Genomic DNA, 56,475 nt, shown 5'->3' on the forward strand with positions numbered 1-56,475 from the left:
GTGGCACTCAGCGGCGTCCTTATTTCTCGACGCTCTAACTTACTTTTTTCTCTTAGTAACTTTAACTTACATGTCATTGATCCTCTAAGGCTGATGCTTATACCTTAGGGTCCCAATTGATTTAGTTGTTCACTTTGAGAAATAAGGGCCCCCTTCTAACTACATTTTGTCCAGAAAGTTATGTACATATATGACAAGCCAAGAATTGAAATCGTTTAGTAGTTCAATGGAGATTAATGTCGGATAATCACTGGATGGACAAGGCAGATGTAGGGATTTGGTTACGTTTCAGCTGAACTCTATCCAACTACAGTAATATATGAACGATGACGACCTTCGCACTAAATATGTACCTATACTTACTGGAAGGTATGATTCAGATTCAGTTTCAGTCTTAGAAAGATAGGATAATTTTTCTCATTAAGGATCGATTGTATGCCTGTCGAACGGTGTACTGATGTTGTGCATTCTTGGATCGAAAAATAATCGCAAAAGGAGGGAATTTTTGCTAATTATCTCGCAAGCGGTTGCTGATACTATCTACGCCATCGCATTTATGCTTATTGCAGTACATAGACTTAAACTTGAAGCAGCCGGAATGCGTAAGCTTACGTTCAACGCCATATTCCGTCCAAACAACTTTTAAGCTACAGTCCATCAAATGTTCGCTATTCCTGGCTTCCGATGGATGTACAGTCACATCTGCGCGGTTAGATCCTCGTTCAAAGGCATCGCTCCACGAATCTGAGGTGGTACGGATTTCAGGTGCAGTATTCGTATACAGGGTCGTAGATTATGGGGAGGAGGGTGATTCCGTCCATTTCTTCCTAATTTCCGTAAAAACGGCCCGAGAGATGCGGCTTCGAGCGTTCCGAGACGCTATCTCCTACAAAGAGTTCGATTGGAGCGCGCCAGCAGTATGCACACGCCGCATCTTCCGGGCCGTTTTCTTTAATGGCAATTAGGAAGAAATGGACGTATTCACCTCCCTCCTTCCCTCTCCACTATCCCGGATAAGAATACTCTACTTGAAATCCGTACCACCTCAGATTCGTGGGGTGATGCCTTTAAGTTCCGCCTGCGTAGTTATAACAAAAGTTCCTTGTTTGGATAACGCATTTGATGCCTAAACAATAACAATAAGTGCGTAAACATGCATTCGGGCGGAAATTATTTATGACTCAACCTAATAGTTACAGTCGCTTGTTAAGCGTCAAAAGTTGTTAACCACCTTGCCGCCTACGTAACCACTGCGTTGATGTTGAACAATAGATAAGAACGCTTAGACCGGAATGTAGTGGATATTCAAATCCACGGGCAAAATGAGGAAAATGTAAAGAATTTCTAGTTAAAGCGATGTTTTCTCGTTGGGAATGCGCTCTACATCCTGCTTTAATCCTGCATGATATCGCTACGCCCCTGTTGGGCTTGGTGCCGATGGCTATGTCTATAAATTTTCTCGTTTCATCCGTGATTCCTTTATGGTATATCACATCGGGGATAAAGTACACTTCATTGCTTTTGTCAGGTACGTTCGATCGATATTGTTTGTTTCCAAAAAACAAAACAAAACAAAAACTATTCTGAGTTCCAAAATCTGTGAGCAGTAAGTGCATTTACTTTAATTTAGCTCATTTAGCTTGAAGAAGAGGGACCAGTAGTGCGGAGACACTCAGATGTCGTGGGCCAGGTTCAGGATCCTATTATGCTGTGTCAGTATTGAAAAACCATGAGATATGTCTACCGTAGTCAGATTTATGACTGAAGTAGAAAGGAATCAGAATTTACAATGAGAACCAGGATCTTTAGGATAGTTAGGAGTGTCGTCATTAGTACCCCTCTGAATTTACTCCTCAACAGTCTTATCTCAGAGTTAATTTTTCTAGTTTACTTTTCTAGTGACCCGAATGTTGCTTCATGTACTGAAAACATACGTACAAAGGGCTCCTGAAGTGGTAGCTAGCTGTTCACGTCATCTGACGTAAGATCCCTACTAGCCTAAAGCCTACAAGTGTTCGTACGCTGTTTCAGCGCAGTTGCTGGAACAAAGTTATAGTCGGGCATGAAGCACGGTGCAGTTGCGTAAGCGGCTGCGCTCGAAGCATTGCGGTGGAGCGTAGCGGTCAGGGCCGAGTACCACCATGTTAGCACTTCTCATCGCTGCTGTTCGCGGTGGTCCCACGACGATCCTGACCACTGCGGTCCACCGCGCCGTTTTTTGCGCAGCCACCTACACAACCATGGTGAGGTTCATTTCGTTTTGAACCGACTATGACTGCTGGAGATTGTATATATGTTTTAGTTACACAGTTAGATTTAAAGGTAGCAGGAATTGAGATTGTAGCAGATCGCTGCAAGAAGTGCGAGAGACGTTTGCGTTGCTAGTAATGGGTGTCAGTTAATATCGCAGCAATACGAAAGGCATTCTTGTCTCTATTTATTTATATTTTTGTTTGTTCTCACGACCACTTATACTGCAAGCTAGCGAAATTTTTGCTCTGTTTTGCCTTCAGAAGCCAGAAACATAAGTTCAAAATATAAAGACAATAAGTGAGAACAAAGTTGGTTGCGCTCTTCTTCTCTTCTTTGCTCTTCCTTGACAACTGATGTAGAGTGGTTCAGTACCGTACCTCGTAACTGGCGTTCTTCTTGTTGCCAACTACATCATGCTTTGGAACGATGAAATCCCCACATCTGCCTTATGTATTGCGGCTAATGGAGCATCTCATCCGATTCCATATGGAATTATGCTGGGTATACGAATTATAGCCAATATAGGCAGTGCAGCGGTGTATCTATCTATTGTGATCTACTTAAGTTCGGTGCGTTGCACAAATTACTTCCACTACCTGTTAATAGTTTCATTTCTAGAGTCAAAGCCGATCTTTGCATAGTCTCTCGGCTCACCAAAGAAAAACCCACAGAAACGCGAAAATAACTCTGGGTACGTTTTTTTTACTAACCTAATTTTCTGCTCTTATTGAAACTCGAAGTTAAGGACAGTCATCACGAAACTGAACAGTTGGAAAACGTGTCGGAAAATATGGATTTTGAGACGTAGATTCCGAATACGAGTGTGGTTGCACTCAATTCACTGCCGCGGATCCCACGCGACTCTTTTTTCACAACATCTAAAGGACGCGTACCGCGGACGTGACAAAGGTCTCACAGCTCTCCTCCGTTTCGCGCGCTCTTCGCTCCGCCCATTTTCACTGTTATAAAAGGAGCTGGGAGGAGGAGCTGGCACGAGCAAGAGGTATCCGGCGTCCTTGAGACTGTCCGGCGGAATGGAGCACATGCTCTCGCAACTAGAACTTCGCTCATACGTCCAGGGATTTGTACTTGCCGGGCCCGTAGTGAGTGGCTGGTTAGGCCCCGCCCCTTTAGTAGTGTAGTTGTGTATGTATGTGTAGAGTGGGATGGAGACTGAGTAAGTACTCAGTGTGCTGAATGCAGTGGAGTACACAGGAGCCACAAGGGAGTGACTAGGCAAGCCGTAAGTGTATTGGCAAGTGCCCAGGCCGCAGGGCGGCGGCCAGCGGTACAGCACAAGTGCCAGAGCCTAGTGTAAGGCCGGCATGGGGCCAGAGTAAGGGTAAAGTACAGAGATGTATGGTGGTAGCCTTAGGGCCTCCCAAGGTAGTGCCCGAGAGGCAGGGAGTGAACCATCGATGTCGAACGCAGGCCTAGTGGCTGCTATATCCTTGTGCGGATCATCTTCGGCCCCGACTGTCCGCACACATCGCATCATTGATTCCTACGAGTTACGTGAAAACGCTTCACTATTGTGCACTCGCCGCGTCCACAAGCGAGCGTTCGAAAATCAATGAGTAATTCTCACTTGCCTATTCAAGTAAAGCAAATGAATATACTGATAAGGAAATCAGAAAGTGCACAAGGGGAGCGTTCTAACGTACCTCGTAGGATCAAACGCCGCTTTTCAGGACGATTAAGAGTAATTGTGTGGGGCCATGCCCATACTCGTCACCTATAGCCCGAATTTCATATTTCCCCACAGATTCTCCAACTACGTCACTTTCGTGATACGCTGCCGTTAAGGAAGAAGTTCAGCTTCACGTATTACGTTTATATTCTACTAATTTACTTATTTGTTTGTACAATATTATTGTATATGTTTATTATTATTACCATTATTATCATTTATTCATCCATTCATTTCTTTATAAATTATTATGTTATATTATATTACTATACATTAGTGTAGATTTTGTTATAGTTTTATGCTAACCACATCGGATCAATGAGCTGATATGTGGAACAGTTGTGCAAGTATTTGAGCTCGAAGTGGCAAGGTGGGACTCCTGCTCAACTCCGCAGACCGATCGGAACTAAGGAGGGTCCCACCACGAGTACAACTGCTTCCGCCATTGATCCCTGTCACATGTTAGGTTGCCTGCACCCGACCGTATGTGTATATAGCGTGATACTTCTTAAAGGTTTGGTCACGTTCAACTCGATCTCTCTCTTATTCTTTCCTGATATTTTATTATTGTTCAACCCTTTTGATATCACTCAAAAGTATTCAACTATTCTTTATTCAATGACGCTGAGCAAGGTGATTTTGTTCTTAGCTTGGAAACTGAAAATGAAGTCGGTTTTATGGACCAAGAAAAAAGATTTTTTTAGTTCTGTAGCGCTCCTCATTCTCGACCCAATGATTCGTGTATTCACCACTTGCTAAAGTGTAAACGATAATCTGTTAGGTGTTAATAAATCCACTTAGGATGCGCTATCGCTTCCACTTCGATTCAGGATCTTTTGAGGTTTACTCACGGATTTCTGCCCTATACAATGTGTCGCGGGGGCTAGCCGATGTGTCAAGTCAGTGCTTTTGTCCTCCCAGGCAACTTACCTGTTTATCGACCACCACTGAGAAATGAAACGATTGGTTGACTCCAGGGCGGGTTCGAACCATCGACTGTAGCGCACATAGCGGGGATGCTTACCAGCTGCGCTCCAACGCCCTAACAATTTGATATCCGAATAACATTTACATTCGTGATAGTCTTTCAGACTTCTTCAATGTCTCAGGAAAACTAATTTTGATTGCACCATATCATAGGTAAACAATCGCAGTGCTAACACAATCTTCTCTTTGTCCCTCATCTCTATAATTCTACTATGTAAGGATTTCTTTCCATGTAATGGTTCACGAATGAGATTATTTCGCAGTCGTAGCAGTAGCAATCAGCTTATTCACGTACAATTACATGAGAAAGTGACACAAAAATTTAGTCCATATGCATTAAAATCGTAAAGGTGACAAAATGGTACGAAAATAAAGGTTTAATTTTACGGAAACAACTATAGCTGGATCAAAACCACATTGAAGACACGACTTTAACGTAGTGACAATAACTTCATTTAATTGATTTTTGGTTATCCTTAAAGACATCACCCCACGAATGTGGAGTGGTACGGATGTCTGGTGGAGCATTCGCATACGGGATTATTGAGAGAAGGGTGATTCCGTCCATTTCTTCCTAATTGCCGTAGAAAACCCGGAAGATACGGCTTCGAGCGTTCCGGCGCACTATTTTCCACAAGGGGTTCAATTGGAGCGCGTCAGCCTTGTGCACGCGCGCATCTTTAGGACCGTTTTTTACGGAAATTAGGAAGAAATGGACGAAATCACATTCCTCTCCATAATCTACTATCCCGTGTACAAATACTACACTGAAATCCGCACCACCTCAAATTCGTGGTATGCTGCCTTTAATCTTTGGAACCTTATTTTAAAGGACTTGGAGCTTTTTCTCTGCTCTTTTTGAGTATCATCATGCAGAGAGGGTTAATCCCAGTAACACACTGCTGCTACCAGCATACAGAATCTCACCATACTTGGTAAATTCTAATTTTTTTTCCAGACAACAATGAACTTCCTTATTTATATCATGCGCTATCGCGAATTGCGCAGTATCCTGATCCGTAGTGTTTTCGGACGGATTCCTATTGTTAAGTACAGACTATCTGATTCGAGTTCTGCAAAGAAACCCACACCGGGAAGACAATCGCAGGTAGCATCGGAGCTGACAACGCAACGTCGTATGGCTCCAGGATTTTTGCGAGGATCGGAAGTACGTTTAATTGCTTTTTGACTGCAACTCTCAGAAATTTGGGAAGAAATGACGATATGTTCGGGTATTTGGTAGTATTTTTTTTATATATCTCGAAGAATTTGAGCTAAGTAATTCGTTTCTTTTACAAAAGTATTATTTTACAGAGTAGTGAGACACAACGGAAACAGGACCGACAACCGATAAGACTACCTCCTCTCAGAACCGAGCCGAAGAATAGAGAATCACAAAGTTAGAACCGTTATGAGACCCGGCTATCCACTCGTATTCTTATAATTTCTCGAAAGCAAATAAAACATCATTCTATGAACTCATAAGTGTTGGAGAATTATTCACAACATCTGTGAGTGTTTCATGGTAACAATTTAAATCCATAAAAAAAGAATATGCTCGATTCAGCCTCAGGCAGAGTTCTTCCTCTGGTTATTGCTCGCAAGAAGCATTTTGGATTTGCTATTCCTTTGATGATCCTTCTTTTACTTGTGTATGAAGTAAAATAATGATTTAGGATGTAGCGTATGAAACACAATAAATACTTGGTGTGTTGCTTCGGAAATAATGCGCTGTTTATAGAGAGACTTTTAAGACTCGTGGCCTTTTTTTTAAATCCAATTTTGGTGATTTTAACTGCTAAATAAAGCGTTTCTCCATGCGATAAACGAATGATTTATGTAGATTTATGAAAAATCACGAAACCTTTAGTCTTATCGCGAAGGTGACGACTCTGAGATCGCCGTAGGTCACCTTGATCACCTTGACTCCCGTTGATCTTCGAACTGGTCGAGCGGGCGCCAGTAATTCTTCCATTTGTCCCGATCGCGTGCCAGAGTAGCCCAGTGGTTCCTCCTTTCGCGTGGGACACGAAGAGCATCATATTTTTCTTTCAAGGACTTCGTGAAGAAATCTGACCATCGGGTCGGCGGTCTTCCTGTAGTGCGCTTAATATCGCGGGGAACCCAGTCGCTCACGGCTCTGGTCCAACGGTTGTCATCAAAGCGCATCACGTGTCCGGCCCACCTTATTTTACTTTCCTTGGCAAACGCGGCGGCGTCTCTAATCTTCGATCGCTGACGTAGGAGGGAACTTCGAATCCCGTCCCTCACTTGCGTGAAACGGGATACTCCTAGCATCACTCTCTCAATTGCGCGTTCAATGACGCTCACCGCGTTTTCTTTCTGCTTGCGAAATGCCCAGGTTTCCGAAGCATAGGTCAAAGCAGGAAGTACGGTGGTGTTGAAGAGGTGAGCACGGAGCCGGGTGTTCCTGGTCTTCTTCACTACATCCTCGATGCTCTTGTACGCTCCCCAAGCCGCTCGTCTCCTCCTGCCCAGCTCGGGGGTCAGGTCGTTCATCATGTTCAGTTCCCGACCCAGATAAACGTAGCTGGTGCATTCGGATATGTTCGTTCCGTTGAGCGTGAATGGGGCATCCGAGACCCATCCGTTCCGCATGAACATCGTCTTTTGTAGATTCAGCTGAAGACCGATGCATCCACATGTTTCGTCGAATTCGGTCAGCATTCGTTCCGCTTGGCTGATGCTAGGTGTTACCAGTACGATGTCATCAGCAAAGCGCAAATGGTGTAGCTGCCGACCATCAACCTTCACTCCCATGTCGTCCCATTCCAACTTTCGCATTGCGTTCTCGAGGGTGGCTGTGAATATTTTGGGTGAAATTGTATCACCCTGTCGGACCCCCCTCTTCACGTCAATGATGATGTTCTTGTAGAATGGCGAAATTCCGGTCGTGAAGTTACTGTACAACTCTCGAAGTACCTTTATATATTGAGTAGGGACGCCTTGGTTGTCCAAGGCTTCCACGACCGCTTCCGTCTCAACCGAGTCGAAAGCCTTCTTTAAGTCGATGAAGGTGAGACAGAGCGGCATCTTGTACTCTCGTGATACCTCGATGAGTTTCGAAACAGTGTGAATGTGGTCAATCGTGCTGAATCCTTTTCGAAACCCTGCTTGCTCGCATGGCTGTCCTTCATCCAAGACTTTTTCAATCCTATTAAGGATTACTCTTGTAAAGAGCTTGTAGATGACGGACAGTAGGCAGATTGGGCGATAGTTGCCGATGTCATATGGATCTCCCTTTTTATACAACAACACGGTCTTGCTGGTCTTCCACTGTTTAGGAACCTTGCATTCCGACAGATAGCGTGTAAAGAGCCTCGCCAGGGTGTTGATGAGTACTGGCGGAAGGCTCTTCAGGTGTTCTGGTCTTATTCTGTCGGGACCGGGTGCCGTACGATTTCTTACCGACATGATAGCATGTCGTATTTCGGACGGGAGAACCTCTGGAATGACTTGTCCATCTTCCCTCAGATGGTGAGGAGGCAAGTGGACATGGCTGTCGAAGAGATCAGAGTAGAAGTCGTAGATGATTTTCTCCATCCCCCTTCTCGATGCAATGGCTGTTCCCTTTGGGTTCCGGAGAGCGGTCATCCTCGTCTTGCGACTGGCGAAGTCTCGACGGGCATAGCGGATGCTTTTCCCTGCCTCTGCAGCTTCAGCCAGCACTTCTGCTCTTCTCTCTTTAAGGTCTTCCTTTATCGCCTCTCGGCAAAGCCTTGCGAGCTCGGACGTGAGTTCTTGGTTCCCTGCGGCTCGTGCTGCTCCACGCTGGCGTATCAGCTCAAGAGTTTTAAGAGACAGACGCCTCTTGGTTGTTTTGAAACTCTCAGCCTTCTTCGCGCAGTCGTGAAGGTGTTCGACAAGCCGGTCATATTCCTCGTCGATGTTGTCCATTGCAGAATCTTCCCAAAAGCCGACTAGCGTAGCGAAGAGATCCCAGTTGATGGTAGTCCTGGGATTTCTCTCTCTGAACTTGGCGGCTTTCTCTGCTCTCCTTGTGAAGGAAAATCTTCCTCGAAGGAGGCGATGGTCCGATCCCGTATAGAACTTTGGTACAACACCGACGTCCGTCAGGCAGAACCTTTTATTGACGATGATGTGGTCTATTTCATTACGGTACCCTCCACCGGGTGACTCCCACGTCCAGCGTAAAGAAGAGGGCTTCTGAAATTGCGAGTTCCCATGGATGGTCTTAGTCGTCATGATGAACTCGGAGAGCCTCTCTCCCTGGTCATTCCATTGTAGGCCGTGGGTCCCGATGTGAAGTTCCTCCGGCGTTCTTCTTGGGCCAACCTTAGCGTTGAAATCGCCAACTATGACCTTGTAGAAGGCATGATCTTCTTGGTAGAACTTCTCCAGGTCCATATAGAAAGCTTCGACTTCTTCTTCTTCGTAGCTTGATGTTGGAGCGTAAACGACGAAGATAGTCAAAGCTGGTATTGGGCCACATCTTCTCATCCGCAGACGTCCGATTCGGGTCGTAAGTTGTTCAAAAGAGTCGATGTTCTTTGCCATACTCGTGTTGACGAGGACGCCAACTCCACCAACACCTCTACTGTCGCATGTTCCTAAGAACAGTTCTTCTCCAGTTTCATATACGGCGTTGAGAGGGTGACGTCGTCTCGTCTCGGTCAGTCCGATGACGTCGTACTTGATCTTCTTGGCTTGCATCATCAGATCTTCGATGGCCGCTTCCGATGCAAGCGTACGTGCGTTATAAGTACAGATCGCCATCCTAGTCCTTTTCCGTTTTGCCTACATGACTCCTGCAACCCCGTCCTACCTGGCGCTACCGTACCAGGCTTTCCTCCGGAATCAGGAGACTCTTTTCTATTACTGTGTTTTGCTTAAAAATTTTAAAACCCATGGGCAGGTTGCAAGCCTCTAGTCCCATGAGTTTCTGGGAGAACTTCCGTTCTCCCGGTGTGGACATGTGGAGCTTATTTGTTGGAGGCGACTCCAAACCGCCTCCCTTGCACCTCCCAGTCACTTGATTGCAGGCTTTTGGCCGGACCGACGTGCGGGATACAAGGATGTCATGAGTCAGTCCTGGCTCAGCAGAAACAGGGAGTCCATCCCCTGAATCCACCTGCGTCTCTGGGCAAGCGCAAGGTCGCTTTTGGTCCGCGATTAGCCCCCTGGCGCCGTAGGTACAAATATAGAACTCGGAGTGTAGATTACGGGAATGAGCGAAGCCCTTAGCTTCCCTTAATCGTACTAAAAACCTGCGTGGGAACTGCGCTTGTTCCTACGAGGTACGTTAAGACGCGCCCCCTTGTCATCTCAGCAGCCTACATATGCATCGGTTTTACCTGAGTAGGCTATGGAGGGAACCTCAATGATTTTCTACCGTTACCTCGTGGATGCGGCGCGTGCACAAATCTCACGTACCTCGTAGAAATGCTGTTTCCCACGCCGCTTTCTTTTTTAAAATGGAGATTAGAGGAGACTGAATGGGGGGACGCTCATATTCGTAATATACGGCCGAACTCCACGTTTTCTCTCCGGTTTCCACGCTTTGAATTACTACAATTTTGTGATACGTTGCTTTTAAAGGCATCACCCCACAGATCTGAGGTGGTACGGATTTCAGGTGGAGTATTCTTATACGGGACGGTAGATTATGGAGAAGAGGGTGATTCCGTCCATTTCTTCCTAATTGCCGTAAAAAACGGTCCGGAAGATGCGGCGCGTGCACAGGGCTGGCGCGCTCCAACCGAACTCGTTGCAGAAAATAGCGCGCCCGATCACTCGAAGCCGTATCGTCCGGGCCGTTTTCTACGGGAATCAGGAAGAAATGTACGGAATTACTCTTCTCTCCATAATCTACGACCAAGTATAGGCATAACCCACCTGAAATCCGCACCACCTCATTTGTGGGGTGATGCCTTTAAGTGAACTATAGTCGGGTCACAACGACATGGAACACGAGCAGTTCTTTGCAGTTCGCCATGGTCCCACATCGATCCCAACTCCTGTCTCCACCGGACCGCTTCGAGCGCAGCCGCTTGCGCAACTGTCTGTGCCGTTCATGTCGTTTTGACCCAACTATAAGTCGCACATAGGGAGAGTTGATTATAGTATGCGACCTGTGAAACCAGCGAAGCTTTCAACCTATGTGAATTTAGTACTTTGCAACATTGCTATAACCATGTAAGCGTTTACTAATTGATAATATTTTTTCTGGAACGGTGTACCAGAACATTGAATTTCATTGTTTGCAATTTTGGAATTGTTTCTTGTTAAGCTGATGTGAACCGAATGTTTCCTGTACTCATCGCACTCGAAGTGCCCGTTCCATTTTGATCGCTTCTTCTCTGTCTACTGCATCCGAAGGGCCCCAATCCTTTCTCGGTCGGAAGATCATCTGTTTGAGTAATTGATAGTAATTTATGGATTTTTCAGAAGATCGGTAAACGTTCTTACTGTGAACGGTTCATTGAACCGCATCCGTTCACAGTTCTTGAAAGCTAGATTGATTGGTACCCATGCAACTGTAGCAACCAGGAAGACAATACGCCAGAACACTTGTTCCCATAAATAATTGTAAGTTACAGTAAACGTTGCTACGAAACATGCCTGAAACAAAAACACAGATATGACTTTGTCCACGGATGATGATATTCTTGACTACTTCAATGTACGTTCTGCAGAGAAAACGACAAGTAAACAAACCAAATGAAGAAATGGAGAAGTGATTATCCAATTAAACCACCAAAAGAAATTCATTGGACCGAAAGCTTCAACCATTGTTCGAATATTTCTGGATAATAGAAACAAATTTAAAAGAAAAAACACAAGATTTTTTTTTACAAAAGTAACTTTACAAGCAATTCTTACACAGAAAAACGTCGGAAACCGTAAATATAAGCAACAGTGACTAATTGTAAAAAGCCAACTATGAAAGTACCAAAACCACTAATCATCAGCACAGATATAGAGAGGGATAAACCTCCTGAAAACCACTTGGAGCAGTCAAAATGCATCAAAATTTCTTATAAGTAATAGTAAATATAGTCAATAGTAAATAAATAGTAATAAACACTAATGAATAATAAATAGTTACTACCTAAATTATTTATAATTATTATAAAGATCTTGAAGTAGTCAAAATCTTCGAAAATAATGGAATGTTTTTGTAGAAAGAGATACACAGGATAAATTCACTAACCGGGCATAATGAACTGAAAACTGACGATATAACCAAAAATTCCCAATGCAACGATAATCATCCACACATGAAGTCTTGACAAGTGCTTTCGAGTGGCGTCAGCATATTTTTCACGGAGCATTGTCACCACCACCCACATATTTGTTGTCTGAAAAAAGTTTGTAGCGTTTCGAAAAATGTATACAGTAGGGTTAAAACGGCATGAAGCACGGTGTAGTTGCGTAAGCAGCTGCGGTGAAAGTGGTACGGTGGAGCGTCGGGTTTAGGATCGAGTGAGGACCGCTGCTACCATCGTTAACTGCTGCAGTTCGCGATGGTCCCACATCGATTCCAACCGCTACGCTCCACCGCACCGCTTCCAGCGCAACCCGCTTACGCAGCTGTACCCACGTGCTTCATTTCGTTCCGACCCTATTACACAGTGTGTCGAGAAATGACGTGCGGATGATATTTGACTCCGTTTTCTTTATTGTATAAAGCATTTAACATGGCTAAAAACTCTCAAGATCACAGTCAACTTCTTAGCCCAGAGCACTTGCAAGCAAAAAATTACCACAAAAAGTCTGTCTCATGAATGTTTCATGGTCTGGAGCAGTATCATTGCTTCGGACAAGATTTCGTTGATTTTTATCGATAAAAAGGTGGAAATTTATGCGAAGATATATCAAGAAGGAATTCACAAGAAAGCTGTCGTGCCATGGAAGCAAAATCATCCCAATTTTATTTTTCAACAGGTTTTTGCTCCAGCCCACTTTAGACGTTAACTGCCTCCGCCGCACCATCGCTTTGATGAAGGAGCGAATTGACGCCTGTATCAAACTGATAGCGGCCACTTCAAAAATTCTTTGTAATTATAAGATGTTTTGTTTTTTTGTTTTATAAAAGTAATTTTCTTAAACTGTTTCTAAATGACCAAATTTTAAAAGTTTCAAATGTTTTGTGGACATAAAAATGAAGTTTCAGCGTTTTTTTTTTATAACGCACGTAATTTTTCGCCACCTTGCATGTTACGTGGATGTACTCACCACTGTTTGCATAGGGATGAATAGTCTAGCGAAGAAGTGAAGAGCACTGAGTAGCCAAGGATAAGGCATGCTCATAAACACCTGAAAAGGATTTTGTCATAAATATTGCTTTGGAATCAAATATTGCTTTGGAATTGGAAAAAGATAATAATTGTACTATTAACTATTTGCTTACTTCAACCATAATTGCTGTCGCCATGAAACGATGCGAGGTGATGTAGTCGAACCGTGCCACAGAATTATCGAATGGATATAGTTCAGCTGAAGTAAAATTTAAACTGAAATTTAGAACAAGAAAAAAAAAAGATAAATGAACAGTAATTCATCACTGATATAAGCTATTGTTACATCTAATATACAGTCGGGTCCAAAGGACATGAAGCGCGGACATTTGCGCAGGCGGCTGCGTTCGAGGCGAAGACAGCGGTTGGAATCGAGGCGGGACCATGGCGAACTGCAGAGATGGATGGCGGTAGTGAGGATCCCTACACGAGCCCAACCGCTACGCTTCACCGCGCCGCTTCGAGCGCAGCCGCTTACGCAACTGTCCGTGCCGTTCATGTTGTTTTGACCTAGCTACGCCTTCGTTCATTTTTTTTTTGAATTTCTAATTTTTTGAACGGCTGTTATCACGCAGTTCTCTTCAAATTCTCGATTACATGCATGAAAGGATAAAGGATAAAGTGTTTGGCGTTAATCAATCCGCTTCGGATGCGCATGCACGTTCATTTCAATTCAAAGTCCTCTGAGATTTACGAACGTGTATCTGGCTTATACAATGATTTGCGGTGGTTAGTCGATGCGTCAAGTCAGTGCTTCTATCCTCCCAGACAAGTCTGGTACCAATTCATCGACCGCGGAGGGATCAGAGATTTCGCTAGTTCTGTGGCGGATTCGAACCTCCGATCGATCGTCCCGTCAGCGGAACCTCTTAGCGACTACGCTATACCGCAAGATGCGGCGCGTGCACAAGGCTGGCGCGCTCCAATCGAACTCTTTGTAGAAAGTAGTGCGCCAGGACGCTCGAAGCCGTATCTTCAGAGCCGTTTTTTATAGCAATTAGGAAGAAATGGACAGAATCACCACCTCTGCATAATTTGCTATCCATCCACCTGAAATCCGTACCACCTCAGATTCGTGGCGTGATGCCTTTAGTTATGTACATGTACGAGGAAATGCTGCGCTCGATGAAACTTGTTTGGCAAAAGCGGACGGCTTTGGCTGAATCGAACTCACCTATAGACGAAAAGATGACTTCGTTGTTATTTATTCGGATGATCTACTCTTTTTTCTGATCTGATCTACTTCTCTGATCTACTCTTTTTTTTATTATTTTATCATATAATTTTCCGATTGCGCACTTTCTCTATTTCACTGTCTTCTTTTTTTGTTTCCCTTGTTCTCATCAACAAATTTCAATATCATATCTTAACGTACCAGCAAATTTTTCCATGAACATGACAATAGATAATAGGGTGAGTGCATAGTATAATGCGACAACAACTGCTATTATAACGACATCCCATACGATAGCCATTCGAAATGGGCGAGCTGATGCTAACTTGATCATAGCACCTGTCGACACGCTGGAATTTTATAAGGTGTGTTCTGGAAATTTACATCCTATATACTGTAGACATGGCTATTATTCTAAATAAACACGCGAATTCTCCTCTATTCGTTTTTTTCCCTGTAACTTGATTTATTTCGTTTCATATAATTTGATATGGATATCAATCGAGCTGTGATTTCCGAAAATTTTTCAAAACTGAAGCCGCAGTTATTGCGAAAATGTTTAAAGGCAGCGTATCACGATGCTGACGTAGTACTGGAACCCTAAGGTGAACCTAAGGTAGAGTCTAGGTAGTAGATTACGAAAATGAGAGTGGCTCTGCTCATCCTCCCTTAATGGTTCTGAAAACAGGCGTGAGAAACTGTTTTTGTTCCTACGGTACGTGAAAACGCTCCATCCTTGTACACCGTCCGCGTCCACAAGGGAGCGCTCCAGTACTAGTGAGATCTCTTCACCAGATTCAAATAAACCAATGAATAGGCTGCTAAGAGGACCGAGCGTGTACAAGATTGCTCGTTCTAACGTATCTCGTAGGAATTAAAGAGGTTCCCACGCCGTTTTCTAGGACGACTAGTAAGAATTGAGCGCGCTCATTCCTACCCAACTCTACGTTTTACCTGAGGTTTCCGTACCATGCCAGTTTCGTGATGCGCTGCCTTCAAGACAGCAACAAGTGTTTCGCTCAGTGCTCAGGAGCGTAGTAATCCCATAAATTTGACTCAAAATACTCTTTATATTTGTATGTCGTAGAAAATGTAATCGGTTTAAAACAACGAGAAGTTCCGTGCTGTTGCGTAAGAGGATGCGCTCGAAGCGGCGGCTTTTCTCGAGGCGTTTCGCTGAAGCGTAGCGGTTAGGAGCGCGGTAAAACCCCTGCTGACACCACCCATCACTGCAGTTTGCTAGCGGAAGCTGCACGCTATGCTAAAATTCAAGCTGAGTCTAATTTTTCCAGGAAATGTCTCGAAATTATCTGATGTTCCATTGCTTGGGTCCGCTAGTTCAACAACGTTTGAAATTTGGAGTCAGAGGTAGTCATATTTGATTCCAGTAATTCAGTTCTTTAACAGAGCCTGCAGTGATTTTGTTACCTGTTCGTTAACGTGCAGGTCCCATCGTTTTTCTTTATTTTCGGGTATTGAAGTAGACAAATAAATATCTTTCTTACCTAAGTGCCATCAGTGCGTGTCCAGCGGCCAATATCCATTTTTCGACACTCAACAATAATTTGTAACGAGGATTTAAGAAATGGCTAATGGAGTTCGAAAAACTGCCAACAGAGCATGCTGAAGCAAATTCTACTGCTCATAATTTGATGTACCGGAAAGTTCAAAGAAATTTTCAATATTTACCCAAACCGACGAATGTTGCGGTAGAGATAAACGCAAGTGCGATGACTATATAAGCGGTTTTACTGAGGTAGCGGATTCCCACACTAGCACCTCCGCACGCCATAAACCATACCACGAATAGCGATATCATCAGGAAAGGGTGTGGCAAAAATTTCTCAGCGCTTAGATTATCTTCCTAAATGTATTTTTTTTTGAGCATAAAAATTGAGAAAAATTGTTTATAATGAAACACCGCATGTCATAGTACATCCAAATGTACTCAACCAAAAACGAGGAATTTGGGGTGGTGCGAGTTTCAGGTGGGTTATGCCTTTACGGGGTCGGAGATTATGTGGGGGCGAGGGTAATTCCGTCCATTTCTTTCCAGCTGCCGTGAAAAACGGCCTGGAAGATGCGGCGCGTGCACAAGACTGGCACGCTCCAATCGAACTCATTGTGGAAAACAGCGCCCCGGAACGCTCGAAGTCGTATCTTCCGGGCCGTTTTTTACGTCACCTCGGTCGTTTTTTTTTTACGTTTTTTACGTTTTGCTTCACTCTTCACCCTCTAATAAGGACGCTGCAAAGAAAGCGCTCTCGCCTTTGATGCCGAGGAAGAAATTCGCCTCTGTATCTGCGCTTACAAGGTCCGTTCTTTGTCGGCCACAGCACTGATGACCTAAGCCGGGGGAAGTGTCTGAGATTGAAGTTGCCCCGTCTGCTGAAACGTGATTGCTAGAACCAAGGAACGTTGAGAGCGAGGGAGCTCGAAAAGACGTAAAGGACTTAAACTTTTACGGTGTTTATTTCGTGAATCGCAAAAGAAATGGTCTCGCTGATTAGAATTCACAATCTGTCATACCAACCTTTTTACATTTAGCTAAGTTCCTACCGTCATCTATAATCGAACTCTACCTTCTTCTTTAACATCATTTCAATCTAACTTTCATTTCAATCCAGAAGTGAAGAAAGCGCCAGCGCTTTTACTAATTTTCGGATCGGATAAAGCGTATTTCTATTTCTTGGATATTTCTTGGGGGTATTTCTCGAATCACAAAACTCATAAATTGGTTGAAGGTAACAAAAGAAGGTTTAGTAACCTGTTGTATAATTTCACGAAAATATGTGGCGAGTGGACTGTTCTTTATGTGATCCGATCTTGTGACTACCATAGCTCGAATAAAATCAGCACAAGCTGTTTCATTTGGAGATGCGAACATGCACTTTTTAGCAAGTCTGAGCGTACATGAATATATTAAAAAATAAATGTTGGATAAACGTATACGTAGTGTACCTGTGGTCGTAGCAATCCTCAATACCTCTACATGTTGTCCAAGGAAGCAGCCTCCATGAACCTGAAAAACATTTGCATTGTGAATTTTTTTCTAAAGGTTTAAGAAACGGACAAAAACACCTGTCAGTGAGACTATGAAAAATACAAGTGCTTCACATGCCCAAACAGATATTGCAACAGATTTTATAACAAGAAGAAAGCTTATAGCTGCTGGAATTCCTGAATTAAAGTTTATTGAGAGTTGAAAAGCGCTTCTTTTGTTGGGCGAAAATGTAGGATAGAGACAGTGTGATTTTAGTTAGATTAATTCATTTTAGTGTGGAAAAAGAGCCCGTATTTATTCTCTCATTACTACATTGACCAACCTCCCATTGCTGGAGACATCATTTGGTAAACGCTAAATGGTGATGCGGACGTGAACTGTCCCATTGCGATTTCCAAATAAAGCATAGGAATGGCTGCTAGGAGGTAGCATACAGCAAATTGTATAATAAATGCAATACCTAAATAATTTTTGAACACGATAAATACTAGTAAGTACATATAAGTAAATAAATACTAGTACGATAATATGATACTAGGAACAGGAGTTGAATGGACATCAACATGGTTCTCAGTTAACTCCTAATTTTCTTTAATACAAAATCATATGCATATCGGAGCTATGGTGGATGATTTCCTCTTGATTAGGAACATAATACGTGTGTACAGAGTACAACCTGTAGCTTGTTTGTTCTTTGCTTTGTTTACAGTTACATATCTTTTCCAATCGTTGTTGTTGGTGGAAATATTTCCGATAACCTTGACATTTCTCGACTATGTACACGGCTAGAGCGGGAGAGCAGCATGGGAGGGGGGAGAGTATATGGTCTGGTCAAAACGAAATGCAGCATGGTCCAGTTGTGTCAGCGGTTGCATTCGAAGCGGAACGGTAGAGATAACTGTAAGAATTGAGATCGCGAACTGCAGCACTGAACGATCGTAAAAGGTATCATCACTCGATCGTAACCGCTATGCTCCACCGCACCTCTTCCAGCGCAGACGCCTACGCACCGCTTCAGGCTGTTTTGACTCTACTATGGTAGACAAGAGGAACGGCTGAGCAGTTTCCCCATCGCTGATGGGGAAGAAGTGACATTAAGAATGATTACGGGACTACTGTTGAGAGCAGTTACGTAGATGTACAGGGATTCTGGCCTTAGCTTGATTGCCTTGACTCCCGTTGTTCTTCGAACTGGTCGAGCGGGCGCCAGTAATTCTTCAGTTTGTCCCGATCGCGTGTTCAGTGGTTCCTCCTTTTGCGTGGGATACAAAGAACATAATTTTTCTTAAAGGACTTCGTGAAGAAATCAAAATCTTCCTGGACTGCGCTTAATATCGCGGAGAACACAGTCGCTCACCGCTCAGGTCTAACGGTTGCCATTAAAGCGCATCACATGTTCGGCCTATCTAATTTTTTTCTTTCGTTGGCAGCGTCCCTGATCATTGGTCGGTGATGTAGGAGTGAACTACGAATCCCTTCTTTCACCTGTGGGTTAATCTTGGCAACACTCTTTCAATTGCGCGTCCAATGACAGCGTTTTCTTCCTGCCTGCGAAATGCTCAAGTTTCCGAAGCGTAGGTCATAGCAGCAAGTACGGTAGTTTTGAAGAGGTGAGCACGAAGCCGGGTGTTCTTGGTCCTCTTCACTACATCTTCGATGCTCTTATATGCTCCCTCTTCACTCGTCTCCTCCTGCCCAGCTCAGGGGTCAGGTCGTCCTTTTTGTTCATTTCCCGACCCAGATAAATGTAGTCGGTGCATTCGCATATGTTCGTTCCCTTGAGCGTTAATAGGGGATCCGACACCCATCGGAGCACATGGGCACCGTCTTTTCCAGATTTAGCTGGAGATCACTGCATCCACATGTTTCGTCGAATTCGGCTAGCACTCGTTCCGGTTGACTGATGCTAAATGTCATCAGAACGATGTCATCAGCAAAGCGTAAATGATGTAGCGGGCGACCTTCATTCCTCACTCCCATGTATTCCCATTCCAGGTTTCACATTGCGTTCTCGAGGGTAGCCGTAAATATTTTGGGTGAGAATGTTCCACCCTGTCGGACCCCTCTCTTCACGCCAATGATGATATTCTTGTAGAACGGCAGAATTCCGGTCGTGAAGTTACTGTACAACTTTCGAAGTACCTTTATGTACTGAGTAGGGACGCCCTGATTGTCCAAGGCTTCCATAACTGCTTCCGTCTCAAATGAGTCAAAGGTCTTCTTCAAGTCGACGAAGGTGAGACAGAGCGGCATCTTGTACTTTCGTGATACCTTTATGAGTTTCAAAACAGTGTGAATGTCGTCAATCGTACTGAGTCCCTTTTCGAAACTCGGCTTGCTCGCATAACTGTCCTTCATCCAAAACTTTTTCGATCCTGTTAAGGATCGCTCTTGTAAAGAGCTTGTAGATGACGGGGGTATGATGTAAGCAGATTGTCCGATGCCATGTGGGTCTCCCTTCTTATATAACATTACTAATCCTCCACTGTTTAGGAACCTTGCATTCCGACAGGTAACGTATAGAGAGCCTCGCCAGCGTGTTGATGAGGAGTAGGTAGCTCAGATGTTCAGACTCGATCGGGTGAAGTACGACTCTTCAAAGACACAATGGCATATGGGATTTCGGAAGGGAAGACCTCTGGAATAACTTGTTCATCTTCCCTTAGACGGTGAGGAGGCTGTTGGACATGACTGTCGAAGAGATCAGAGTAGAGGAAGTAGATGATTTTCTTTATCCCCCTTCTAGATGCATAGGCTGTTCCCTTCCGGTTCCAGAGAGCACTCATCTTCGTCTTACAATTGGCAAAGTCTCGACGGGCATAGCAATGCTATGCTATGCTTTTTCTCCCTTTGCACCTTCAGTCAGCACTTCTGCTCTTCTATCTTTGAGATCTTCCTTTATTTCCCCTTCGCAAAGCTTTGCGAGCTTGGACGTGAGTTCTTGTTTGCCTGCGGCTCGTGCTCCTCCAGTGTGAAGGAAGATCTTCCCCGGAGGAGGCGATGGTCCGATTACTTTTAGAACTTTTGCACAACAGCGACATCCGTCAGACAGAACCTGGCACCGGCGATGATGTGGCCAATTTCATTACAGTACTCTACGCCGAATGACTCCCACGTCTAGTTTTGGAAGGAGGGTATTTGGAACTGCGAGTTTTTATGGATGGTCTTAGTCGTAATGATGAGGTTTGGGAGCCTTTCTTCTTGTTCATCTCATTGGTGGCCGTGGGTTCCGATGTAAAGTACCTTAGACGTTCTTTTCGGGACAATTTTGGCGTTGAAATCACCAACAATGACCATATAGAAGACATGGTCTTCTGCGTAGAGCTTCTCCGGGTCCACATAGAAAGCATCTACGTTTTGTTCTTCTTCATAGGTTGATGTTGGAGCGAAGCGACACTTTACTATACTCGTGTTGACCAGGACGCCAACTCCACCAAAACCTCTACTGCCACATGTTCTTAAGAACAGTTCTTCTTCAGTTACATATACGACGTTCTTCTCATGTCGGTGAGCCTAATGACATCGTACTAAATCTTCTTGGCTTGCATCATCAGATCTTCGATGGGCGTTTCCGATGCAAGCGTACGTGCGTTATGAGTACAGATCGCCATCCTAGTCTTTTTCCGTTTTGGTAACCTATGTGACTCCTGGAACCCTGTCCTTTCTGGCTCTATCCTAACAGGCTTTCCTCCGAAGTCAGGCGACTCTTTCTTATCCTTGTGACATGCGTGAAATTCCAGGTGAACCAAACCAATTTAAATTAAATTTAAAATTCAAATTTTGCACTGGAACTCTCTAAACTAAATATTCAAGGCTTCGCCAAAATGTAGAAAAACACACCTGAATGAGCTATCGAGTTAGGCAAAATCCATACATTTCCACCTCCGAAAGCGAAGGCAATCGCAGCAGATAAGAACTCGATTCTTGATGCATGTTTTTTACCCACAGTTTTGGTAGTTTTGGTACCGGTACCCGAACTGCCGCCACCCGAAGAGCCGCTACCCGAAGAGCCGCTACCCGAAGAACCGCTACTTCTGGAAGCTTTAACTGCAGAACCGCTAGCCGCAGAACCGACATCCACAGAACCAGTCTAAAAAAAGTTCTCTCTAAGTGTAGTTCTTTTTATAGTGTTTTTGCGATGACCAACATTTGCGATGGCAATTTCATTTTTCATACATAAAAATCATGGAAGAGGTGATATAGTGAGAAATTGTTAAAGTGAAATAAAAAAGACACTGCAACTAGTTTGCTTGAAACAGTTGATCTGCGTCCTCCATCAACGCAGTGATCCACATTCTGGGTGACATATTTAGAGAAGTTGACGCATCATGAAATTGACGTAGTACAGAAATACCACGAAAACCGTAGGTTAGAGGATTATGCTTAGAGCGAAGCCTTGAAACGGTGCGAGGGAGCGTTGCGGCTAGGATTGAGGTAGGACCCTTGCTAGTTCCATTCTTCGTTGCAATTAGCGATGGCTTCATCTCGATTCCAACCGCTTTCTTTACCGCATCGTTTCGAGTGCAGGTGCTTACGCAACCGCACCGTGCTTCATGCTGCACTGAGCCTACTATAATAAGGAAGAGAGATCGCGATTAAGAAAGATCACTTTTCACCTTTAGCAAGTTAACTTCTCATGCGAGATTTTTTAAATTCACAATAAGCGCACTTATAATCTTTAGATTTGAACTTTGCAGATCAAAATACTAGCGAGGAAAAACTCGCGTCCCCTAAGTTTTAGTTCGCACTTCATACCTGCTAAAGGAACGATCCCACCTAATTAGAACACTCCTTTATAGACAGACACAAAATACCTCTGATTGTGACATGGTTTGTTTCTCGTCTTCGGAATACTCAGAGCAAGACGAAACTGCTTCGCCTGAAGAAATTTCCACCCTCGTGATTTGTCCAGGTCTTCGTTGAAAGTCTCTTCCAGAGAGAGTGTCGCAGGAAATACAGCAAAGACGAAATACGCACACTTTTCATTCCTCTTAACCTTTCCAACATTTCCGTCACATTTTCGCTCCGACATGCAAGCTGAAGATGTTGCGTCCGTACTGCTTCCGTAAACATTTTCATCCTGCTCTTTGCGTCGACGCTAAAGATCAACATTGAGAATGTTCTTATAGTCAACTGGAACTGCCGGGTTTCGATTATTTTTAGGTAGTATAAATTTTCAAAAACAAAAATACTATCCATAAAATAACCGAATTTTGACAGTTTAACAATTTAACAGAAGAACGTCTACTGCGAGGACGGAGTAGCACAACTTGAAGGCTTCAAAATCGTAGGAACTTCGTCATAAGTGTATCTCGGATGTTCTATAAAAGTGGAGAACTTCTCGTAGGAGGAACTGAATAGAAGGATGAAAGCAGTGTGGGAGCCATTCGCACCCGTAAGCGAAGTTACGGACCAACTGACGGACCAAGATCTCCGTCCCCGTCTGTCTGACTCAACAGTTCTTCCAGGGCTCTGTTACGCAGCGGAGATGTGGGCAGATACCGCTGTCATGTCCAGGAAGCTACTCGCTACCCACTGAGCCCTGGAGAGATGTTTTCTGAAATTTAAGCGGCGCACACAACACCCAGCCGATCTTCGCAGCTCCGACTTACGAGCAATGTCCTGTCTTCGCGACCCAACGGAATATATATCGAAAGCAAAGCATAGATGGGCTGGTCACATTATGAGAAGATTCGACGATAGGTAGACTTAAAGAACATTAAAGTGGATTCCAAGAGATGCTATACGCCCTCGCGGAAGGCTGCCAGCGACATGGGGTGATGTGTTTGCTGCACTGTTGGACAAGCAGAGAGCTCAGCTGGATAGGACTCAGGGACCTCGCCGTCACTTACGACACTTGCGGGCATCTTGGATGACAATGTCGAGGGAAAAGAGCGACTGGAATACACTAGGGTCCGCACGTTCAGTGAACACGGTCAATCTACGTATCCAAGGAAGATGCAGATGTTCATTTTTGCTGATTTAACTACATGTACCGGTCACACTCGGCAATGAAACGCTACGCAGTGACTACGATGAAAGTCCATTTTTGCGGATTTTTTTCAGTTGACTCAACTCAATCGATTGAAAACGGTTGTGTCCTTGTTGGTGCTGTTGAATCTCAATAATCATCGTGTCTCGTGTACATATACGAATGTGCGCATATCACCAGTCATATAGAAGAGTAGGGAAACATCCATCCCTTCCGCCACCAACTATTTTGCTGCACATCGCCATCGAAGCGAAAAAATATGGAAGCAGCATAAAAATACTGGCTAGAAGCACTGGTGATCTGTACAGTAACGGACACTATTGTTGAAAGAGCAGGTTCTGGTGTACTTCGTGGGTTTTTTTTTTATATTTCTGAATCAAAAGAATTGTATGATGGTATAAAGAGGAGAGAAGGCTGCAGGTGCACGATCTCTGAGGGACCAGACGTTATGAGAACTTTATAGGAAGATGCTATATCCATAGTTTCTTTGCTCGTTGTGTTCTACACAGCAATTATGCTCTTTTTTAAGGTTTCGACTAGAAAATTAACTGCTTTTTAAATTGAATTGACATATTATGCTCTGGTTTAATTATAAACTGGTATCTCTTCAGCCTCAGCCGCTGAATGAAGGTCAAATTTAGCCTTCAATTGTTTTTTTTTTCCAAAGATTTCTAACGGAACTATAGAAAAGTGGTGTAGGTGTGTGCAATCTAATTTTTAGTCGACTATCCTCAGCTATGGTCGGGTCATGTCCGTGACACGACCCCACCATAGCTAAGGATAGTTGAGTAACTAATTTTTACAGCTTCGTAAGCGACTTCGCTCGAAACGGCGCGGTGGAGGCAGCAGTTGGGACCAAGCTGGGACCGGTAGAGAGATGGGTGGCGGTAGCGACGATCCTTACACGATCCTAACCGCTACGCTCCACCGCGCCGCTTCGAGCGCAGCCACTTACGCAACTGTCCGTTCTTCATGTCTTTTTAACCCAACTATGGATTGGTTTCGCATCAAATTAAGACGGAGAAATTGAAATAAGTTGTGCTAAGTAAGCCTAAGCCTCAATTAAATTATTCCAAGTAAAGGATGGATTACAGCTGAACGCTTGCAGGAGATTTACATGTTTTATGACAAGGGAGAATCCAGGAATATTCCATGATGCACCACAATGAACGAGTTTCAGTGGGTTTACGTTCACCAGCGGATCCTATGCATGGGTAAGGTGTTTCCTTGCGATATTATTACTCCTAGAGCCCTAGATATAGTAATAACGTACCTGAGAACCGGAGCCAACCATTGAGAGAAGAACAAAAGTAACGTATAGTACTTACCTTACTGTTTTATCCTAGAGCCGCTGATAAAATCAATCAATAACAATCACTATAGTAAATATTTATGAAAGCTTATCAGAATCATCCTAGATATTACAAAGACCTAGATATTACAAAAATTTTCTTGTCAGAACATTCTATGGAAAAAAGTGAATTTTATAAGAGCAATTATTATTTACTAGCAAAATCTTGAAATTATTACTATACTGCAGATGAACAATAACGCATTTCCAAATGTCGTTGAAGATGAACGTGGCTTCACCCCATGTCCTATTTGAGTATGGTGCTCTCCTGAAACATAATTTCGTTCCTTTCAGCTCCGATACCAATGCAATATCCTCAATTTTCTGGAAGTTTTGTCAAAGCTGAGAAGCAAAGTTGGCTTTACAGTTCAACTAAAACCATTATGAACTATTATAATAAATTATATTAAATGAAAATAAATAAATAAATTTTCTGGCGTTAATCAATCCGCTTGGGATGCGCCTCCACATTAACCAAGTCCGGCACCAATTTGTCGACCCCGGAGGGATGAAAGGCTTGGTGAGCACTAGGGAGGATTCGATCCTCCGATCGATCGTGCAGGAAGCGAAATTTCCAACCGCTACACTACACCCGCCCATTACTATTTTATTACTGTTATATTACTGAACTTATTATAAAGTAAAGAAAAAGCTTTGTAATGCGGAAACAGTACACATCTCGGGATGAAGTTAACTCTTCCGTTGTTCAGGGGTATGCGAATCTTAACTTTGAAAAAATGGCAATGAGTTCAAGCATCAAAAGGATACCTCCATGAGGTTGTCTTGGTTGAGCTCCTTCTCCGATTGACAAGCCACTTCCTGAACAATTTTAACCACTACTCTCACACCGATGATTAGAGGAATTTTCCAGAGACGAGCCATTAATTAGGAAAATTAATTAATTAGGAATTTCGGTTAAAGGCATCACCCCACGAATCTGAGGTGGTGCAGATTTCAGGTGGAGTATTCGTATACAGGATGGGAGACTACGGAGAGGGGGGTGATTCCGTCCATTTCTTCCTAATTGCCGTAAAAAACGGCCCGGAAGATACGGCTTCATTCGTTTTGGCGCACCATTTTGTACAAGAGGTTCGATTGGAGCGCGCCAGTCTTGTGCGGCGCTGCATCTTCCGGGCCGTTTTTTACGGACAAGAAATGGACGGAATCACCCCCTCTCCTTAATCTAAGATCCCGTATACGAATACTCCACCTGAAATCCGTACCACCTCAGATTCGTAGGGTGATGCCTTTAAAAAGTTTGTACGAATGGCCTCTACTCACAATTCCTTCTACTTGTGAATCACGCAAAATTTAATGCAATTTCCATAGAAAGACTTAGTTTCAAAAAGGAAGAGTTAGAGTTACACAAAGTTATGATCAATCAATTTATATAATCTGAAATCTGAATACCTTGATTTGAGTATCCAGTTCGAACACCGTCTCCAATTATCATCTCATTTCCTGAAACAGTTAAATCACCCTCGTAGGCGTAATCGGAGGGATTATCCGAGCGGAACCATTATTCTATTTAAAGGCATGTAGCACGGAACTGACGTAGTTGGGGAAACCTGTGGGAAAATATAGAGTTCAGGGTGTAAATTACACGTGTAGTCGTGGCCCCTCTCATTTCCCCTTAATCATTCTGAAAAGCGATGTGGGAACAACGTTTTTTTTTCCTACGAGGTACGTTAGAACGCCCTCTCTTGAACACGATCGGTTCCCTCCGCATCCTATTCATTGATTGCATTTGATTACTTTGGTAAAGAGAACTCATTGATCTTTGATCGCTTGCATGTGGATGCGGCGCATGAGCAAGAGAAGGGCGTTTCCACGTGTTTCGTAGGAAAAAAACCAGTTTCCCACGTCGTTTTTCAGAAGGATTCAAGGGATTTAGAGGGGCTATGCTTATACTCGTGTTCTATACCTCGAGTTCTCTTTTTTTTTGTAGGGCTTCCACACCACGTCAATTTAATGACCAGCTGTCTTTAATAGAAAAATTTAGAAACTTAGAACTCACCGTTACAATTGTCTCGATTGTTGCAAGTCGTACAGTGTGCATCGTGAACGGCGAACGGCATTGCAGCACAGCTATTAGCACAACCTTTGTGAGTTACTAAAATAGCCTACGATTATTTGATCAAACGAGACGGAAATGGAAAATAACACCACCTATTCCATGCTTCTTTACAGTATAACATTGAGTATGCGGTGGACATTGCTCGGTGACCTCGTTTGCGCATGAAATGTAGTTGTCGCACATTTTACACATTAGCGCATCTCCTGGGAACCGTTTCTGAGAGTTTTTCTGCACAAAATAAATGTATCTAATTCCGTACCTGTGACAAGGATTGATAGAAACAATATCTTTACGAAGGGGTCCATAGTATTGGTTGATGGGACCTTCTTTCAACTGATCTGCAGATGATGGAGTCAATTGAAAATGTCTTGGTAGTTTTGAAACAACGCGTAGCGTTGTGTTTTAGATAAACAATTCCAGATGCTTTGAATATATAAATATATACGTATACAAAGAAATTGAATCATATAAGCAGGTGAAAACTCTAAAAACTCGGATCGATGTATGTATGTAATGTATTGAGTTGGCGGAAAAGGTGCCTGGTGTTTTTTCTTAGTGAAAATTTTGCGAGAAAAAATAAAATGCTTGAGCAATGATTTTTTGGTTTGGTTCGTTATGGAATTATGTGTTCCATAAAACATTTTATTTATTTTTTAAATGCTAATATACTTTTTGTTCTCTTCAGTTATTAAAATGTAGTGTCAAGTCGACAAAAAGAGGATTTTTGACACCATCTGCTTTTTTCATTTAATCGAGTTACCAAGTAGTCATTAAAATTAAAATAATATTATTTTGTTGGAATTAAGCCGACAAAAAAGGGCATTTTTGGCACAATTTTATTTATTATTATATTATTTATTATTTATATTTATTATTTGTTATATTTTTATTTATATTATTTATTATTTTTATTTATTTATTATTTTATTTTCTAGTTTTTTTGGGTTCAATCGAGGTGCAAAAACCACAGAAACTGCTCACGAAATCCTCTCCGCTGGATTTTTCTGGCGTTTCGTTCAATAATGACGTGGTACTGAAGGCTCGACGATTTCCTCGAATGAAAACCAGGTGATTTCTACTGTCGAAACAATAAACAGCTTGTTGAGTATTCGAAATAAGTTGTAAACAACAACGGAGAACACATATGGTTGAATTGCTGTTTATTTTTGTTTATTTTTGTAGGAACCTAGACTTGGAAAAAAGCCAGAACCTATGAGCCAACCCAATATTACGCCATGCAGGCTGGAAAAAAGAATAAAGGAAACTAGAACGGTTTCATCAAGGATTTGCTACTGATCTAGAAATATTCCAATGACAGTCTGTGTTGGTTGGGACAATACGAAGAACACAGAGGAATAAAACGATGCCGATATTTGATTTATGATTTACTTGTGGAATGAACGCGAAGAACGAGACAAGAGATGATCTTGAAGTGTTTATGTGTCAGTAAGCACACGAGTAAGCATGACTCAATGCTTACTGATACATAAACACTTCAAGATCATCTCTTTTCTTGCTTTTCGCGTCCAAAGGTAAAAGAAATAAAAATAGAGGACAAAAGACAACACAGACAAATGTCTGCAGAAATTTTACAGAGAAATAAAATAATTTCATGCGACTGCGTTAAGAACTCTAAATTTTCTCTTCTATTCCAGAAAATTTCCTTAACTCTTCTGTATCTTGTGGAGTCCAGGTGTATACCAGTTTTTTTTTTCAGCGCTGACCATCAAAATGCATACAAATTCACCTCTCTTGTCAAAAATGAGAATATTTTTGTGGGACCTAAGCCTTAAAGACTTACTTGACGAATATCCTTTTCTTTTATTTCTCTTATTTTGTTCGTGTACTTCGTTTTTTTTGTTTTGCTACTTTTACTTCTACTTCTACTTTTTAAATATATTTTTGTTGTTTTTGTCACAAACTTTTTTTTCTGTTGCCACTAAGAAAGGAGGATCCTCTGTTCCCACAAAGAAGTGTCAATTTAACTCGTTCCACAACAAGGAAGCCAGAAATCCTTGAAAACATGTACGTAGATGAAATTATTTTAACCAGGCTACGTAAAAATCTTTTTTATTGGTGATACTTCAAAAAAAAATAAAACTTCCTAAAATATCCTTGCAAGCTGGAGAACTCGAAGTGATTGGTTATGGATAGAATGAGCATTTCAGGAGATCGATTTTCGACTTGATCAGTCCAGATATATAATTGCAATACATACTATTAATAACTAATAAATAAACTAGTAAATAAATACTAATACTGCAATACAGTATTTTTGTGACACAAAAATAACGTATTCTCGGTTAAGAAGAAAAAAAGAGCGGAAAGAAGGAAAGTTGAGCGGAGCGTGTGTGTGGGCAGCCACGGACCCGATCGCGATAACAACCTAATAGTGAACGATAAGGAGGCATTACTCATGTAGTTTCCGTCTCACGACTGCCCTGTTATGACGGTTTTTGAATTATGACGGTACTTTGAAAAAAAAGAGGACCTTTTAAGCAGTGTTAAGTAGAAATTCAAATTTATAAGGAAAAAATTGAAAATTCAGTGAAAAATTCAGTGAAATTTAGTGGAAATTAATTGAGTTCTATTGAATAGCGACCAAAACGTAACCTTACCTGACCTCACCGAATACGGCGACTTTCCGAGGTGCAGACATTTTTTACTTTTGAAAAAAAATATCTTTAAAAGCGATCTATAGATTCTACTAGTAGAGAACTACTTATATATACATACTATGGGAAACTAAAGTAGATGGGATCCAGAATAATGCTTGAAAACGCGGGAATCACGCCAACTTTTACCCTCAGGGACTAATCACTTTGTTTTTTTTCGAGAAGTTTTTAAGTTTTTGAGTTTCAAGTTTTTCAAAAAAAAAAGAACTTATTTATAGCTATTTAGCTATGTTAATGTTAAGGATAAGAATAAAATGAGAATGTGGGGACAAAATGAAGATAAAGTGAAGATGTACATAGCTAAACAAAAGGAAAAATATCATGAACCGTGCCTCACCGTAATCTCGGGATTCGTGATGTACGTGGAGTTCCATCTAGGACGTCCAATAAATACTTTCTCAGTATTCTTTAGTATGTTCTATGCACATTTTTTTCTATTTATTTACTTTATTTGTCTCTTTTATTTTTGTATTTTTTCATTTGTTTTTGTTTCTTACACGCCTTAATCGATCGTTCGTCTCCCTTATATAACCTCGGTTTTAATGGTTCGTAGTCATAAATGGAGAAGAACATGAGAACAACTTCGATAAGCCGCTCTTTTACGTCCGACGGTGACAGATAACGAAACGAATCAACAAGCCAAACAGCTTGTAAAGATTACCGTCAACTACCGTTACTACCGTTAAAAGCAGCATACCACGAATCTGAGGTGGTACGGATTTCCGGTGGAGTATCCGTATACAGGATCGTAGATTATAGAGACGGGGGTGGTTCCGCGCATCTTCCCCAGAATCACTGCAAGCAGCCGGCCCCTGAATGCTGTTTTGTACGACGCCTTCTATGGCAGCGCGCCACCCTTGCACGCGTAGCGTCCCCCACTGCCTATCGGGGCTGTCCGAATTGATTCTCGACGAATCGTGGAGCGGAGGTGGCGCAAGGGGCGGAGCTTTGCAGTAGATGGCGTCGTAGCAAACAGAGGCGGCTGTTAGCAGTGATGCAGGGAGAGATGAGCGGCGCTGCCCCCGTCTCCATAATCTACGACCCCGTGTACGGATACTCCACCTAAAATCCGCACCACATCAGATTCGTGGCGCGCTGCGTTTAATGTAAGGCCGCGTTGTCATTCTACTCCAGAAATTCTGGAACCACGTGACATCACCAGCACACACATTCATGGAGACCCTGAAAACACTATCATTCAACATACATATATAGTCAGGTCAAAACGACATGAAACACGGACATTTGCACAAGCGGCTGCGCTCAAGGCGGAGCGGTGGAGCGTAGCGGTTGGGATCGTGTAAGGATCCACGCTACCGCCACCCATCCCTGCAGTTCGCTACAGTCCCACCTCGATTCCAACCGCTGTCTCCCCCGCACCGTTTCCGAGCGCGGCCGCTTGCGCAACATGTCGTTTTGACCCAACTATAAATATGATTTTTCTTAAAGGACGCGTGTGCCGCGGTCGAGAAGCGATTGGAGCAATTGGATTGGAGCGCAGTCGATGTGGAAATCTGTTCCGAACTGCAATTTTTTGTATAGCTTGGTTTGTAGTGGACTTGTTTGTTTGTATTTACGCCAGTTTTATGGTTGTTTTGAATTATCTGAAGTGATTTGTTGATTAGCGAATGCTAATCTGTTTTTTTTTTCACCTCAGGAACACCCGGGTGCAAACAGATCAATGTGCATATATGTCTGCGGTGAGGATATTCATTGGAGCGACATTTTTTTGAAATCAAAACTTACTCAAAACGAAACGAGTAAGAGCTGGTTCCTACTGATTTCATTCTGGATCCCTTCCATGTTCGCTATATCCATCGTTTATATCCATAGATTCCTTGGTCAAATGAGACACGACAAGACTTTTTCGTGCATTTTCTTCTGTTTTTTTTTGTTTTTCGATGCTTTAAATTGAAGTATGCCCTCAGGGTAACTATGGATCATGGAATGCAAAACTTTCTTCCTTAGATTTTTTTCTTCTGTGATGAAATTAAAGATTGTGACCAATACTAGACCATAGGTATTTGATCTTTATAAGATCAATTTCAGCGCCAGCACTGAACCATTCGTTATTGACTGTGGGGATTTGGCTGTGTTGTTCAGTTGTGACCAGTTTGTTTACTTCCTCTTCCCAATAAACTTCCTATTTGCTTCATAACAATAACCGAGAAAGCAGGAGGACCATGCTTTCTCATGTATTCTATCGCTATTGTTCGTAGATAAAAAGATTGAGATAAACGTCAAGTAATCCAGGGAAAGTGTAGTTGGGGGAAACTCAATGGCTCCCTTATTTCTGGACGCTCTAACTTACTTTTTTTCTCTATTAGTAATTTTATCTTACACGTCATAGATCCTCTAAGGCTAATGCTTAGGTCTTAGGGACCCAACTGATTTGGTTATTCACTTCCAGAAATAAGGGCACCACTGAGTGCCTCCCCCATTCCCTCCCGACTTCATCTTATCTGGTAACCCGAGTAATATTGTAAGGTGAACTTTGCTGTATAAAACCTGCCCGGATATCTACTGAGCTCTGTTCTCCTTCTCTTTTTTTTTTGTTTTACGGCACACTTATAGGTGTTTTCAAATATTCAGTAACCCGTGAGTCCCAGTAAGTCTGGGAACGTCTACTACTTGTTGCTCGCCAGACATTCCCTGGACATTTACTTTTTGTTCTCCTCGCGGCTTTCCGCTCCAGCATTCTCTGCAAAATCTTCGAGAAATTTTTATTGATTGAATTATTACATTGCACCGTTTCATTTTATATTTATAGTGAGGTTATAAAGTCTGGGAACATCTACGTATTGATTAAAAAAACCCGTGGGACCTAGGGGAAGATCAGAAGATAATCAGAGATGATTTTGCCTCATCCAGATCAATCTAATGACAAGACTATGATGTAATCTTCTTCAGTAATTAAGGAAAAATGTGAAGAAAGGAAAGCAGAAAAAAACCACTTCCGTCGATTTTGTCGCGCTCTGTATAGTATAAAGTGCACATTTTTTCCGAGGAATTAGTGTGTCTCCTGGATAAAAAGCGATTTACGACAAATATAGCCGAATCGAGAAATGTTGTCACTTTGCGAATGGGCCACTATCCAGGCATTGCTTGGGATTCGATTGTCTCTAATCCATACGAAAACAATCCAGTTTTAGTAACCGCACGTGTTAATGTGGATTACGGAGATATTTACTATTTATTACATATAATACTATTAAATTACTATTTATTATTTACTTATACTTATTACCACTTATTTACTTTATTATTTACTTTATTTATGATGTGACGACAAAACTGTTTCAAAGGGATGCTTAAAATTGCAGTATACCCCCTGGGTAACCATGGATTCCTGGAATGCAAAGCTTTCTTCCAGAATTTTTTTGCTTTATTATATTATACTATACTATTTACTACACACCGTAAATCCTTCTGCTGTAGTTCACGAACAAATAGATTTATTTTATAGCACTGGTTTGAGATCACATTTGGCTTAACATTTCCTGTATACTTTTCATAGACATCGATTGAATTATTTCCATTTTTTTCCTCGGAGATCTATCCATAGTGTCCAGAAATCCGCTATCAGGTGGAACTCGTTCCTCCTCTTTCGTTTGGCAGCCTTTTTCACTGAGGTCTCTTTGAAAAACGCCCGTTTGGGTGCTTGTCTCCGCTCTCGAGTTTTTTTCCTTACGAGGGCTGTACTGAAGCAGAAGTGGTTTGGTCGAGTTCACTTCCTCAAGCGATATGAGTCGCATCCATTCCGGATGAGTGACGAGTGTTCTTGATGGCGGTTTTTCTGAGAGTTCTTTTGAAACACCTTGCCTTCCCACGTTAACAGTTGGTGAAAGTAAAGTGAAGTCAAGTTTTTCCATTTTAGGCAGGGGATTATTTGAGGGAGCCGTCTGCTCGTAGTTTAAGGGAAGATCTTCCACTTCCTCCTCATCGACGCTACGCTCGCTGCTGGATTCAACCGCTTCTGGTGGTTGCTTCGTTTCTGGAAAGCCAGTGACCGAAGAATTTCCATCCATGATGTCTTGTTCCCAGAGTTTATTGCTAGACTGGATTTTGTTCATTTTCGTGCTTAGCGTCCGCAGATCTCTGGTGATTTCTTCAGCGGAATGTTCCAGAAATTTGTCGCTGCGTAACTTATCGGTTTTCACACGCGCTGAAAATTCCGACCTCCCCCAAAATCCCGTTCCGTCCTCAAAATTTCTGCTCGAGGGTAGACTTTCCACAAAACTTCTCTCATCATTGATATCTTCTTTCAAGTTACGTTGAATACTAATGTTTCTCTTCAATTTTTCACGGATTGACCGAAGTTGCGCGCTGTATGCAGTTTTCGTTGGCCAACTACCATTCTTTTCCATTAGTCTTCTCCCTCGTTCAGCGTAAAGAGCTACAACATCTCTTTTTGGAGAGAAAATCCTCTCTGTGGTTGGTTCGTTGAAGGCACTAGTGAATGTCGGACGTGCCGACATGCAGGAACGCTGCGATACGGTCGAAGACGGTGAGCAAAAATCAGCAGGTACGAGGTGTAGGAGCATTGGGATGAGCGAAGGATCGTGGATCAACGGCGTTGTCCATTCTGTCGCTGCGAACGCCATTTTGTCGTAGGTGAATTTTCCAACCTGTAAAACATTTTTTCAGAATTTCATGTATCAAACAACACTCAAAAGACTACTGATATGTTTGAAAGGAGATCAAATTTCTTCCAGTTGAAACCTTTCAAAGGCAGCGCCACGGAACTGAACGTTTTAGGGTCTCTGTGGGCAAATATAGAGTTCTTTGCATAGATCATGAGTGTCGCCCCGTTCAAATCCCCTAATCGTCATAAAAAAAAACGACATGGGAAAAGGTGTTTCTTCCTACAAGGGACGCGAAGACGCCCACACCTCTGTGCACGCGTCGCGTCCACGTGCAGGCGGTCAAAGATCAATGGAGGCCCTTCACCAGCGTACTCAACCGAAACGAATGAATAGATTGCTGAGCGGACCGCAGCATCCACAATGGAGCGGATTGTAGCGTATGTACCTCGTATAGGCAAGTTCTCACGTTGTTTTTCAGGACGATTAAGGGGATTTGAGTGCGGTCACGCTCATTATTGTAATTTGGGGCCCGAACTCTATATTTCTCCACAGAGACTCCAACTGCGTCAGTTTCATTTTCTAAATATGCTACCTTTAACTTACTGAATTTTGTAGTAAAAGGTGCTTCAAAGGTATCACCCCACGAATCAGAGCTGGTACGGATTGCAGGTGGAGTATTCGTATTCGGGATCGTAGATTATGGAGAGGGGTGTGACTCCGTTCATTTCTTCCTAATTGCCGCAAAAAACGGACCGGAAGATACGGCTTCGAGCGTCCCGGCGCGGTACTCTCTACGCCAGCCGCGTGCACACGCCGCATCTTCCGGGTCATTTTTTACGGCAATTAGAAAGAAATGGACGGAATCACCCAACTAATCCATAATCTACTTTCCCGTATACGAATACCCCACCTGAAATCCGTACCATCTCAGATTCGAGGGGTGATGCCTTTAAGCGGTGGTTTTCGTCTAACATTGAAAAATTTTTAAATCAACCCCACTGAATACCTCGTATTCGAAAGTTGTAATGATATTATATAGTGTCCGAGAGACTTATGCTAACCTTATGAGCAGATATTGTCACTCCAGAGAGCCAGTCAGTCCTCTTCGGTACTTTACACTCTTTCGGCAACATAGCAGCACGCCAAAGTGATCGTGTAGGGCTTCTTAATGGAGGAAGATCGTTCTAAAGCAATGTATTTTCCTGCGTTAAGAATTATTTCCAGTTTTAGTAGAAATGAAACCTTTTCTGGAAATCCCTCACTGAGGAACGTGAGAAATCTGCTGACGTGTTCAAGATCTTCTGGTGATGCCAATGCAAGCCATCTTAAAGGATTTTGATATTAAAAAGAAGGACTTACGACAATTGTTGCTGTAGATCAAGATGTAAAAAAGTAAATTTCAAATAAGCATGGCTACAGATCAACGTAAAATGATATTGAAAAGAAACGCACGACTTCAAATGAATGTTTCCTTCATCACAATCTACAGCAGCTACGACCGCGTTGTATTTGGCAGCGATGAGGGACAAATCAGCCTGAAATAAATGTAACTTTTATTTAGATTTTCATTTTTCCTATATGTTTACACGTATGGAGTACATATACACATAGGTTGATGAATCCCTATGCGGAGCCGCCTGCGTGTTCGACATCAATTCAGAACCGCTTGCGGTTTATGAACGCGCCTTGTTTAGCCTTATAATGACTTGCGGGGGCGAGCCAATCCACCAACTCCGTGTTTTTATCTTCTCGGAAAACCTTTCCTACTTTTTTCCCTCTTTTTTCCCTCTTCTCTACTTCTTTCGACTGATTTCCAACTATTAGCATTAAAGGCAGCATACCTCGAATCTGAGGTGGTACGGATTTCAGATGGAGTGTTCGTATATGGGATCATGGATTATGGAGAGGATGATTCCGTCCATTTCTTCCTAATTGCCATAAAAAAACGGTCCGGAAGATACGGCTTCGAGCGTTCCGGGGCGTTATTTTCTATAACGAGTTCGATTGGAGCGCCCCTGCCTCGTTCACGCGCCGTATCTTCCGGACTGTTTTTTACGGCAATTAGGAAGAAATGGGCGGAATCACCCTCCTCTCCATAATCTACGACCAAATATAGGCATAACCCACCTGAAACCCACACCACCCAAGATTCGTGGGGTGATGCCTTTAAATCTTTTCCCACAACAATAAGTTCCCGAAAAATTCCAAGGTACAATGTTCTGTTCAAAAACTTTGATTATTGATCCCTTACAACCATTTCTAAGGCAAGAAATCTGCAGGTATATTGAGGAAAACGAATTTCCTCCATCCCTTATCTACCTACAAACCTATTCTTAGTTTTTATAATTCCTTAAGGGTACGACTTACCCGATTCTCCATCACAGCCATACTGAACATGTCACGATAAGTCGTCCTAAGCACCAACAACAAAGCTTGTATGAGCAGTGAAGGTGACGGGGCCTGAAAAACAGGGTTCATGTTTTTAATTCAGAAAAGTTTCTTTATTTTTTTCAGTTCATAAAAAGGAAAGTTTTTTCTTCTGGTTGTTATTAGGTTAGCGGTTCGGATAAAAGCTAGATGGATCCAGAAGCTAAAGGAATATAAGAGCACCGTGTCTCTCTTCTTCCACCGCTTTAGCTGAGTTAATTGAATTGAGTGTGTGAAAAAAAGAAGAAGAAGAAAAGAAGAAAAACAAGAATAATTAAATAGAATGTGGCAAAATAAGATAACCGGGGTGTCCGGTGAAGAATCGTTTAAAGGCATCACCCAACGAATTTGGGGGTGGTACAGGTTTCAGGTGGGTTATGCCTATACAGGGTCGTAGATTATGAGGATGAGGGTGATTCCGTCCATTTTTTCCTAATTGCCGTAAAAAAAACGGCCGGAAGATGTGGCGCATGCACGAGGTTGGCGCGCTCCAATCGAACTTGTTGTAGAAATTAGCGCCCCGAAACGCCTCGAAGCCGTATCTTTCGGGCCGTTTTTTACGTAATTAGGAACAAATGGACCGAATTCCCCATAATCGACGATCCCCTATAGGAATAATCCACCTGAAACCCGTACCACCCCAGATTCGTTGGGTGATGCTTTCAAATAAAAGACTTATTTGAGATCTTTTTAGCTTCACTACTTATGGAAGTTTGTGCACAATATATTTTAAAACAGCATTTAAGAAATTGCATCCACAACCAAAAAAAAAACGGAGAGTTTCGTTGCAAATTTTGATTGAAGAATCTTCAGAGCTGTTCACTCACTGTTGTCGCTTCATCGTTGATCAATTCGTTTATCCTATTGATCTCTAAGTTCATCCGATTTGTCTTTTGAAGCGATATGAATAATATCTGCATGTAGCAATGCATTGTTGAATGAATTTTCGATTCGAGAGAGCCGTCTCTATGACTCTGATAGCAATACACGGGTGGTCGAGGAAGCTGGAAGAGAAATCCATAAAAAAAAACGCCAACGGAAACGAAAAAGAGCACAGAAAGCTTAACTTACAACTGACAGATCCTGTACTCGCAGTGGAAGTTGAGCGAACAACAGTTCCAACTGTGAAACGACGAACATTTGCATTTCGTGTAAATCTCTCGTATCGTAGAAGATCTCGATTTCTAGCAAGGACTGAAAATAGGGAATATTCTGGAAAAAGAAAAGAATTTTGTGGACAATTAGCACTCAATGAAGCACACTTGGAGTTCACGTCTGAATTACGGTACATGATTTATAGTCAAGTCAAGACGTCTTGAAGCTCGTCGCAGTTGCGTAGGCGGCTGCGCTCGAAACAGTACTGTTGAGTGTAGCAGGGATGGGAAATGTTTTTTATTTTCTACAATTTTTGCAATGGAAACGATGAAAGTTGCTACCGTTTTAGGTGTAAGAAGTTGCATCGTTGTGGATATGTGTGGTGCAATGAACACGTCTTTTTCTGGAAACGACCCTTGCGTACCTTTGCGGACTGCCACTACCACCGCAGCACCACTCATCGCTGCAGTTCTCGATGGTCCCACCACGATCGCAACCGCCTCGCTCCACCGCGCCGCTTCTAGAGCGGCCGCTTACGCAACTGCACCGAACTTCATGTCGTTTTGGCCAGACTACACGTCGTCCTTGGATTCTAACTGTTCTTGCTCCCATAGAAAGCCTCGGATGACCGATAGCCAACCGATAACCACGTCCACTCCATGCATGGACTCACCTGCACGTATCTGTGACCAAGTGCTGCACAAGGAGCAGATGTACTCGTATTCACGATGATATTTTCCACTTGTGTACGAAGTTGTTTCGTCCGTAGTTCTTCCAGGAAACTTGTTGTCAAGTTGAGTCTGGAATAAACAAACGTGCGAACGGAACGATACGGGCAACAATCCACCCACCTACAGACCTCATCAGCGAACAGCCTTATCATTAACGACGATCTTACGTCGCTGAAGTAATCACAGAATAAAATCGCTTCCAAAATAGATCCGCAGTTAACAAATAGAACCACTGGAGTTCTTGGCACGTATTCAGGAGGTAGATCTCTGCCGAATTCGTCACGATTTAGTGGCAAACAATCCGGTGGACATTCTGAAGTAACATCTCAAAAAAAAAGATAGAGGCAAAAGGTGAAGAAAAATGGATCCTCCTCCTCTGAGAGCCTCCTTTGAGGCTTAAAGTAGGGAGGGGAGATAAAACAAAACGGAATAAATAATCATAAAGTGCAGAGTGTTATGTAAAATAAAATAAAAATACAAAGACAAAATATCAAAAAAAGGCAAATAAAATAAAATACACGGTATCGTGCAATAATAATAATAATAATAATAATAATAATAATAATAATAATAATAATAATAATAATAATAATAATAATAATAATAATAATAATAATAATAATAATAATAATAATAATAATAATAATAATAATAATAATAATAATAATAATAATAATAATAATAATAATAATAATAATAATAATAATAATAATAATAATAATAATGATAATAATAATAATAATAATAATAATAATAATAATAATAATAATAATAATAATAATAATAATAATAATAATAATAATAATAATAATAATAATAATAATAATAATAATAATAATAATAATAATAATAATAATAATAATAATAATAATAATAATAATAATAATAATAATAATAATAATAATAATAATAATAATAATAATAATAATAATAATAATAATAATAATAATAATAATAATAATAATAATAATAATAATAATAATAATAATAATAATAATAATAATAATAATAATAATAATAATAATAATAATAATAATAATAATAATAATAATAATAATAATAATAATAATAATAATAATAATAATAATAATAATAATAATAATAATAATAATAATAATAATAATAATAATAATAATAATAATAATAATAATAATAATAATAATAATAATAATAATAATAATAATAATAATAATAATAATAATAATAATAATAATAATAATAATAATAATAATAATAATAATAATAATAATAATAATAATAATAATAATAATAATAATAATAATAATAATAATAATAATAATAATAATAATAATAATAATAATAATAATAATAATAATAATAATAATAATAATAATAATAATAATAATAATAATAATAATAATAATAATAATAATAATAATAATAATAATAATAATAATAATAATAATAATAATAATAATAATAATAATAATAATAATAATAATAATAATAATAATAATAATAATAATAATAATAATAATAATAATAATAATAATAATAATAATAAGTTAAAATCCTTTTACGTTAAATACTAAAAAAAAGGAACTCAAACAAGCACTAGCGCGATGTGCAGTCCCTTCTCATCTTATGGGTAAAAGCGTGTCCAGGTTCAGAGAAAATTCTTTGTGGTAAATTTTTCGCATCCACAAAGAGTTTAGAGTCACAGTTCGAAAAACGCTAAAGAAATTGAAGATTCAAGAAGATTGAAGAAACTGAAGAACATTTTGAAGAAATAACTTAATAAGGAATTAGAAAGAATTACAAAGAATTACTTAGCTTAACAGAACAAAGAATTACTTATCTCCCTTTCTAGTAGGCTAAAAATATTACGGAATGATTCTCAAATTTATTTTACTTTCCTGAAAAGCTAATTAAAAAAAATTAGTCAAGAAAAAAGAAAAAAGTCGCTTATTTGCTATCATTCGGTAATTACAGCCCAGGATTATGAATACTATTAAGAGCAATGTACACCGCTTTCAAAAAGTGTTGTATTCTTCCTTATTTTATGAAAATAAATTTTTTAAAATCATTTTTCAACAGGAGAACGTAAACGAGAAGAAATCACGGCTCTCCACTATCCTTCTGAGTGAAACATCTTTGCAGTTTGGAAACAAAAACAATAAAAAAACGCTTAATAATGAATTACGGTAAAACTTTTCGTGAAGCACATGCATATGTTCTTAAATTAAACCTCCATTAAAAATCTACCTGCATTCATGATTTTTGTTTATTTTTTCCATGGATTTTTTGAAAACAAATCACAAATGATGAAGCGATTAACGTCGATACGCTTGGCATTTAATATCATTACGCTTTCAACTGAATCTGAACTTTAGAGCTGTTTTTTTTTTGATAATGAGGTTGTTTTTTTTCTAGGATTTTCTCTTCAACCTTTAACGAAGTCTTGGCGGGACCACGCTCAAAGTTGTTACGATACGTTGAAGAACGTATCACAACAATTTTGACGAACACCATTTAAATTATTTTATGGAAGGAACTAAAACAAAATACTCTGTATCCAACGTATTTCTGGAACAATTTCACGTCAGCACTCACCATCTTTTTCCATTTGTGACCAAATAAATAGCGACGGATAAGATGTTCCATTTTTAGGCACGAATAACGGGAAACCGAGGTAGAATGCTGCTAGCAGACGTGCTAATCGAATCACTGATGCTTTCGATCGTTCATCGAATGTCAACAGTGCCATCCGAAGAGCGGATGGTGACATGAGGAACGTGGACATTTACATGAGGATAGTAGAGACTCAGTGGAGATCTTCCGAAAAAAGAAGCAAAAAAGTGAATAATGAAAGCAAGAATGTTTCCAACAACGCACGATACAACCGAGTCTCGGCCGGTTCTCCCTCTGAATACTGTCGTCATGGCAACCCGTCACACAACAACATCACTTTATGTCCCCTCAAAGTAGTCGGTTAGAGGAAAAACACCTCAAAAAGGTATAGATTATTGGAATATTTGTTTCCGACAACAAAATAATACAATTTCCTTATAATTTTTTTTTTTTAATTTGATAGTTTTTCCTTTGTAGATTTTCTCTACTTGAAATTACAGTCTTTTTTATTTTATTAATTTTACAATTTTTGCAATTTTACTCAAAAAAACTACATACTAACTACTACTTAAATCTATGCTTCCTTGCTTTGCGAAGCTTTGGTTAAACTTTTATGTTGTTCTGACGCTTTGAAAATCTTCATCAAACATCTTAATAAATAACAATAATAATAATAATAATAATAATAATAATAATAATAATAATAGAAAAAATAGTAATAGTGATAATAATAATAATAATAATAATAATAATAATAATAATAATAATGAAGATGACAATAACAATAATGACCATTGCGCAGTCGGCGTGAGGTTCCGCTATGACGGCATGATCGATCAATGGTTCGAATCCGCCCTAGTGTCAACCAAGCCTTCCATCTTTCTAGGAGTCGATACTGACAGGACACATCGGCTAGCTATTGCATCTGCGCTGATCCTATACAAGAAACAACTAATATAGTCAATAATAAAAGAATTAATAATGATAATATTAATAAAATAATAACCCGTTTTTAACTGGAACATCTCTCGGAAAGGTTCTAACTACGGTAACCGATGTTACACACAGGAAAACCATGTCTTCTGTGCTGTTTATTTTTGAACAATAATTATTTTTATGTGATATCATATATCATACATCACATTATTTATACTTCATATATATTTTCTATATTTTTATGGAGCAATTTATTCGCAATGCAAAATTTTTTCTGCAATATTTATTTTTTTACCTAAATTTTCTTTGTTTTTATTTAATTGCTTTTATTTTTATTTTTATTTGCATTTTATTTGTCTTGATTTTGTTTATTTTATTTAATTTTGTTAAATGCAACGGAGCTACGTCGTCGCATATATGTGGTGACCAGAAAGATCAGAATTTTTCGCTTTTTTACAGAAATTCAGCAAATTTGAAAATACCAAAAATATTTTTGGCAAAAAAAGAACACCTAGAACGCTCCTCTCTTCCTGATAGTGTGTTCATTGTTCAATTATCACCTCAAAGTTTGAGCGTTTTCGGATCATCACGGTGCATGCGCTAGGCACATCCACATCGCTAAACTTCTCCGACGACGAGGTCAGAATACATCAACTGAGGAGGAGAGCTCGAGTAGGGGCTCGTGCTCGGGATGGCGGCCGCCATTTTCCCACGTGAAAGGAGCCCAGGTGTGAGTGCATTATTCATCGTTTCAATTAGCTCTTCCGTTGCAGTTTACTCGGTCATTGTCTTAGGCGAACCTAGTTCTTCCTCTTTTCGAAGACAGCTCTCCTCCTAAGCGTCCACAACCATCAGTACCGTCCCGGGTAAGTAGAAATCCAATTATTTGCTATATGGCTCTGTTAAAGTACTAGAAACCTTTGAAAAATCTCTTCTTTAATACTAATTTTTTGGAAAAAGAAAACACTGAACATCGACGTTGATTTCTTATTTTCAGTTGATGACTGATTGAAGATTCCCAGCCAGAAAACGGGAACCACAATGCTAAAGCCGGATCTCTTTTGTCTTGTCTGTGGCGACCGATCTTCAGGTTCTTCTTTTAAATTTCTGGACTACAGCGTTATTTTTCCAAGGATATCGCAAGTTCGCCGTATGCTACCTACATAACAGCATAGTATATAAGCTCTGTGATCAAAGAAAATTACTGTTTAATACTTTCCTTTTAAGTTCTTTTAATTTCCGGACTATAGCGCTATTTTTTCGAGGATATCGCAGGTTCCTGAACGACTGCATAGTATATAGGCTCTGTGAACGAAAAAAAGTTACTATTTAATATTTTTCGTTTTAAGTTAAGCCGGAAACAATTTTGTTATAATCCTTTACTTTGAATTCGCATTTCTCAAAATCTGGAACGGTGAAATCCTCCAGTAGCTATAAGGTCCAACAGAAAATCACTACTTTTTTTTTGTTGATCGGATAGGCACGATGATTTTTGTTGGGCATGAGGAGTTTCATCGGATAAATAACTTTCGATTTCACCCTTTCAGACTCTGAAGAAGGAAAGACTCTCACTGAAACCTCTGTGAAGAATAAATCATTAAATATAAAAACCTCTTTTCTCCCGTAAAACTACGCAAGCCATTAATATTCACCTGTAGAATGTGCAATGGTTGATTTTTTTCTATTTCGCTACTAAATGGTAAGTCTACAAGTAATCCGGCGGATGAAAACAGTCATGATTCATCCAATCATACGGTCTTTCCGGCGGACAGAGGAAATCCTGGATCTTTTGTTGGATCTGATAGTTACACGTGGATTTCACCCTTTCAGGAGCCGAAGAAGGTGAACTCCTCAAAACCCCAGCCAAAAATAAAGGATTATAACAAAACCTCAAACCTCGTGCCCGTCGGAACTTTAAAAAAATACTCTGAATTACCATCGTTGAGGACGAGGTTTGCATGAAGTCGTACATCAAGAATAATTGCTTGGTTACGGAAAAAGAAAAATCCAATCATTACACATCCTTCAGGCCGCTAGTAGCTTTCGTAGTTTTACGAGCGAAAATAAGAGTTTTATTTTTAAATTTTAATTTAATAAAAATTCAACCATTACACATCCTACAGGTGGATTTTAATAGCTTGCGTAATTTTACGAGCGAATATAAGAGTTTTATTTTTTTCTCTTCAAATCTAATTTCTGTGCTTATACTGAAGTGAATTGCACGAGAAAAGAATAATTCCATAAAGTGCACGGAAGGGAAATCCTGTTAAACCATGCTTAGCGTTTAAAAATTAGATAAGATTTTAACTTGTAAGATATTTTTCTTCAGAAAAAAATCTAATATTCGCTATATATGTAATATGTAATATATATGTATAATATAAAAATATCCAATAAAATACAAATAACTAATATAAAATATCAAATATCTATAACGATTCATACGCTAGATTCCTTAATCCGCAAGCAGAACTCCACGAGTTCCCTGCAATTTCCGTGTTATGTCAATTGTCTGAGCTTCTAATTAATGATGGGTCCCATTGAAAAGTTCGACTTTTAAATGGGTCCCATTGGTTCACGAGACTTTTTTCTCATCTATAGGAATAGTCTTTAGAGGTAAAGATCCATATGAGTAAGAAATTATGTTTTCTAAACGTTGAGGATTATTTTTTAAAAAATATTCTACGAAATTATTATTATTATTATTTTACTCATTGATTATTATTATATCTGAATTGATCTGGGCGGGACTACGACGTGTCCTACAATGCCATTGTCTTCCAGGGCAAATATCAAGAACTTTTACTGCTGCTTACTTTGTCTACTGCTTATGTGCGTAGTTTCAGGACGTCACTATGGTGTCCAGAGCTGTGATGGATGTAGAGGATTCTTTAAAAGGTTTGTTGCATTCTTTGACAATTTTTCAAAAGCGAATTACCCCGAATACAAGGGAACTGACTGCTCTTTTATTTTTGCAAAGAAATTAAATCCGGAAATCTTTTAAAAAAGGAGAAAGATGGAAAAAGAAAAAGAAGAGAAAAAAAATCTACTTTCCTCAAGCTTGAGCTTAAGCTACAAAATTCTACACATACTGCATTATTCTATAGAGTATTCTACATTATTCTATTCGTACTACATTACTGTAGCCAAATATGTGGAATTTTTCTAGAAGATAATAGAGGAAACATAATGTCGGCAGCGCTCCATAAGAATTTGACGGTTTCCGCATAAGGGAACATAGAGGTAAGTGAGTATAGTATTAGGCGGTTGTACCCGATAAGAGGTTTCACTGTGATTGCACGATCGATCAATGATTCGAAATTGTCCTGTGTCGACCAAGCCTTAGAGGATAAATACACTGACTTGATGCAACGACTAGCCCCGCAAGCTATCGTATAGGCTAAAAACGGGTTCGTAAAACTCGAAAAATTCTGAATTGAAGTGAACGTGGTGGCGCATCCTAAACGGATTGATTAACGCCAAAAGCGTTATTCTTTTTTCTTTGATTACAGTAATTTGTGACTATTTTTTATACCGTAGTCTCTGTACACTTATTTATGGCTAGAGAAGTAGTTGGTCTATGTGGAAACGGAATGGAATCGGGTAGAAGCGATTTGACGTTCTGTTAATTTACGGTATCCTGAATATTTCTGTTCTGCTCACCTTGTCCTATCCATTCAATAATGAGTTACAAAGTTTACAAAGCCGAAGTAATGGTACAAGAAGATGAGTAATACTTGATTTTTGGAATTATTAGTAAGGATAATTGCCTTCAAACGTCTTCTCTTTGGGGCCAGAAAACTACAAACTGGTATATATATATATATATATATTTATATATTTATATATTTATCTGTTTATTTATATCTGAATGTAGCGGATGTAGTAATGTATGTAATGATGTAAATGTAGTAGTTGAACTGGTATATACTACTCATTAGTAAAGATAGTTGCCTCCAAACGTCTTCTCTTTACCTCTAGAAGTATGATATGAATCCATATGTTTTACTGGTGCTAGTGTGAAAAAACATTGCTCGAGGCGGTGTGATGGAGCGTAGCAGTTAGAATCGTGGCGGTCCTTGCTAGCACCAATCATCGTTGCGATTTGCGAAAGTCCCATCTCGATCCCAACCGCTACGCGCCACCGCGTCGCCTCGAGCGCAACCGTTTACGCAATTTCGTGATCATTTGATTCGACTATATATCATGCCGTATAATAATGGACTTATTCTGTCACTTTTCTGTGTATGTGTGTATGTCAGTCACAAGATTCCTAAAAGCGCTGAGACGGGTCCCATGGGGCCAGAAAGCTATATAATGTTATGGAACAGGTACCACGACTGCTTCGATGCCAGAAAGCTATAAACTGGGATATATATAGATATAAGGTTAATGATAATGTAATTGCAAATAGTGCTTGAACTGGTACAGACTGCTTCAGATCAATTCGCCGTCGTCTTCTGTACTCATGTAAGGAGGATGGACGGTGTGTTGTCGACGTGATGCGACGAAACCAATGTCAAGCTTGTCGGCTGGAGAAGTGCCTTCGCGTGAAAATGAATAGAAATGGTCAGTGTTCAGAAAAACTTCAATGATTTTTATGGAGTTTTTTTTTGGAGATACAAGAAATATTTCTGGATATTTTGGAGATAAGTACATCTTGTTAGAGGAGAGATAAGCAATATTTGTAAAATTGAACATAAATAAATAACAGTGAATAAACAATAAATAAGTGAAATAACAGTAAATAATAAACAAATAATAATAAAATAAATAAAATAGTGATGTAAATAAGTAAATAAATAAACAAATAAATAAAAGAAGTACGCCCACTTTTATAGTTATTCTCACCTTGTGAAAAAAAAAATTGTTTTCACAGTAACATTACCATATACAAGTCCATTTAATTTGCGGAGAAGATTTGGCTGAAAATTTAAATGTGAATATTATTCGACTCACGCCCATTGTAAACAGTTGCCGCCTTCTGCGTATTCCTGGAAGCAGATAGATCCAGGGGATTCAATTTTTATTACGAATCCGAATGAACCGAATCGTTGCCTGTGATTAACTTATATTTTCAGTGCAGTCCAACATGTCATTTAGTGGAAAAAGACGACCTCATCCTGGGCAAAAAATTCAATAGCGCAAAAAAAAGCTGACGGGAAAAAATTTCATGCATCAGCAAATTTGTCACCTTAAAAACCTAGGATTATCCTTTTAAATTGCGACCAACTACGATTTTTTTCTTTGCAGCATGAGAAAAAGCTTCTGGGAAATACCTATTTAGAAAAATTTAGAAAGTTTTGAAGAAAATTGACAAACACTCAATAGTTATCAAATCAAAGTTTTCAAAGGAGGGGAGGGAACGTTAGCGAATATTGCAAAAAAGAAAAACAAGCGTCCAAATCCACAGATCTTCTACAAATGTTGAATTGTCGTTGTTTTGTTTTTGAAAATTGATAATAGTGAATTCTTACTTAGCATTTTCTGAAATATTTGTTGATGTCCATCTGTTTTGCGTGAAACAACATGAAGTATCTCATTTTCAAACCACTAAGTGGTTCTCATCTAACCACTAAGTCTGGTCTGACTTCTTATAAACCTTATATGTACCTCACAGTCCTTCACTTCCTTCCCTTCAGCTGTTCAACATGAGCGAACTTGCGGTGAAAAAGAACGACGAAGAAATACAGAAGAGGCGCAACTACGGCACGATACGGAAATGTAAGTTTACACAAAGAGCCCGTACTGACTGTTCCCTAAGAGCAGCATATCACGAAACTGACATAGTTGAGAAACCCGCGAGAAAGTGGAAAGTTCGAGTTAGATTACGAGTATGAGCGTGGCGTCACTCTATTCCTCTGAGAGTCTTGAACAAGGGTGTGGAAAATATCTTTTACGAAGTACGTTAGAACGCGCCCCCTTCAGACACGCTATGGCCTCTTAAGCAGCGTACTCATTGGTTTTACTTCAGTAGGCTGTTAAAGAGACCTCATTGATTTCCATCTGCTCTCTCATGGATGCGGCGGCGACGATGTTTCTTCTGTCTGTCCACGTATTTTTACTGCTACGGCAAGCATTTATTTTGAAAAACCATCGAAGAAAACAAAATCAGAATAGTACGCTATGTTATCTCCTGTAATCCACTCATTTCTGACATCTTTGGGACGACGAGAGCGCGCCGGCGCCACCAAGCAATGAAATGAGGATGGGACGGGTCCCAGTCCCCGTCAGATTGGTGTGACGATGCCGGAAGACAGCATGCATGACGAATCGAGTAGGGCTAGAAAATATAGAAATGGGTTCGGTGGCGTCTCCACTAGTCTCACAATAAAAATAATAAAAGGAATTAGAAAAATGTGATGACTAGGGTCCCACAGCGTCAGATTAGTGCGTTGTAGGTCTTGGTTGTGTAAAATTAGGGTGAAGACACGTTCTGCACTGGAATTTACCACAAGGTTTCATTGATTGTAAGAGAGAATAGCTAGGAATCCTGTTTCATTGAGAGGTATTTGTGGAGACGAAAGGGTCAATCTGGGAAGCTCTTGGCAGTATCCTTGAATTCTTTCCAGTGTTACGCCTGTTCGATTCGCCGGGAAAGTCACATGTCAGCGACAGGAGAAAGTGAAAAGTACGATGCCGTTATATTAGTTCTCTGTGGGTACGATAACCTACAGTTTTCATTTTACAGAGAACTTTTCGATTTCAAATTTGGTTGGTCCATCTCACGAAAGTTCACTCGTTTCGCTTATTCGTTGGTGGTCCTCCTCTCCGCCCGCTTCATCACTGGAAATAGAAGATAGAAAAGTATGTGAGCCATTTTTACAAAACTACAGTACCCTGCAAAGAATCGCAACTTTTAACTTCTATTTAGGTTCTGTTCTGCAATTCTTGGCACTGGATCTTCTTTCTCAGCAGGATTTCTCAGTCTGGATTTCCTCATACGAGCAGTAGAGCACCACAAAGTTCGTAACGATACGGTAAAATAACATCGGTTGACTTGACCCTAACTGGGGCCATCTTGGTTAATATTGGCGGTTACGTTCTCCAAATAACTGATTACTATTCCATATTAGGTGGTCAGAGGTAACGCGTATGATGTCCAGCCGCGTATCTGAAAGGTTAGTGAGTGTCGATAATTGCGTTGCACGGCTCAAGGTAGCGTCATTACCGCAGCAACAACCTCGCCGCTCCTCTTGCGCTACGTCTTGATTCTGTGGGTCCACGAGACACCCTGCGCCCCGCCCACTTTGCCGCGCCCCGCCCATTTTGCCCCACCCTGCCCATTTGGCCGGGGCTGCAGCTCTTACGATGCGCTGTCCGAATCGAACAAAGAATAAAAGTGCATAATGACAGAAATTGACTGAAACTTTGCACAAAATAGATTCGTTTAAGAAGTAGAGATAAGTGAGATCCCTTATACAATTGTAAAAGAAAGTGCTCCATTTCCTATTCCCAGTTATTAAATGGAAACCAGCTATTCATCTATGGGACCACAAGAGGTGATCCAGAGAAGTTCCCTTGATCGTTGTTTCACATTCCTCATGGTCAAGAATACATGTGCCCTATTTCCGTCTCTCAAAAACCATCCAACGAACTTACCAGGACGAGTTAGACCCTACTTTTCTAGGAAGATGACGTCACGTGCTTGGTTAGAGTGGATTGCGGATAGCATCTTTCACTATTAATCGTTCCAACCCAGCGCTGCCGCCTGGATACACAAATCCAAGTCATTCTACGTATAACTGGGTCAAAACGACAAAAAGCACGAACAGTTGCGTAAGCGGCAGCACTCGAAACGGTGGGGCGTAGCGGTTCGGAGTCGTGTAAGGACCCTCGCTACCGCCACCCATCTCTGCAGTTCGCCATGGTCCCAACTCGATTCCAACCGCTGCCCCCACCGCATCGCTTTGAGCGCAGCCGCTTCGCAAGTGCACCGTGTTTCATGCTGCCTTGACCCGACTATATAAAGTTTTCTGGTCACGTAGAACACGACCATCGAAGACCAGTTTCATGGATTTTTTCAGCCACGAGAGCCACGCTCAATCTTTGCCGGATGTTCTCGTTGCGGATCATCTCAAGGCGGATGATGTCGACCGTCCGAAAATCAACAAATAAAAACATCTTAAAGGCTGTGTATCATGAAATTGACGTTGTTGGGGTCTCTGCAGGATAATATAGACTTTGGACTGTTGATTGAAAAGTATGACCATGTCCATACTCAATTCCCCATAGCGGTCGTGAAAAACCGGATGGGAAAGGGCCTTAATTCCTACGAGATACGTTGGAACGCGCCACCTTTGCACGCGCGTCGTTTTCGAGCGAGGTGTCGAAAATCAATGTAATATAGACTTTGGACTATTGATTGAAGAGTATAACCATGGCCATTTTCAATTCCCCATAGCGGTCGTGAAAAACCGGATGGGAAAGGGCCTTAATTCCTACGAGACACGTTGGAACGCGCCACCTTCGCATACGCGCCGGGTCCGTGCGAAAATCAATATGGTCTCCTCAGCAGCTTATTCAAGTATAACCAGTGAATAGGCTAAGGAAAGATACTGTAGGGTTCGTATTTTGCCGATAGTTCAGGCTATGAGAAAATGATGTTTGTGGAGAATTTCGTTGAGAACGTGAAGCTTTCACCGTTGGAGCAGTGGAGCGTCAGTAATATCTTACTTTTCCGACCCGGTGAGGAATACAGAAAGACGGTTTTTCTTTGTTTTCTTCTTATTTAATGAATAAAATCATTTCAGAGTGTAATGGATTGAAAGATAGAAGAAAAATACGTGAAATACAAGCACAATCTGCAGCTGTGTTCTCTGGATGTATGTCGGCACGAGAAACCCTACAAGGCGCTCCTCAATCCTCCATGCTGCTGTTGGTTCTTCCATGCCTAACACAGATATCGGCTGAGGATGTGCGAGCCGAGTTTTTTGAGCAGAGATCGCTTCATGACGTGGAAAGCATATGTGAATCGGCGATAGCTTGAAGATTTTTAATTTCTTCCACCGGTACAGCCTTTTTTTTCTATAGTAGCTGTGTCATATCTATAAAGATCATTGTAAAATTCAAATGTTGATAGGGAGATAAATAGTAACGTACGTCACTGTTTTCTTCATTTTTCATTAACATCAAAAAAATCTACTCAAATTCACTTTTTCAAAGTCTCAATAGGTCTCTTTCTTGCATTTGGAAACGAATCTCACCTTTATGGGGGGAAGCACAGATGGTCACTATATCGTGAAATTTTTTCCCATTCATTCATTCCTAGAGAGAAACCAAGGAAACCGCATTAACCCACGCCACAGTCCGCTACCGTTACCGGTAACGATCGGCATTAAAGATTCGCACTGTCGATGATTCTATGTTTCCACGTGTATTGATTAAAATGAATTAAGTGTCTGGCGTAAATCAATGGGACTCAAATCTTGGGACCCGCGCCACCACGTTCACTTCAATTCAGAATCGTTTGAGGTTCACGAACGTGTAACTGGCCTATACAATGACTTGCTGAGGCTAGCCGATGTGTCAAGTCAATGCTTTTACCCTCCCAGACAAGTGTGGTACCAATGTATCTGACCTCGGATGGATGAAGTGCTTGGATGGCACTAGGGCAGAATCGAACTTCCGATCGATCATGCGGCAGCCATCGCGGAACCTCTACACCTACGTATATTCACGGTTGAAGGTTCACCTTTCCTCCCTCCGAAATTAATTTATTCCAGATTTCTTCGCGAGGATTTAAAAAAAAACCATTGTCTTAGTACAGAGAGACATAAGTTCACATAGAAAACTTGTGAGATTAACGTTTGTAGATCGCAGAAGCATATGAGTATTTGCTCCCGGCGATCACTGACACTCTTTCATCTCATGAATTCTCTTCTCTTAGTAAATTGGAAAATTAAAAAAATAAATAAAAACTGATAGGAATAAAAAGCACAACATCAAATCTAGAATCGAGACCAGGTCTCTGGAAAAATGTATCTGGAAGCGGAGAGGACTCAGTGGCGACCTTATTTCTCGACGCTCTCGCCTAGTTTTTTTCTCTTAGTAACTTTAGTTTACATATCATAGATCCCCTAAAACTAATGCTTAAACCTTTGGGCCCCGATTAATTCAGTTACTTACTTGGAGAAATAAAACCCCCGCTAAGTGCTTATCGATCGATTCCTCCTACGAGGCACCAAGGAACGACTAACATATAAGAGTTTTTGCTTCCCCTTGACTTGAAATGAAAGAGCAGTCAGGAAGGAAGCAACTATTGCAAAATTTTGAACGAACAGAGCAGAATTTCACCACTTATGCTAGTAGCATTCAGGAGAATCATTGAAAATTTTGACTATCTCTTAAATCAGATTCTGTTTTTTCTGTGATCACAGTTCTTTTTTTTTCGGTCAACTTTCAACTTACTGCAATGCGCTTGAAGAAAACAGTGAGTGTGCAACGAGAGTTAAAGTGTATAGAACAAATTCAAAATTCCGAATTGGAAACACCAAAAAAAGAATTTAAAAAACAAAACATAAAAGAAATAGTAAATCGGTCATTTTTTTGTCCTAAAATATGAAGTATCTCTTTCCGTAAGTAAACATTAGCAGTAAGTAACCAGTAACTGTCGGACTAGTGTTGAGCATGAAATCAAAAGAAAAAAATGTTTAGGGAAATAAAAATATGAAAAATAAACAACAGTAAGAATAAAAATAAATAGAAAGTAATGATAAGAATAATAGGAAGGAATCAAAAATAAACATTCATAACTAAGCATCCGGTAAGTAATCAGTAAATGTTGGATTATCGTGAGCATAAAATCAAAAAAATATACATATTTACAAAATTTAAAAAAAATAATTGTTATAAATAAGAATGAAAAAAAAAATAAAATTGTAATATAGTAATAAGAATAGTATGGAAGAAGTAAAAATAAAAAATATAAGCGTGGAAAGGGAAAGGGATCCTAATAGGAACGGCCACGCTAATTGATGTAGGACTGCTGTCCGAGCCAATTATGCACCTTTGCCTCCATTTCTTTGCGTCATCGCGATATTCCAAGGGCATCTCGTATTATATTTGTGAAAAACCTCCAATATTTGCATTGTGCTTGAAAATCTAGATTAATCCCTCAGGCAAAACGTCGGAATCCTAGCAAGTGGGCAAAAGTAAATTTTGAAAATACCATTTGAAAGCGATTTTTTGAGAGAAGTAGAAGGAAGCCCCTAGAAGCCATTTTCAGAAGAAGCAGCGGTGTGCTACCTCCTTCGATTGTTTACAACCATTCAACTAAACAAAAAAAGGGTGTATATGTATTTCACGGGGTCAAAAAGGGGTTTAATAACTTTGAAAAATCAGTTTCGTCGCATTTCTGGATCGTTCCATTTTAAAAATTAATTGCTAAGGCATACAGAACCGAAACACGGAACTTTCACGAAGTTCTTTCATGATTTTCATGTTTAGGAGAAGCAGCACGGTAGGAAAGCAGGAAATTGTCCTCAATTTGTTCTCCAAAAAAACTACTAGGAAAAGTGTCTTTCTTAGAACAATCGTAACGCTATTTTCTCACGGTTACTGGATGTATAAATAGATGCGTTATCAGATGCAAATTCATACAATTCAGATGAAGATGCCGCTTGTTTTGTTTTCGTTGACACATATAATGGTTCTGATGTGTCTTGTATACTACTAATAGTTTTTTCTCAGCTTCATTTCAGTTAGATTTCATTGAAAGAAATTTTATTGATTTTATTGAAGTTCACCTACTCCCAGATTTGGATGGATAAAGTTCTGAAATTAGTCATTTACTGTAGAATGTTGAAGGCCAGCATATCACGAATCTGGCGTAGTATGGATTTTCTGTGGAAATTTTCTATACCGGGTCGTAGATTGTGGAAACAAGGTCAGACTTTTTTACACAGTTCCTCAAAGAAAGATATGATGCTCTTCGAGTCCCTCACAAGAGAAGAAACTACTGGGCAACTATTTTGTAGGTACGGAACAAATAGAATTATTAATTGAGCACAACAACGCTCATATGTGTGATCTACACTCTTGAAGGCATCAACCCACGAATCTGTGGTGGTATGGGTTTCAGGCGGGTAATCCCTATGAGAGGTCGAAGATTATGGAGAGGTGGGTGATTCCATCCATTTTTTCCTAATTGCCGTAAAAAACTGTCCGGAAGATGCGGCGCGTGCACGAGGCTGGCGCGCTCTAATCGAACTCGTGGAAAACAGCGCGCCGAAACGCTCGAAGCCGCATCTTCCGGGCCATTTTTTTACGGTAATTAGGAAGAAATAGACGGAATCACCCTCTTCGCCACAATCTACAATCCCGTATCAGAAATATCCACCTCAAATTCGTACCACCCCAGATTCGTGGCATGCTCCCTTTAACCTTACCTTCTTGTGAGTGCTACCATTAATCCTCCGTCCAATTTTCCAGTTTACGGTCTGTTGAAAGTATATCGCTGATAGGATCGACAAGTATTAAATTTGTCTAGAAAACTCCAAAGAAATGTGCCATGGGAAACACAACCACCCATCTCCACAGGACACCAATAAATCAAATAAATAATAAAATAATAAAGGAAAATAAGTAATAATAAGTAATAATAAGTAATAATAAGTAATAATAAGTAATAATAGTAGTAATAGTAATAGTAGTAGTAATAATAATAACAATGTTTCATTTAATGAAAAGATTCCTATCGTATCCTTCTGTTATTACGTCCTTTCTACTAAGTTGAAGCTACCCGTTTGGCTTTTTAGTTCTATTCAGTGCTCATAAAATGCCAATGTTATTATTTATTGATTTTTTTTTGTATTTTTAAGAAGCACATTACATGCATTCAGAATCACATTCTAGTGAGTGTACGCTTTAAATTCATCGGCTTTCAGTGATGCACAAAAAAAAATTGCAGTTTCTAAATGCTATGGGTTTTCTCCATGTTTATATGTATAAGCAATCATCCTCTACGATGTAATCCTGGGAACTTTTCGTTCTGTGAGGATTTTTAGGTGTGTCGCCGGTTGATTTACTATAGGATCGCTTTTATTGATGAAATAAAGTCTAAAAAATAAATAATAATAAAATAAATAAAATAAAAAAATAAAATAAAAGATAAAGAGCAGAAAAGTTTATGCCGATAATTATATGATATGATAAGTTATTTATGTATAAGTTTTGCAGTGAAGTGTAATATTGTCCCTTTGTGAGCTGTAAGACTGTCCAATATACAGTTCCTTAACAGTATCCAGGCATCAATACTTAAAGGCATCACCCCACAAAAAACGGCCCGGACGATACGGCTTCCAGCAATCCGGCGCGCTATTTTCTACAACGAGTTCGATTGGAGCTCGCCAGCCGTGCGCACGCGCCGCATCTTCCGGGACGTTTTTTACGGCAATAAGGAAGAAATGGACGGGATTACTCACCTCTCCATAATCTACGATCCCGTATACAAATGCTCCACCTGAAATCCGTACCATCACAGATTCGTGGAGTGATGCCTTTAAGGATACTGCACAGTGTTTTGATCTCATTCGCCGTGGGTGACAATCCGTAAGAATGCTGTGGTTCACCAATCCGCTGGTCTCGGTACGACTTATCGACTTGTTTTCCTCTTTGGAGTTCCTGCTAGGTGTACTTAAAACGACGATATCGAGGCTTGGCGAGGAGAGAGAGGAGGAGTTCGATGAGATATGCATAGCATCAAAGACCTCGAACCATTTTCAAGCCTCTGATAAAGACGACCTCGTTAGGCCACTAGTAAAGTTCCATCAAAACCTCGTTCGCACAACAAGAAAACATAAACAGGAGTCATAAAAGATCGAGACTGCTACGGCTGTGTAAACAGCGTGTTTACTATTTAATCGCCGCTGTTCCAAGGAGCTTGGAAGCAGACATGAATCGAACCAATGATTGGAGTGAATTTTGGAAATATTCTGGATCGTTCACTACGCTAGATCACATTGATGTCAAACACACTTTCAAATTCCTCATTTTCAGAAAAAAAATTAGAAAAATAAGAAAAAAAAATTTAAAAAAAATAAAATATAAGAAAAAATAATATAAATTAATAATAACATATAATAATAATATATAAGAAAAAAATAAGAGAAAAAAATAGGCATTTGTTAGAGACGAGTTTCGGTTGAAGCATCACGTCACTAATAACTTTTCACCAAAGCCTCGTTGGAAAAATAAAAAAAAAACATAAATACAGTTCAAAATCCAAAGATTTCAAGACTGGAAAACTTGGGGAATGTTTAATGTAATTTTTAGTGCATAAGAGTGTTTAAAAGTACAATCAATTAGCTTAAATCTAAGTTTAAAATTCAGTATCTAACATTTTCTTCTCTTCATGAACTCACAATAAATGGTTAGAAGCAAGGAATTCGAATTCCATAATGTATCCATAATGAAGAATTTAAAAATATTAACTAAGCTAGGTGGTTAAAGCCAAAGGAATTCCATGACCCATGAGGCTGAATTTAAAAGTAATTACTAATAATTACTAGTTGTGCTTGGGTCTTTATGCTTTCAATCTTTCTCCACGGGCCCCCCGTTTCGGCTGAGGTTTCGACTCAACTCACTTCACGATGCCGAAGTCGCTCCCGGTTATGTGAGGTCG

At 40.4% G+C, this 56,475-nt stretch overlaps 5 protein-coding genes across 10 annotated transcripts; 2 read left to right on the forward strand and 3 right to left on the reverse strand.

Moving 5' to 3' along the window:
- Nucleotides 1–326: 326 nt before the first annotated feature.
- RB195_000356 (uncharacterized protein) lies at nt 327–6,334 on the forward strand (the record flags this gene model as incomplete). 2 transcript variants are annotated; one of them, XM_064196640.1, is made up of 5 exons in its annotated part: nt 327–369; nt 426–602; nt 2,623–2,822; nt 5,889–6,098; nt 6,245–6,334. In XM_064196640.1, 5 exons carry the CDS (start codon nt 327–329, stop codon nt 6,332–6,334), a joined length of 720 nt encoding a protein of 239 aa, XP_064052521.1. The 2 variants fall into 2 exon arrangements, with proteins under 2 accessions (XP_064052521.1, XP_013293995.2); XM_013438541.2 differs by lacking the exons at nt 2,623–2,822; nt 5,889–6,098; nt 6,245–6,334 and having other exon boundaries at nt 426–646.
- A 513-nt stretch (nt 6,335–6,847) lies between these two features.
- RB195_000357 (uncharacterized protein) lies at nt 6,848–9,688 on the reverse strand (the record flags this gene model as incomplete). Of its 2 annotated transcripts, none has more annotated exons than XM_064196641.1 (1): nt 6,848–9,688. In XM_064196641.1, the coding sequence occupies one exon, from the start codon at nt 9,686–9,688 to the stop codon at nt 6,848–6,850; it is 2,841 nt and encodes a 946-aa protein (XP_064052522.1). The 2 variants fall into 2 exon arrangements, with proteins under 2 accessions (XP_064052522.1, XP_064052523.1); XM_064196642.1 differs by having other exon boundaries at nt 6,848–7,099.
- A 1,540-nt stretch (nt 9,689–11,228) lies between these two features.
- RB195_000358 (uncharacterized protein) lies at nt 11,229–27,115 on the reverse strand (the record flags this gene model as incomplete). Of its 3 annotated transcripts, XM_064196643.1 has the most annotated exons (23): nt 11,229–11,321; nt 11,381–11,533; nt 11,630–11,717; nt 11,795–11,909; nt 12,126–12,273; nt 13,151–13,231; nt 13,326–13,411; nt 14,588–14,736; nt 15,892–16,009; nt 16,076–16,250; nt 17,154–17,289; nt 17,348–17,408; nt 17,468–17,566; nt 17,713–17,850; nt 21,231–21,480; nt 22,205–22,269; nt 22,368–22,488; nt 24,913–25,001; nt 25,502–25,552; nt 26,144–26,194; nt 26,751–26,846; nt 26,903–27,013; nt 27,070–27,115. In XM_064196643.1, the coding sequence occupies 23 exons, from the start codon at nt 27,113–27,115 to the stop codon at nt 11,229–11,231; spliced, it is 2,520 nt and encodes an 839-aa protein (XP_064052524.1). The 3 variants fall into 3 exon arrangements, with proteins under 3 accessions (XP_064052524.1, XP_064052525.1, XP_064052526.1); XM_064196644.1 differs by lacking the exons at nt 22,205–22,269; nt 22,368–22,488; nt 24,913–25,001; ... (3 more) ...; nt 26,903–27,013; nt 27,070–27,115 and adding an exon at nt 24,656–24,676; XM_064196645.1 differs by lacking the exons at nt 11,229–11,321; nt 11,381–11,533; nt 11,630–11,717; ... (12 more) ...; nt 22,205–22,269; nt 22,368–22,488 and having other exon boundaries at nt 24,889–25,001.
- A 24-nt stretch (nt 27,116–27,139) lies between these two features.
- RB195_000359 (uncharacterized protein) lies at nt 27,140–41,073 on the reverse strand (the record flags this gene model as incomplete). Of its 2 annotated transcripts, XM_064196647.1 has the most annotated exons (12): nt 27,140–27,148; nt 27,792–27,862; nt 32,994–34,113; nt 35,133–35,255; nt 35,314–35,395; nt 35,524–35,606; nt 36,439–36,531; nt 37,326–37,502; nt 37,570–37,692; nt 38,267–38,393; nt 38,843–39,858; nt 40,960–41,073. In XM_064196647.1, 12 exons carry the CDS (start codon nt 41,071–41,073, stop codon nt 27,140–27,142), a joined length of 3,138 nt encoding a protein of 1,045 aa, XP_064052527.1. The 2 variants fall into 2 exon arrangements, with proteins under 2 accessions (XP_064052527.1, XP_064052528.1); XM_064196646.1 differs by lacking the exons at nt 27,140–27,148; nt 27,792–27,862; nt 38,843–39,858 and adding an exon at nt 38,445–38,637 and having other exon boundaries at nt 32,965–34,113; nt 40,899–41,052.
- Nucleotides 41,074–42,543: 1,470 nt separating this feature from the next.
- Nucleotides 42,544–50,841, forward strand: RB195_000360 (uncharacterized protein; the record flags this gene model as incomplete). Its single annotated transcript, XM_064196648.1, has 11 exons — nt 42,544–42,582; nt 42,647–42,718; nt 42,867–42,942; nt 44,699–44,750; nt 46,294–46,421; nt 47,495–47,576; nt 48,425–48,483; nt 48,544–48,659; nt 48,727–48,817; nt 50,442–50,540; nt 50,606–50,841. The coding sequence occupies 11 exons, from the start codon at nt 42,544–42,546 to the stop codon at nt 50,839–50,841; spliced, it is 1,050 nt and encodes a 349-aa protein (XP_064052529.1).
- Between the last annotated feature and the right edge of the window lie 5,634 nt (nt 50,842–56,475).

Source organism: Necator americanus, chromosome IV (genome assembly GCF_031761385.1).
Source record: "Necator americanus strain Aroian chromosome IV, whole genome shotgun sequence".
Taxonomy (NCBI): domain Eukaryota; kingdom Metazoa; phylum Nematoda; class Chromadorea; order Rhabditida; family Ancylostomatidae; genus Necator; species Necator americanus.